Raw genomic sequence first — 72,089 nt, forward strand, 5'->3', positions numbered from 1 at the left:
TCGGAAATGAGATTTGTATCCTTTCGAATTGAGTATGTTCAGTTTAAGTTTAAAAGGCCGTAATGATGTTGAGATATTGGTTTATTTTAGGTAAATTTCACGTTCATTTGTACTTTGCGCATTAAATGAAGGAAAATAATGTTTTCGGATATCAGTATACGTGCCTTTTGGACTACTAATTTATTACGCGCGTTGTTTTCTCACGTGATCTGAATTACCGAATCTGATTGGACGCCGCATGGGAGATGACCTAGATGAGGTTTCCGGTTGTTTTGTTTTGATTTCAACAGACGCAAATAGAACCAGCATTGTGAGGTAAATATTGTTTATTGATTTGTAACTGTTATCATGGTGAATCAAGGTGTCGTGAAAGGCCATATCCACCAAGGTATACTTGGGATGCATGGACTTAGTACATCTTTTGGTACGCAATGTACGATAATAGCGTTTATTGCGATAGTGTTTGCAGGCTTCCATTCAGATCCGCAGCAATGGCTCCCACACGATTTAGATACAATTGTATTTGAAGGCGATTCTCTTTATCAACATATTGTTCAGGAAGAATTTGGTGGTAATGCACAAATGCATTTGAACCACGAGGATGTGCCTGGGAGAATTACAGCCTTTTCCAGGCATTACAGACAAAATCGTGGTTCTTCTTTATTTGGTGCAGTGAATCACGAGCCGCCTGTAAGTGAAGCTGGTGCTTTTTCGTTGAGTGCCGCATTGGATGTAGGATTTGCACAGTCTGATTGGTTGTTGGCAACATTTGGTGGAACAACAGTATCATTGTTTCATAGACATGGGCGTTATTATGTTTTCGATTCTCATGCGAGAAATACAATTGGCCATGTTGATCCAAATGGTTCTTGTGTTTTATTGATGTATGAAAACCTATCTGACATTATTGTCTATTTCCACGGAATGTATGCAAATCAAGTGTTCAACTTAACTCCATTTCAAGTGTTTTTAGAAAGTGAAAGTAATGGAACGAACGATTTAATGCATAGTGATCAGTTAGAAAAAGCATCTGATCATTCTGATTCTTGTTTTAATGTTGAAGATAAAATTAATTTCACTGTACAAAATAATCCTGCATTCAAGGATTGTGTGGAAGATAGTTTAAATGTGCAGTCTGAAGCGCAAGATACTGTTAATTTTCCAAAGGTATGTATATCCCCTTTTCGTGAACACTCATATTCTGGGGGAAAAGGCCAGAGTTGGAAGAAGCGGAAAGGCAGCCGTGCTCCAGAGCAGAATTTGAAGTTAAATATTGATATTAGTGATAAGAATTTAGAGAGTTCTATATGCCCAGATTCATTATCTTCTTCTGTGTTTCCTTTTGGTGTTGGGTCGTTTTGCACTGTTGTAACAGAAAGCAATTCAAGCAGTAATTCTGGTTCCTTTAGGGCACATATGTTGGGTACAGTGTTTGAATACGAGCAATTTATTCAATGTAGACCTAATAAATGGTGTCTCTGTTGTGATCGTTTTTTATTTGATAGTGAGGTACACCATATCAGTGGTAACACGAACAATCCTCTGACTACACAGCTGAGTTTTGATAGCAGCACAAATCTTTGCAAAACATGCTGTGAATCTTTGCGTCAATCAAAAATGCCATCACTCTGTTCAAAGTTGAATTTCCTCGAAGTTGACTGCGTACCAAATGTTCTATCGTGTTTGAGCCGCTTGGAGAAAAATCTGTTGGGTTTAATCCAGATTTGCATGACAATGGTAATCTTGCCAGGTGGCCAATATGCAGAAAAAGGTTTGGTAGTTGATTTGCCTCAAAATGTTTCTACTGTCTTAGGTCAGTTACATGGTTTAGAAAATGTTTGTACGGTTCGTTTTGAATATGGAACCCCAATTGGCTCTAATTCTGGTTATTTGATAGACCCAATAAAGATAAAATCTGCTGCTGCTTGGTTAAAAAACTATAATCCATTGTACTCTGTTACTAATTTTTCAGTACCAAACATTGACACTTGTACTCCACATTTAGGACATGATTTTGATGAACGTGCATCAATGCAAACTAGTGTTGAATCATTAGAAGAAGTAGCGTTTGCTCCTGTCAATTATACAGTTCCAAATGTTAATGAAGAAGCTATTTCAGGCATGAGACAAGCTGAGACAGTTGTCATTCCTTCAAACCCTAATACTCCTGTGTGTGTATATGAAATTCCGTATGGTGAAGAAAAAGCATTTCCTTGGTTGTTTCCATACGGCCAGTTTGGTTATACTTTTTCACGACCAAAGAAAGTGAAACCAAGCATGTACTTTCGATATAGGCTGTACAATCACAATGCATATTGGCGTAAAGACATCACATATTTACTTCATGCTGCTGTATCTTATGATAAACTTTGTTTGAAACAGCAAATTGGGATTTGTATGAAAATTTTGAAACCATCTGGGCATGATTGTGCTTTCCGTCAAACAACAGCTGAGGATGTACGTGCACGGTCTAGTAATGATGAAAATACCTTGAATTCATATATGTTTATGAAAAACATACGAGGGACGGTTGCTTACTTTCGTAACGCTCTGTATGATTTATTTGCAATGTTTCGTTGTTTGGGCCCACCTACTTTATTTATGACATTGTCTGCTGATGACCTTCACTGGCCTGAGTTGGGTATGTCGTTGGAAGATTTGTCTTAGCTATTAATTGCCAGTCGTTTTATACTAGCATGAGATCAGATCCACTATTAACTGCTGTGCATTTTGATCGCAGGTTTACAGCATTAATGCGGTTTGTTATTCATGGTGAACAGAAACCTTTGGGTAATGTGAATGACTATTTCGCTAGAGTAGAGTTTCAGAACAGAGGATCACCACATTATCACATGTTTTTTTGGGTGGAAAATGTTCCAAATGGAGTTTCAAATGATACACGGGCATATTTACTGCGCTACATTGATAAGACAGTCCACACTCGCATTCCTGGTGATGATGACCCACATTTAAAACGTTTAGTTTTAAAGTTACAAACACATTCACATACCAGTTATTGCATGCCTTCTTCACGGCCTCCATGCAGATTTGGCTTCCCTAAAAAACAGTGTTCCAAAACCTGTATATTAACACACTTTCATGCTACCAAGAACAAGGGACAGTTTTATCAGACTTATAGACCAGCAGATTCTTGCAATATTAATGCATACAATCCCTCAATTTTACTTCACTGGAGAGCTAACATGGACATACAGATCATAAATGATGCAAATGGTGCTGCATATTATGTTTGTCATTATTTGTGCAAATCTGAACCAGATGAACTTAAATTGGCACTGGCTAACTTGATAAATACTGTTTTCAAACAGAATCCAAACTTGACCAGTTTCCAACGCCTTTGGAACATAGGTATATGTGTATTGAAAAATAGGCGAGTATCTGCACAAGAAGCAGCTTTTAGATTAAGTGCTTTGAAATTGCTGCAAAGCTCAAGGACAGTTGTTTATCTGAATACCAGGCCTGTTGAGAATAGATATCGTATGTTACGACCTATTTCAGAAATAAATGAACTGGAAAATGATGATACAAATGTTTTTGTCTACAACCTTATAGATTACTACTGTTCACGACCCGACAACATGGAAATGATGTCATTGATGTACTTTGCTTCATGGTACACGAAATGCCCTGCTTCCATATCCACTCGGCAAAAATCGGAAAGAGTTTATATACAAAGATATGATGTTTGGGTAAAAAGAAGAACAAAATTTGCTGTTGTTCGTTTTCCAACATTCTCTGTTTCATCAGATGCTTATTACTTTGCTCTCTTGTTGTTGCTTTTGCCTTTTCGCATTGAATCTGATTTGTTGAGTGGCTATGATTGTGCTAAAGATGCATTTGTTGCGAAGCATGCTTTGCTTGATCACTCCATGGGAATGCATAATTCATTTCTGCAACAAGTAGAGGCTAGTATGCGAAGAATTCAACTTGCAGAGGCTGAGTTAAACCATGAGAGCCAAGATGATTGTGATGTAGACATTGATTTTAGACCATGTGATGTGCAGAGATATTTTGACCCCCATCAATACAGCTCTAATACTATTGACACTGAATCTACACATTACCACCAACTTTCAGCTTGTTCTATGAATGTGTCAACATTTGAGACATCTGTACAGACTCTTACTACATGCCAGAAGCGTGCAATTAACATTGTGCAACATCACTTCTCGCATAACATTCAAGAACCGCTTCGGCTTTTTATAACAGGGGGTGCTGGTGTTGGTAAATCATTCCTTTTGAAAATGATTGTTGCTTTCCTACAATTGTTTACTAGCCAACAGTGTGGAATGTCTCCTGTCAGGTGTTGTTCTCCCACAGGAACTGCAGCTAAACACATTTCTGGTCAAACTATTCATTCATTGTTTAACATTCCAGTTGACAAATACTTAAACTATGCATCTGTTACTGCTTTCCAGTTGAGAAAGTTGCAAAAGAGATTTGCAGGCGTACATACTTTGGTCGTTGATGAAATCAGTATGGTTAGTGATCGTTTATTTACTTTTATTAGCAGAAGACTTTCTGAAATATTTGGGAACAATAGCCCATTTGGTGGCCTAAATGTAATGTTATTTGGAGACTTCTTTCAGATAAGACCTGTTTGTGGTTCATTTGTTTTCAAAAATAGAGTCCTTTGGGAGCTTTTCAAACCTGTCTTTCTGCGCACAAACGTTCGACAAAATAGTGATAGAGAGTTTGTTCAACTGTTGAATCGAGCTAGAGTAGGAATGTTGTCACAGTCAGATTTCACCCTTCTAAAATCCAGACTAACTGGACATGGAAATAGCTTGCAAGGCTTATGTATTTTTCCAACACGTGCAGCAGTTTGTGAACATAACAATCAATGCCTTGATGAACAACAATCAAATGTTTACATTGTTCATGCAGAACATGTATTTGGAGGTAATGATCAAGCTGCTGGTCAAAATTGTCCACCTCATTTCATTCCAACTGATGACCGGGATGCAGGGAACATGCCAAATGTACTCCGGTTCTCCATTGGTTCAAGGGTTATGTTATTGCGTAACCTTGATGTAACAGTTGGATTAGTTAATGGTGCAATTGGAACTGTTCTTGCTGTAAGCTTGGATAATAGTGGGGATATATCAGACATTTTTATACACTTTGATGATATACATTTATCTCAACATACACAAAATGAAAACCAAAATATTGTTGCTATAAGTATGATAGAGCACACATTCCCATTTGCTGGCAGGTCAATAACAAGACGAACATTTCCATTAGCATTGTCTTGGGCTTGTACTATTCACAAAGTTCAGGGAATGACAATATCGGAATCATATGTTGACATTGGCTCATCAATTTTTCAACCTGGCATGGCATATGTTGCTTTGAGTAGAGTTACCACTTTACAAGGCTTACACCTTCTTCGACTTGATACAAAATCAATTTATGCTAATGATGAGGTTTTAGAAGAATATCAAAAACTTCGTGAGAATGTGGAATAACTGTAAATTTTGCTACATGGATTGGATGTTTATGCCTAGTATTTTGGTTTATATGTGATTGCCATTCTTGTTCTAACATTACATGTTCATAAACTTCTTTTGTTATGAAATCCAGCAATCATGAATATCAAATTTAACACACTTATTTTCAATACAACCATTTGTCAAATAACCAAGTTTCAACAATATTTCTCATCAACTTCTATGATCTTAACAACTTATTGCAACTTTTACATTGTCTATTAACTAATCTACTTTATTATTGACATATTCTCCATTGTTCATGATGAAACTTGTAGCAACATGAAATTTTTAACCATACGAATGCTTTCGCATCATTTGTTAAAATAATTATTATATGATAATATCATGCTGCATATATATATTTGTGCATAGGGGTTCAATGCAGTTCAATGCAGCTATGTTCAGCTACTCATTCATAAAACAAAAATCGAGTGAAATAGTACAAAACTCTATCATAAATTGTTTGCTACCTTTATATTAAGAGAACAGTAAATGAAAATAGTAGCCTACATTTAAGCACATGTTCATTGCCAAATTAGTTATTACTTCCATGGAACATTAAGCCAAAATTTACAAAATTACTCAATTAAAATCTTTCAACATTACAAAATCAGTTTCTTCACTTAAAATAAAACTTGGATAAAATCTTTAGCTGAAAGTTCATTTGTTTGACGATAAATTCAATGAATTTCAGTTGATCACGTCACTGCTGTATAAATAGCTTTCAGTAAATCATGTCACTGTTGTTGAAATAGCTTTCAGTTAATCATGTCGCTGTTGTTGAAATAGCTTTCAGTTAATCATGTCTATGTTGTTGAAATAGCTTTCAGTTTATCATGTCTATGTTGTTGAAATAGCTTTCAGTTAATCATGTCTATGTTGTTGAAATAGTTTTCAGTTCATCATGTCTATGTTGTTGAAATAGCTTTCAGTTAATCATGTCGCTATTGTTGAAATAGCTTTCAGTTAATCATGTCTATGTTGTTGAAATAGCTTTCAGTTAATCATGTCTATGTTGTTGAAATAGCTTTCAGTTAATCATGTCTATGTTGTTGAAATAGCTTTCAGTTAATCATGTCTATGTTGTTGAAATAGCTTTCAGTTATTCATGTCACTTTTGTTGAAATAGCTTTCAATTAATCATGTTGCTGTTGATGAAATAGTTTTCAGTTAATCATGGCACTGTTGTTAAAACGCTATTTCTGTTTCATGAACAAAAAACCATTCATTATTATATAAATTTTCAATGCTTTGCATATTATACTTTACAATACCAATTTTGTTTCTGTATTTACTGCTTTGGTCAAAATTAAAACAACATTGAGGTGAGTTTGCTCAACAAAATCAACATATTTCCACTGTCAACTGACATAATCTGTATGTTATGTTAAATAATATTTATCCATCTTTAACGTTGATAAATTGTCCATGTCAAATTCAAAACGAATGCTGTGATTGTTGTAGTAATGACTTAAATGATCAGATAGTATGCATTTCTCTAATATAAAATACATGTGATACATATATGAATACATGTCTGCTGCTTTATTTAACATTTTCCATTTATAACTTATAACTCACTTAAATTGTTTTTCCAGAAATGGAAAGCTTTCAAGTCACCTCTGTTAAAGAGGCCTTGAAATTGCCTCAAGATGCCAAGATGACAATGGCAGTACAAGTGCTGCAAGTGGAAAGTGTCCAGTCCTACACTAATGCCCAAGACACTAAGCAGTCATACTTTCCCTGCCTGGTTGGTGATTCTTCAGACTGTGCGTGGCTGAGGGTGTACCAGGTGCCCAAGATTACCCAGTTTTCAACCGGAACCAGCCTTTTGTTGAGAGGAGTTCTAAGAAAATCCGGAGCACAGCCATTCTGGTTTGTCTTACTACAATAGTTTTTGTTTTGCATACACAACATTTCAAGGTTTTTTATATATTCTTAAAGTATAAACATATTTAGTATACCATTTTACCTCACTTTCTATTGACTGTACTTTATCTATCATTTTACACTTATATGTTTTAAAAACCATACTTTAATTGAAATCATGAACAGTTAAAATATTTCATTTCATTGAATAATTATATGAATACAACTTTTACATTTGCGAAATAGCACAAACATGTTGCTAACTTTTGCAGGTGTCCAGGATCAACAAAAGTTTGTCCTTGGATGGATGTTATTGTGCCAGACAATGTAAAAGCTGCAGCGCAGCAACTTCCAAAAGAAATGAAGACCGCAACAAGACCCTTAAATGAGGCAATTGCTGGGACATCCCCTTCAACAGTAACAGGGAAAATAACACAGGTATTTAATTCAAATTCAAATTCACGTCACATTTTTGTACAATGTCTTTTTCCAGGATTTTTTTTATAGCAAATCAAATATTTTTCAGGAGCATATTAAAGCTGCACTTTCACAGATTGAACATTTTGATAACTTTTTTTTTTTGTCTTGAAACGAGCCAATTGATACGAAAATCCATGGAAACAAGTTATATAAGACTACTGACAAAAATTGGATGACAGACTTTTATATTTAATTTAAAAAATTAATGTTATATACATTTTTCCTAAACCGTTAGTAACGGTTTAAGCCATAAAATATTAATTTTTGAACTGTAATATTTAAATGTGTGTTCTGATCTTTTGTCAGCAATCTTTATCTGTGGTTTGCAGATATTTATGCAAAAATTTGCTCTTTCCAACACAAAAAATATAAAGACTTGAAAAAACAATATATCTGTGAGAGTGCAGCTTTAATGATTTAAAACAAAATCATATAAGGAGAAAATAGTGCTGCTGCCAAGTGATTTATGCAGTCATGCATTTACATTTACCTTACATTCAAATAAGAATGCATTACAATCGGGTAACACAATTCACTTCCTTCGAATCTGATGTTTTACATACTTAAAATAAATGTTTTCCTCATTGAACATTTTCCATTTTGACCCAATGTGTTGGTGAACTTATCTCGGGGTTGAACAGTAGGCAACATGCATGTTTTTTTAACACTTAAGCAACATTTACCAGTAAATATGTTGCATTTTCGTTTATGACATTAATAAGATATAAAAATGTTTTCATGGTAACCCTCTAGCTTGAAGCCTAGTGCTAGTCATCAGGCTAGTGGAAATTCCTAGATGGTAACCCTATTGGGTTACCTCCTTTTCAATCACAGTTCGGCAAATTTCTGTTTCAAAGAACAATCACCAAAAAAAATATTTTGTTTTGTAATATTGACCGCAATTCTATCATAAGTGATAATTTTATACCTACAAATAATGATCAAATAGTGTTGTTGTTTTCCAGGCTAGTAAAATGGATTTGAGCTAGTTGTATTTCTCAGTTACTAGCCAGAAAGAGCTAATAGTTTGAATTTTTTTGGCAAAGACTGGTCATGCCCGAAAATAACATGTGTCAACAAATACTGTAAAAAAACAACTCCATGTTGTTATATCACTATTTGATATTAAACTGTCTTTATTGAACACTTAAGATCAAACCATGAGCCAGTCTTGTAAAATGTACCCTACTTTCCTAATTCCCGAACAAAAAGGGACAAAAGAGATACAACAACAGATTCTTACAAGTTTCCGGCATCAGGTGTCAATGTTTCTTTGGCCAGATTAGTGGCAGATTTGTAACGCATAAGACTGTCAATCCAGAAGTGGTAGGTTCAAGCCCTGCCTTACTCTAGCAAAATTATATTGTCTTTTGTTCCGTGTGCTGGTCTGAAAATCCTGGTGTAGACTCAGGAAAGCTCCATAAGTGGGATATATTTGGCTGTGCACTATGCCTTGCAAAAATAACACAACTAACAGTCACACTCGCAAAATGGCCTACGCTAGAGTGCAAATGTAAATAAACATATCTACTCTGTCAATAGTTCATACAGGCTAGGTGTCACCAAAAGTTGCTGAAAACTGTAGAAATAATAATTCATTTTAAAGCCAAATGCTACTACAACCTTAATATTATCTTCATTTCCATTTCAGGTGTCTCCTTTGAAGAGATTCCATGACAACACACTGAGTTCAAAGTTCCTGAGGCTGGTAGATGATGCTCAACAACCCCCTGTGAAAGTGGCCTTGTTTGGCAGAGAGGCTGAACAAGCATATTCTCCAGGAGATGTGATAAGGATCACAGACACATACCCATACAAGAAAACAAATTCCTTATCAACGAAGAAATCAGCTAAAGTTGAGGTATGTTTTCATTTTGTAATATACACATAATTTCTGAACAATTCATAACATGAACCAAAAATATAATTATCTTCGGATTTTTTTTTTGTCCTCACCAGGCTTAAATCAAATCTGCACTTTCCATACACCAAAAAATCAACCTTAACATTTGAGGTTATGACCCATAATGTAGTGATTTTTTAATGCCTGTTGAACCCATACGATTTTGGTATCATTTAAAAGAGTTTCATGAGTAAAGAAACAATTTTATAATAAAATATAACCAAAGTATTAAAATTATTTATTTTCAACTGCTATATTTTAGCTAAATAAAGAGCAAAACATTCAAACCGTTATAACTTTAATAACAAAAACTTGATTACACTACAAATTGTTATTCAGCAACAAAATTTAAAATTATGATTTATGAAAAAGTAAGCCTTCGGTGTCAGATACCTTTAAAAATAACAAATGATCTTGGCACAGGAAATTATTATTTGTCATGCTTATCATTTTACATAATGAAACTCTATTCCTTTACAGTTCCTCCCCCAGGAACATATCCCCATTGACGTTACAACAATCCCATCTACTGATGATGCTGATTTTAAAGCAGATGAAACAACCGTTGAGGCAATCACTGTCATTGCTGCCCAGAGTGCGTACTCATACCAGGCATGTGACAAGCCAAGTAAGTTCCATTTACAGAATTGAAACCATTTCAATATAAACTATCTTTGATTGATTTCCCTGAAATCAAATTCTTCCAGGCACTGGATTGCTGTAGCAAATAAAATAAAATAAAATTTCTTTGCACAATAAAAAAAATTCAATAAGGTGCACAAACTTTAATATATTTGTTGCACGCACAACAAAATCTTTTAATTTGAAGCCAAAAAATGCTCCATCAAAGCTATTGAATACTTAATAGACAAAAAATTAAAAATAGTTTTAACACAGACTGTTGTCCCTTTAAAAAAAATCATTCCACAATTTTACAAATAATGATGCCAAATTTACCTTCTTCTTGCCTGGAACTTTTTATGTTTCATAATTTCCTAATCATATTCTCTTATACCAGTTTGCAGAAACAAGAAGATCCTGGACGATGGGACTTGCCCAACCTGCCACAATAAGCCCTCTACAGAAGCTCATTATTCCTCTGCCTTACTTAACATCGCACGAGAAAATAACAATTTCAATGAAATAAGAATCTTCCAGGACAATCTATTGAAACTTTTTCCTGACATACCCACAAATGACAGTGCTGCAATGATGACACATATGAAAAGTGCAGTTCCTGTGTCTGCAAAGGGCCGCTTCACTCGAACAGGACTTGAAATTCTCTCAACCAAAAGAAAACAGTGCTCATGACTTCCATATATGTAACACTTCTAAACCCAACCTGCCATAGAACTAATCACTGATCAGCCCCATCACTGCCGTAGAACTTTTGATATCTTGTGTTTTTTAATCATATCTTATCAGGGATAGTGTTAAATGTGCTAAAGCTAATTAGTTGTTTATTTATCTTATAATACATTGCGTGATAAAGATAGTTAAATAGTAAAAGTTAAGCTTTTCAAAGATATAAAACTTATTTACATTAATTCATCTATAAGCTACATCCTATGAATCAAATAAGTACATTCAATAACAAAAAGGGATACACTTTATGCAGCATATTTAATTCAAGCATCATTAAATCATTTCGTTTCATATTTTTAGACCAAACTGATGTCATCTTATTTATACTTTCTAATTGAAAACCTCTGTTGATGAATAAAATAATTGTATTCAATACAAGAATGAGGCAATATAATCAGGCATCCCCAAAATGTTAATCACATGAGTGTTTTCTTTTTTCATTTATGTATATAAACATTTCTTGTTCATTTATTTTCTTAACCTGCCTTTTACCTGTACACCTTTTTCCACATCATCTTATTGTTGTTATAACACAATGATCTTACAAACACTATGTATCCTTGTACATTATAATGCTACTATTTCCTTTTCTTATTGATAATCTAGAATTTTATGCCATCTAATATAGCCTAGCATATTCCATGTCAAGTCTATTTTTATGGTGGATTTAAATCAAGTGTTAGATTATTTCATACTGCATTAACATCTAGTGTTTACAATCTTTATTGCTTCAAGTAGCCTTCTTATGATGTTTTGTTGCATCTTAAAAAAAATAATTCTGTAAGTATTGGTGTACATAATGTAAATACAATTGTTGCTGTTCTTGATATTTCAAATACATGTTATTGATAACAACTCAAAAATTTAAAGAACCTTTTTTCAAATAAAACAATAATTGGATTTTTTTCAATGTTGATTTGTGAGTCATTTATGCTCAAGTCCATGCTCATATTTTTTTAACTGTTTATGCTCTTAAAAATGTCAATACATTTGTTGTTGTTTGTGATTGTTTTTTTTTCATGTATGTTTATGAAACATTTATTTTTTGTTCTGTTGTTGTTATAACATTATGATATTTTACATTATAATGCTAGTATTTTCTTTTCTAATTAATAATCTAAATATGTTATTGATAACAACTCAAAAATTTAAAGTACCTTCTTCAAATAAAACAATATTTGTACTTTTCAGTACAATGTTGATTTGTGAGTCATTTATGCTTAAGTCCATGCTTATATTTTTTTAACTGTTTATGCTCTTAAAAAAGTCAATACATTTGTTGTTTTGTTTTTTCATGTATGTATATGAAACATCTATTTTCTGTTCTGTTGTTGTTATTACATTATGATATTTTACATTATAATGCTAGTATTTTCTTTTTTAATTCATAATCTAAATTTTATGCCATCTTATTTAGCCTAGCATTTTCAAATTTGTTCTTAGTTCTAATGTAATGGTGAATTTCAAACACGTATTACATTATTTTATACTACATTAGAAACTAGTTGTCGTCAATATTTATCACTTCTGTAAGCATCTTATGACATATTGTTGCATTTAAAAAAATAATGAGCATTTGCTCTTTGGTGTACATAATGTATATAAATATTTGATTGTGCTTTACCTCAGATCAGTATTATTGCTTAAATTATTTTAAAAAGCATAATTACCATTGTTTATCACATGCAATTTCTCACTCATTTTAAATCCTCTCATGGTTTCGCAAAAAATGTTTGGTTTCATTGTATTTTACAAACAATTACATCATTGAACCATTGCCTAACTACAATGACTTCCAACATGTTTCATTGTAAATTAAAGTTTTTTTTTATTTCAATGTGTCATTGATATCTTAAATGTCTTGTACTTCAGTGCAAACATTTCACATTGCTAATGTTTGTGTTTCTCTTATTCTGTTCAATCATTTGTGTGCTTTATTGCTTTCATAGCTTCTGTGCTACTGTTCACAAACAAAGTTCATAACCAAGACACATTTTAAAGTAAATGTCATATCTTCTCAAACTTTTTAAACATTATGTTCTGTGCATGCAATAAACCTCTCAAACCCACATCAGACTTCCATTATTAAATACCACGTTCGTGTTTGCGCGGACCTTCCCTTTCTTGCTGCTTTCGCAGCAGCTTTGTACTTGTTTCAATTCATTATCGGATAACGAAAAACTTTCATTCCTTCTTTCAAATGAAACTATCGTTAAACACAGTGCCAAAACCTGTCATGATATCCTGAAACTCCGACGTCAGTATCTGTATAACAAGTAATTTAGTGTTTGTATGTTTTATTGCATGTTTTGTACAATAATGATTATTCTCACCTTATTTTTATTACTGAATATTTTAAGTTATATTGTATGTTTTAAAGTTGATATATTTTATTGTTTTTTATTGAGCAAATAGTCTCTCATAACTCCATGAGGAGTGGTTTTATACATTATTATTGCATGTTTTATCTGTATTTATCCCATGAATGTATAAAAGTGAGACTTGAATAAATTTTCTGTCTGTCTGTCTGTCTATCTGTACAAAGGATGTCTGTGGTTGACCGACATCATTGTTTGCGGTCTTTTTGTGCATAATTAAGGGGTGTCTTAAAACTCCGTATTGTCTGCAATCTTTTATTATTCCAACACATATTTGTTACAGACTGTCAATGACTTTATATTATTATCTTAAATTTTTATTTTAAACAATGTTTATGTTTATATTTTCGTAAGTCACTAACTTGCTTTCTAATTATTTTTCAAAATTGTTTGTCATGATTAATTTGAGTTTTAAAGATCGGCTTAAAATTTCAGATTTTGCTTCAAGTTATTGAACCTATATCATCTATCGTTTCATCACCTTAATTTTAGGGCCTGTCATTTAGTTTTTGTTTTATCTATTTGTTATTAGCAATCAATATACCTAATGTCATAGGGTGCATGTTCGTATCAATATTATGAACTTAAACATGTTAGGCAATTAAGTAAGGGGAAATACTCCGGTTCAGTCATTGGAAAGGGTTGGGAAGAGTTATCATCAATTTTACAACCATTGTTTCGTAAAGACTCTTCTTTATAATTGGGTAGACATCTTGACTCATGTAAATACAAGTGATCATAGTTTCCACGTCATGGTAATGAAAATGACTATTCTTCAGAACTGGAACTTTGGACGTAAGGTCTCATATAAAGAGAAATAATACTAAATTAAATTTCCTACCATGATAATTGGAATGACTATTATCCATAACTGGGACTTCTCACTTTTGGTCTGATGTTAAGAGAAGTGACCGTAATCTGTTTCTTGGACTTGGACTTGAAAATCTGTTTCACTGCCATGGTTATAGGAATGACTATAAATAAGTATTTAGACTTTTTGACTTATGTTAAGAGAAGTGCTCAAAACCTATTTCACTACCATGGTGATAGGAAAAAACTGTTATTTATAACTAAGCAAGAATTGGCATCAGCAAACAATAATAGTAATAAAGCACATTGTTTTAAAAAGTGCAGGATGCTGTAGAAGTCGGTCGGGTTGCTATGAGAAAAAAGGAATATTGTATCCTGCTGTGAAGGACATTTCGACATTCACAGAAAATGTTGGGATTTGTGTTTGAATGAAGTTCTATTAAGAATCATCTACCAAACACATGCATGCAAATGTTGTAAATATTTATTATCATAATAAATCAAAATCATATAAACATTTGATTTTCTTAAGCGTTTAATTATATTATGGCAGAAGGGTACCCATGCTTACCTTCATAGTGCTAGAAAGGGTACAGCACCCTTTCAAACTCTTAAACTTTAACCCAAAACATTAATCTGAGATAATCAGAGAGCCATCCATATTACATTTACAGTCCCTTTTACTCGATCAATATTCCTAAAGGCATGTTTTCATATGACTTTAATATCCGCGACAGCCGAGGCATTCGTCCACGCACCAACATCTTTATATTAACATTAACACTTCATTCCTTAACGATGGTTGTTGTTTATCAATTTCACATTATTTCTGTATAAAGTGCAATGGCCATTCCCATCGAAATCGCGTGTGTTTGTTCGATACTTCTGTCCTGTCATTGGGCGCTATAATACTAATGGGCGGGACATATTTACTATGGAACTTTTTTTCAATGAAATCGTAGTAAAATTATTGGCAACATGCAAAACTGTAATCTGCAGTAAAGCAGTTAAAACAAAATAAGCAACGATAATTTGATTGATTTTAATGTAGATGATTTCATGATATTTAATTACAATGATGACGACTTATTTCGGAATTTGGAATTGACATTTGGTAAAAATAAAGCATCTGACAAAACATGAAATCGAGGCAATGAAACAATAACATATTGTAGTGCACCCAGCAACGTCCATAAGAAAGAGCTCAGTTCAACACTAAGTCTTTTGGTGTCCTCTGGCTTTTCTTCCGCGAAAGTTCACGTTACCCCACCCACCGCCACTGTCGTTTCCACAGAGACGTTTCACCCTCATTAAATGTTTACTTCCAAAGAAATGACAATGCACTTGCTGATTTGTCCACCACCGTATTCCAACATGATTCATACACCAACTGATTCTTCAAATTAACGCTCAACAAGTAAATTGACTGGAATTTCTCTCCAATTTGAAAACTCGTGGTTTAACAAACGCTAATATCGCGTATCACGCAAGATATAATGATAACTTTGTAGGTGGCGATATTTTTGTTGTTTTCTTGTTATGTTAATTTTTCATAATTCAAGTTGTATATTTTTAGTTGTAATATAGTAATAAACCGTATTTATAATATACTTGACCTTGAAAATATAGAAAATAAACCTAAAAATAAGGAACTATTTTATCGGCGCATTCATTGTTGTATATAATTAGGATACGATAGCTTTTCTAATTCTTGATTAATCTATCTATTTTAGCAGAAATGAAGATTTAAATAAATGTAAATATAAGTATAAAAAATCGACATATTGCATTTTATTGGCATAGTCTTTCGGACACCACCCATTTTGAACAGCCCCATTGCATACCATACCCCAATAAAATGCAACATGTCGAATTTTAATCCTTAAACAGTTACCAGCAAGTCACTAAAATACATCTCAACTTGAACAAAAGATTGAACAAAATCGTTGTACGCGGCCTAATTTTCACAGTGGAGGAAAGCCGTTAAACGCCGAGTCATCGGCAATCTTCTATGTTTGTAGGTATATTATTATTATCTTGCTGATCAATTATCTAAAACCTACCTAAGGATTTGGAGCAAAGAGACACAGACTACCGATCTCAACTTGAATTAAAGGATCTTTTTTCACGGAATCATAAAACTCCCAGGTGCACTTTTCTATACAATTTTGAATAGGGTGCCTATCCTCCCTGCAGGCGTGTCCATTCAATTATAGGATTATACATGTATAGCCCTTTATACACAATTGAAATAATCCTGTCGTTTTATAAGGGATTAATATTTGTTGTTTTCTGATTTTAATAAATTTTTTTATATTTTTCACACATATTTGTGACAGGGTGTCTATGACTTTAAATGTGTTTTATTATTTTTTCAATGTATATACGTTTAACATTGTTAATTTTTATATTTTGTAAGTCACTAACCAGCTGTCTTGTTTTCGTAAAACTTATAGGTGTCATAATTATTCGTTTAAATTTCAGATTTTGCTTCTAGTTAGGAGTTACTATTTAAGTTTTGTTTGATCTAATTGTACAAGCGATCAATATACTCAGTGTCATAAATAGAATAAATATATAAGGCCGATAAATAAGGGAAAATACACCGGTTAAGTCAATGAAAGGGGTTAGATAGGGTTATCATAAGTTTCGCTACACTGGTGATAGGTCATAAGATCTTTATTATTGGGTAGATTGTCTTTGTGTTTCATGTTAAGAGAAGTGACCACAATATGTGGTACTTGTTTATTATAAAAAGGTTAAAAATAACGTCGGAATTGTTCTTAAATCCGGAATAAAGATGCAATGGGAAAGTGTTTGCAAAGGCTGACTAATTGTCACGAGTAAATGAAATTCATAATAACCAAACACTCCTGACATATGATAACAACTGTTTTAAATATGATAAAACTACCAAAGTTGTATTGGTTAAAATGACCTTCAGGTTTAAATACTAACCTAGGGAATATTATGTTAGTCGGTTTATTAGCCCGCATGAGAACCAACGAGAAGTGATACAACCCCACAGATCAACTGACTAGAATATTTTTTTTTATTCTCTTTCAAAATTTAAAGTACTTTTAATAGTAATAGTTTTATTTTCTCAAAAGCAATTTAATTCGACGAAAACCGTACGTCCTATTTCTTTCAAGTTGTATTGCTGAAGATTAGCGGAATCAGTAAACACAGTGTGTATTACACATTTTTCCGGGTTTAAATTTTAGACGGAAATTTAACATATATTTAACAATAATGAAATAAAATTCTTTATTTACGAAAATTTCTTTCATGAGATACAAATACTTAAGTTACGTTTTACACTTACCTTAGTCAGGTTATGAACAAAGTATAATACCGGAGTCTTACCGTAGCGACGTTATGCTCAAACAGTAGTTACGTTATGCTCAAACTGTAGTTATGTTATGCTCAAACTGTAGTCACGTTATGCTCAAACTGTAGTCATATTATGCGCAAACTGTAGTCACGGTATACACATGCCGTTGTCACGTTATACGCATACTGTAGTGACGTTATGCTCAAACTGTAGTCATGTAATGCTCAAACTAAAGTCATGTTATGCACAAACTGTAGTCACGTTATGCTCAAACTGTGGTCACGGTATAAACATACCGTTGTCACGTTATACGCATACTGTAGTCGCGTTATGCTTAAACTGTAGTCACGTTATGTTCATACTGTAGTCATGTTATGCTCAAACTGTGGTCACGAGATACACATACTGTTGTCCCTTTATACGGATACTGTAGTCACGTTATGCTCAAACTGTAGTCACGTTATACTCAAACTGTAGTCATTTTATGCTCAAACTGTAGTCATGTTATGCTCAATCTGTAGTTACGCTATGATCAAACTGTGGTCACGGTACACACATACTGTTGTCACGTTATACGCATACATTAGTCATGTTATGCTCAAACTGTAGTCACGTTATACTCAAACTGTGGTCACGGTATACACATACCGTTGTCACGTTATACGCATACCGTAGTCACGTTATGCTCAAACTGTAGTCACGTTATGTTTATACTGTAGTCATGTTTTGTTCAAACTGTAGTCACTTTATGCTCAAGCTGTAGTCATGTTATGCTCAAATTGAAGTCATGTTATGCTCAAACTGTAGTCGCGTTATGCTCAAACTGTGGTCACGGTATACACATACTGTTGTCATGTTATACGCATACTGTTGTCATAGACATACACAGCTGTCGCGTTATACGCATACTGATGTCATAGACATACACAGCTATCGCATTATACGCATACTGTTGTCATAGACATATACAGCTGTCACGTTATACGCATACAGTTGTCATAGACATACACAGCTGTCGCATTATACGCATACTGTTGTCATAGACATATACAGCTTTCACGTTATACGCATACTGTTGTCATAGACATACACAGCTGACGCATTATACGCATACTGTTGTCATAGACATATACATCTGTCACGTTATACGCATACTGTTGTCATAGACATATACAGCTGTCACGTTATACGCATACTGTTGTCATAGACATATACAGCTGTCGCATTATACGCATACTGTTGTCATAGACATATACAGCTGTCGCATTATACGCATACTATTGTCATAGACATATACAGCTGTCGCATTATATACATACTGTTGTCATAGACATATACAGCTGTCGCATTATACGCATACTGTTGTCATAGACATATACAGCTGTCGCATTATACACATACTGTTGTCACAGACATATACAGTCGTCCCATTATACACATACTGTTGTCATACTGTAATCACGTCATACACATACTGCTGTCACTTATAAACATAATGTTGTCTTGTAATACACACAATTTAGTCACGTTATACACATATTGTAGTCACATGCGCAGTTGAAGAAAAAACAACATTTCCAGTTATTAAAATGTAGCCAAACATTGCTTGTCTTGCAGGCGGGCAGTCAGGAGTTCTTGTTTGAGATGTCACCCAGCTTGGTGACACCCCTGTCCAGTTTTACAGTGCAGGCGGGCGAGAGCGCAGTGTTTACATGTCGGATATGCGGTCACCCGCGCCCTAACGTCACATGGACGTTTAACAGCAACATTTATGTGGTACCGGACCACCGAACAATCACGGCGTACCGGGAAGATGGCGTTGTTCCTCAGCAGGTATTTGGACGAGCAAACAAGTTTAACAATGAGCTGTGCGATTATCGTTTTTAGCTCTTCTGGCCAAATGGTAATGTACATATGTGCGTCCGTGCGTCCGTGCGTCTGTAAACAATTGCTTGTGAACACGATACAGTCTTCGATGAAACTTGTACAGTATTTAGATATCCATTAGAGCTCGGTTCCTTTTGAAAACCAGCCAGATCCGCCCAAGTATGCCTAGATTATGGGCCTTGAAAGTATAACAAATCAGTGCGTCTGTAAACAATTGCTTGTGAACACGATACAGTCTTCGATGAAACTTGTACAGTATTTAGATATCCATTAGAGCTCGGTTCCTTTTTGAAAACCAGCCAGATCCGCCCAAGCATGCCTAGATTATGGGCCTTGAAAGTATAACAAATCAGTGCGTCTGTAAACAATTGCTTGTGAACACGATACAGTCTTCAGTTTTGATTGTATCTCGATGAAACTTGTTCAGTATTTAGATATCCATTAGAGCTCGGTTCCTTTCGAAAACCAGCCAGATCCGCCCATGCTACCTAGATTATGGGCCTTGAAAGTATAAAAAATCAGTGCGTCTGTAAACAATTGCTTGTGAACACGATATAGTCTTCAGTTTGATTGTTTCTCGATGAAACTTGTACAGTATTTAGATATCCATTTAAGCTCGGTTGCTTTTGAAAATCAGCCAGATCCGCCCATGAATGCCTAGATAATGGGTCTTCAAAGTATAAAAAAATGCTATTTAAGTCTATTTTTAGCCAAGTCTACATGAGCGAGTCTATCTTTAGCCAAGTTTACATGTAAAGTCACAATTGCTTGTGAATGCCTGGGGTCATTACTGGCCACGCCCCGGGTTCACAGGTTTGGTATACTTAAATTGGGAAATGTTAAAAACTTTTTTGTCTGAAACAGCTATGCAGATCCTTGCTATGCAGGTCCTTGCTATTTTGAACAAGGCTCAATTTAGTTGTCCACTACCATGGTTGTTCAAATTATGCCCCTTGGGTCAAAACTTGCACTGCCCCGGGGGTTTCAAATTTCCTAGAGACTTATTTAAGAAATACTTTCAAAATCTTCCTGTTTCAAACCACAAGGCCCATACCTTTGATATTTGTTGTGGAACATCATAATATTATGATGACCGTCTAGCAAAACATTTGAAATTATACCCCTTGGGCAAAAGCTGGTCCCGACCCTTTTAACTTACTTATTACTTTTTAAAGCTACAGCAATGAAATTTTGACCATGTGTACAGTTTGGAAACGAGCATCAATGTTGTGCTCGGATGTCCTTGACTTTGACCTTTTGACCAACCTTTTTTTATTTTTAAAGCTACAGAAATAATTTTTTTGACCATGAGTGCAGTTTTGAAAGCAAATATTTTTACCTTCAGATTACCTTTACTTGGCACAAAAAAGTCATATTAAAATAGTTCATGCAACTTATCTGCTTACAACACTTTCTGTCCTCAGATGTTGAGCGTGCAGCGTTTTCAGCTAACCCGAACACACAAACACAAAAAGTGAACTATATATGTGTTGCCTATTACTCATACGTACATGCTGTGGATTGAAAATGACCACAAGAGCCATGCAAGTAGAGCATAGGCCCTCTTGGGCCTCTTATTGATATAGCTTGTGCCGAATGAGCAGTTATTTCCGGAAGCACGGTTGCCAATAAACGATATTTGTTACGCTTTAAACAAAATGACATTTTCATAAGTACTAATTTCAATGTGTATTAAGGATTTTCTTTTTCAAAAACAGCATGCTTAAAGCTGCACTAACTTTTTTTATTTTTTGTCTTGGAACGAGCCAATTTATGCGAAAATGCATGTAAACCAGTGATATAAGACTGCTGACAAAACATTAGATTGCAGATTTTTATATTTAAGTTGAAAAAATGATGTTTTATGTATTTTTACAGTTAGTAACGGTTTTAGCCACAAAATATTAATTTTTGAACGGAAATCTGAAAATCTGCGATCTGATCTTTAGTCAGCAGTCTTTTATCACTGGTTTGCAGATATTTACGCAAAAATGTGCTCATTCCAAGACAAAAAATAAAATAAGTTATATTAACGGTAAATCTGTGAGAGGGCAGCTTTAATAAAAATTAAGGAGATTTTGTTGTTCCTTTTCTGTCATGATCGCTTCATCATTATGCTGTGTTTTGAAAAAACAAAACATCAGAAAACTATATTCTTCCACATACGTTATACACGTACTGCGTTTAAAGTCCCCCGCTCCTGTTTACAGATCTCTCAGGTGACAGCGGCGGGCAGCGTGGAGTACACGTGCGTTGCCAATAGCGACATCGGCGGAGTCGTCACCAGGGCGACACTCACAGTGCTGGACCGTCCCGACCCTCCCTGTAAAACCGGACATGAAGACGCAGGTGGTAACTTCCGTCCACCTGGAGTGTCGCCCGCCTTCCACCGTATCCTGTAGACAGATACAGGTACAGCTTAATGTACATGTAGTTTAAAATTGAGGACTTCTTCTACTTCTACCAGATACTGGCCACATTCAACAAGCTGCCAGGGGATAGCGCAATAAAGTAAAATAAGACTGAAGGAAAAAGTGAGGGTATGTATAGTGAAGAATAAAAACAAAAGAACAATAAAGAGTCTAGATTAAGAGTTTGGATAGTTGAGCCTTAACGGGATCAACTATGCCTCCATGAATCACAGTTGAGCTCGTATAAGGCGCATCCTGGAAAATGACTCGCGTTGTCGTTAGAATTCCTGCTGTGGTAGGTCATGTTTGACTCGACTGGCCAATTGCTTATTAGATGGCGCGGTGTCCGTTGTCCGTGCGTCCGTCCGTACACGAATGCTTGTAAACGCGATTCAGTCTTCCGTTTTGATTTGTCTCAGTCAAACTTATACAGTAGTAAGATATCTATGAGAGCTTGGTTCTTTTCTTAAGTCACCCAGATCCGTCAACGCATGACTGGATTATGCCTTTGAAATGCTGTAGCTCTAACGAAAGTTTACTTTAAGGGAGACAACTTATACAGAGATTCGTGTATTATTATAAAATTCATTTGCCTATTACTAGTATGTACATTGTTTTGATAAAAACATTATCATAAATGTCATGGTAGAAGAGCATAGGCTCTCGTGGGCCTCTAGTTACTGGAAGTTGCCAGGTATACCCGCTTACTCATTCATCCGCTCTGATAGAAGTGAAGTCAAACCCATGAATATGTATTATATACTACAATGTTCGCTCTTTCCAGGGTTACACAATAGAGTTTAATGAGGTCGGTCTGGATTACTGGCAGGCTGGGATTCCCTACGTGCCCACCACCTCCCAGGTGATAGGAGACCTCTCCCCCGGGGCCATATACCAGTTTAGGGTTCGGGCCAATAACACAATCGGTATGAGCGACCCCAGCATCCCCTCCGACTTCGTCGCCTTACCAACCTAATCAGATAGTTATAGTCCAATGGAGTTTTGTTATATTTAATTAATATTATACAAATATCATATGGAAGCATGTGTGACATTGAAATTGTCAACCCGAGAGCAGAATGTCTCCTGAGGCGTAAGCATGCTGCCATATGATATTTATTTTATTATACCGAACAAAATGAAATACATAAACGGTTTAAAAATGTTTTTGATTCATTTAATTAAATAGGTTTAACAAGGTAAACAAAATATAACATAAGAAAATAATTATATCTAGAACAAAATTCCACCGATAGTTATGCTAAAATTACTTCAAATAACTGACAGTTCCTGTCGTCTGATGTTTTTGTGTACAAATTGATTAATGACGTCACTGCTGAATGTGTATAAGGGTGGCAATCATGTCATAATTTAGCCAAAATATTGACGCAGTTATTTCCCCTTATATAACATTCAAAATATCACTGCGGTCACAATGTCGACAAGGAAGTAATTAAATCCTTTAGAGCCTCTATAAGAGCGTTTATACTTACAAAAAAGAATCGCATCATTCATACAATAATAATTTGTTTTTTAGCTCACCCGAGCACAAAGTGCTCAAGGAGAGCTATTGTGATCGGTCTATGTCCGGCGTCTGTCGTCCGGCGTCAACAATTGGTTATAAATATCTTCTTCTCCTAAACTGCTTGGACAGTTTTCATAGGAATGATCCTTGGTTGGTGCATTTTTTTCAAAATTATTCAAAGAAATAAATTCCAAGCAGAACTCTGGTTGCCATGGCAACCTAAAGGAAAGTGTCAACAATTGGTTATAATCATCATCTTCTCCTAAACCCCTTGAAACTTTTAATGAAACTTCATAAGAATGATCATTGGTTGCTGCTTTTACAAAATTGTTCAAAGAAATGAATTCCATGCAGAACTCTGGTTGCCATGGCAACTTAAAGGAAAAGCGTCAACAATTGGTTATAATCATCATCTTCTCCTAAACCCCCTTGGACAATTTTAATAAAACTTCATAGGAATGATCTATGGTTGGTGCTTTTTCAAAATTGTTCAAAGAAATGAATTCCATGCAGAACTCTGGTTGCCATGGCAACCTAAAGGAAAAGTGTCAATAATTGGTTATAATCATCATCTTCTCCTAAACCCCCTTGGACAATTTTAATAAAACTTCATAGGAATGATCTATGGTTGGTGCTTTTTCAAAATTGTTCAAAGAAATTAATTCCATGCAGAACTCTGGTTGACATGGCAACCTAAAGGAAAAGTGTCAACAATTGGTTATAATCATCATCTCCTAAACCCGTTGGACAATTTTAATGAAACTTCATAGAAGTGATCCTTGGTCGGTGCTTTTTCAAAATTGTTCAAAAAAATTAATTCCATGCAGAACTCTTGTTGCCATGGCAACCTAAAGGAAAAATTATAAAACTCTTTTGGCAAATACTATGAGGCCTAGTGCTTAAATATTTGGTGTGTAACATTGTCTAATGGTTATCCACCATGTTTATTCAAATTATGCCCGTGGAGAACTATTGGCTTCACCCAGTTGGTTACAAGTTCATTATAAATACATTTTGTTACAATCTGATAGTTATGTGAAGTTAACTCTTGAAGAAAGGGCAGCAAGTCTTGCTATATGGTCTCCCTTTTCTGTGTAGATAGTGAATAAGCCCTTTACAAAGCAACATTTGGTTCTTAAAATTTGAAGAAAGGTGATGTTGTCCTAGATGGAAGTAACGATAATATTAGTTGAAGGTGCTGAATGTGTTCTGATATTTGATTTTTTAGAGCTTAAGGCAGTTTATTGATTTTATTGGATGGTTTGTTGTTTGTGTATCTATACTAAAAGTTCTTTCAGTGTGCAAGCAATTTAACGAAGTCCTGTCAGGTTGCAGGCAATTAAACAGAGTCCTGTCAGCGTGTAGGCAACTAAAAAAAGACATGTCAGTGTGCAGGTATCTGTACCAAGTGCTGTCAGTGTGCTGTCAATTATCAAGTCCTGTTAGTGTTCAGGCAACTGAACAAAATCCTGTCGGTGTGCAGGTAAAAGAAATCAAATTATGTCTGTGTGCAGTCAATCATCTAGTCCTGTCAGTGTGCAGGGACTGAACAAAATCCTGTCAGTGTGCAGTCAATCACCAAGTCCTGTCAGTGTGCAGGAAACTGTGACAAGTCCTGTCAGTGTGCAGGCAACTGTGACAAGTCATGTCAGTGATTATCCAGGCAACATGTTTGACCAGTATGTTTTTCAATATTTTTTGAGAACCAATATCAAGCTATATTGATAACAAGGACGTTAAACTCTTTTAATCAGGTGAGCGATTGAGGGCCATCATGTCCCTCTTGTTTATATTTTCACCTTTAATTAAACGATTAAATTAAACAAAAAATCACAATAATTTTTTCATAAAAGGACCATAATATTTTATCATAAAGGCATGAAGCGGTTTGGTTTTGACGCTAATGGTCTTCCATACTTATCTTTAGAACTGACAGAGAACGCTGACGGCAACCTTACGACGTGGAAAACCACATATGAGAATGACTTCACCGAACTCGAGGAGCTGGAAAGGTATGATCGTTTTGTAACTCTCCGTAACATTATTACATGTACATATTTAACTCTGGGAAGCATGATAGTTTTGTAACTCTCCGTAACATTATTAGATGTACATCTTTAACTCTGGGAAGGCATGTCAGTGAAACATTCCGTAACATTATTACATGTAAATATTTAACTCTGGGAAGGTATTATAGTTTTGTAACTCTCCGTAACATTATTACATGTACATATTTTACTCTGGGAAGGCCTGATAGTTTTGTAACTCTCCGTAACATTATTACATATAAATATTTAACTCTGGGAAGGCATGATAGTGAAACATTCCGTAACATGATTACATGTAAATACTTAACTCTGGGAAGGCATGATAGTGAAACATTCCGTAATATGCTTACATGTAAATATTAAACTCTGGGAAGGCATCATAGTGAAACATTCCATAACATAATTACATGTAACTATTTAACTCTGGGAAGGCATGATAGTGAAACACTCCGTAACATGATAACATGTAAATATTTAACTCTGGGAAGGCATGTCAGTGAAACATTCCGTAACATGACTACATGTAAATATTTAACTCTGGGAAGGCATGATAGTGAAACATTCCGTAACATTACTACATGTAAATATTTTACTCGGCAATTTTTATTGTTACTTATTTTTCCGGTATTGAATTTCGCGTACAGATTCAAGCTGCTGCTATACACGGGTCTAGTCGCGGAAGAGAGTCCCAAATAGCGCTCTGTGAAAGCGCTCCTTACCAAACAAGCTACCTGAATCAGGGTTGAGCGGCACTCCCTGCTACGTACCGTTGCGTAGCGATCAATAGTGCTAGAGCAAATCGCCACTGAGAATGTAAATATTGAACCATATATCAATCTTGATAAGTGATTGATCGTATGCTTAATAACTGACACAAATTTATGTTTTCACAACTCCAGGGGTCGGTTCTCGATTGTTAAGAAAACGTCTCAGAACAGCTCCGGCCAACATTTTGCCGCCAAGTACATAAAGAAGCGTGGCACGTGCAAGGCGCTTGTGGAGACCGAATACAACACCGTACAGTACCTGCAGCATCCGGGCATCGTCCACGTGCATGACTTGTACGAAACGCCCGACCACTATCTTCTGATCATGCAAATTCAAACATATCATATACAGTGTCTTGGCGCTTTTTCTAACGGATGCAAGTTCGAGAAGCGCGGGTTGGTCGAAGAATTAGCAAGGTATGACCTTTACCCCTGTGTGTTGTTTCAGGCTTCCACAAGGGCGGTTGTTTGAGTACATCTGCACTACCTCCCACTTCGACGAGCTGCACGCTGTAGACTTCATCAACGAGCTACTGGAGGCTATACAGTACCTGCATAACTGCAGGATTGCTCACTTAGATATAAATGTATGGCGGTATTGTAAATACAGTTACCGAAAGCATGCGTATCATAACACTGAAGATTTGACTAATCGGCCACTGGAGGCCATACTTTACCTGCATAACTGCATAATTGCGCACTTAAATATAAAGGTATGGCGATATAGTAAATACAGTAGCCACAATCATGCGTATCATGACACTGCAGACTTGACTGCCCAACTACTGGATGCCATCAAGTACCTCTGTAAACTGCTGAATTGCACTTTTTGATATAAAGGTTTGCCGTTATTGTAAATATAGTAGCTGCAAGCATGCGTATCATCACACTGCAGACTTGACTGCCCAGCTACTAAAGGTCATTCAGTACCTGCATAACTGCAGGATCGCTCATTTAGATATTAAGACATGGCGATATTGTAAATACAGTAGCTGCAAGCATGTGTATCATGACACTGCAGACTTGACTTACACGCTTCTGTAGTAATGTTTAGTCTATGTGCAAATACACGAAACCGCGATGAACTAAATCGGATTTTTTAAAATATTACATGACATTTAAAATGGTTCAAAATATGATAAATTCATGTAAAGTAATGCTCTGCCAGATTCTTTATGTCTTCAACTCTAGTTTTGGATAAAATGTTCATTTAGTCTTTGCTTACCGAGAAATAAGTTAAAATTTCCTATATCTTGAAAAAGCCATTTCATAGCAACCGAATGAACTAAACAAATCTCTTAATAACCCAATGCTTAACAATATTATGGTATCTAATTATTTTGTTATTAATGCGTCCAAGAACCCCCGTAGATAAAATAATTCTTTATACTTCCTTTAAATTATTGCATATGTACTCGCCCCATTATATTCCCTTTCACAAAGCCACATATACTAACATAATTAAAAATTGGAGAAACAATGTATTAAACAATTCTAACTTTGTTTACAGTTATTTCAGTAAATTAACATTATTTGCATAGAGGATAATATCATCAGCATAGAGTATTAGAAAAACTTTAAATGAATCCATGTCAATACCATAAATTTACACCCTTTTCACAGCAAATAGACTCTAGATCTTTTGAATACATTGAGAACAAGCATGGCGATAAACTTTCTCCCTGTCTCAGGCCTAATACGCATTCATACGTTACACTTAACTGGTTACAATACTTACTCTTGACTTATCTGAAGAGTACATAGATTTAATGTTGTGAAATATTTTTACCTCGTAATCCTAGCTTGAAAAGTTTACACCACAGATTGTCTGTGACAACATAATCGAAGACTTTTGTAAAATCGACAAAACACACAAACAATAATTATTGTCTTCCTTGGTTAATGACATGCGTTAATAAGCTATGCAGTACACAAATATTACCTACATTACTTATATTCGATCCAAAACCAGTCTGTGTTTCAAAATAAACATAATAGTTTTGAGCACACTCGGAAAGTATGTTGTTCAAAATACGTAATCCATGTTTGACATACAGCATTTGACATGTAATTTATATATATGTCTCTGCATATTTTCCTTAACCTGCACCTTAGTTTATCCAGCAGGAGAACCTGCTACTAGACATCAGCAACACAGTTGCAATGGTGAAGCTGACGGACTTCGATGAAGCTCGGCACATCTACAACAACTACTACGTGCACGCGGCTTCCGGCGACCCAGAGTTCCTCGCACCAGAAATAGTCGCCGGCACGCCCATCGGTCTTCTCTTAGATATATGGTATGGAATCGAAGAACAAAACGTATTCCTTGCTGTTAGCAATATCAAAATTGGTTTACTGCTTGGTACTGCTTTAAATTGTACGTTAAGTTGTTAATGCATAACAAAACGCTCAATATTCAGAGGAGTTCCTGAATCGTTTTAAATGAACGCTCATCGTTATGGAAAGGTATTTCATTTGTTTGGTCTCAATGTGTGATAAGGGCTGGGAGGGGATTTATAATACAGTATTAGAAGAACCATCTTCAAAGCACTATTATCGACAATTATTCGGTGTAATTAATTGTAAGCCTTCGAATTGTACTCCAGATTTTAAGTTTGAAGCACTTGCCTGTTCGAAGGAACCTTATGTATGTGAGCGCCTTTAGTCCTTATTTGTATAATGTTCGTTTCATTTCCAGTGGTGTAATGACGATGAAGGTGTTTGTTAAGATTTAGAGTTTGCACATCATTGACAGTTTACTACTTTGTGCTTTGTTTGGATGTTTTATCAAACTATACAACGTTACAACATCCCGTTGACATTATGAGTATGTGTCCTTTGCAGTGTTATACAATATTTGTGGTCCTGTATGGCATGCTTAGTGGTGTCTCCCCGTTCTTAGACGAATGCGAAGAGGAGACTTTCTCCATCATCCTATAAATCGTGTATATTGATACATACTGTGATGTTAATACCCGTTATCTGTACACTCAGGGCAGTGGGCGTGGTACTTTCGTCATGCTGAGCGGCGTTTCCCAGTTTTTAGACGAAAGCGAAGAAGAAACTTGCTCTAACATTCTGAGAACCGAATTCTGCTTTCCCGATGAGTTCTTCGCCGGCGTCACTGCTGAGGCAAAGGAGTTTATTAGGACGCTGCTCGTAGAGGACATGGGGTGTGTACATGTTGTCTTTGAACATTTTGTCAGTTAATTTTCATCTATAGACCACGATACCCTAATAAAAGGCAATCAACTATGTGTCTTGTTTAACCGGACTATTCCATATTACAAAACAAGGATAGCACACAACTGCTATCACAATACACATGAACAGCATTTGTTTTGTTTTTAGGAAGAGGCCCACTGCGCATACGTGTCTGGACTCCGCCTGGCTGAAGAGGGCGACGCTGCTCCGAAGCAACCTAGACCCCGCCCCATCTCCACCGCCCGTGTTGCCTATTTCCTGGACAGAAGGCGACACCTGGTGAGAATATAAATACTGTATCCATAGATATAAATTAAGGAATGATAATCGATTTCCAGCCGATTTGATTGGATTGAAAAATATGTTGTTATGTACAAATGTATTTTGCTAAACACATTGAAATTGTGTACTGGAAATTAGAGGGTAGTATTGGTTTGGCAGAGCGATATTCAAGGGCGGTTCAAGAAATTGACATTAGAGGGGGCGTAAATTAGGGGTGCAACCTTTTGACAAGCGCACCCATATCATAACCGATTTTTTATACTTAGTAGTTTAAAATATTGGCAGGGGGTTTCGAAATTTTAAAAACATTAAAGTCAGAAATAGTGCACCATGAGCGTATTTTATTACTTTTTTCTTCGAAATTGACATAAAAAGTGATTTTGAACGATTATTTTTTAAATGAAATATCGGAACGTACCCCTGTTGATATCGCTATTTCGGACCAATAATACGTAACATTGGTCCGGATTAGCAGTATCTGCCCGCAAACGTCACGTTGGTCAGAAGGAGCAATATAGCCCGGTTATGCAACATCGATCCGGGTACGCACTATCCGCGCGGCTACACCAAAATTTCCTTTAATTCTCCTATTACCGGGCAAGGTACCCGAACATATTGATTGGTAATTATTTCTGTTTATAGAAACATATGTGTTACTGTTAATAGTAAAAAAGTATGAAGGATTTTTACCTTTTTCAGGTTTTGGCCACATCTTGATAAGAAGCGACGTTGGTGCATCTGACGAGAGACATATATCTTAACTCTTTATGACTTTGTTTGTATATAAGGTGTTTTCAGCAGCCTATTCTCACCTATTGTGTTACCTAAACATGATTAAGACCAGGTCCCAGTGACTCGAATACACTCAAGTAATATATTTTTACTAAACTCGACATTTTTTACAACTTAAAGCTGCACTCTCACAGATTGAACGTTTTGACAACTTTTTAATTATTTGTCCTTGAAAGAGGATTTTTTTTGCATAAATATCTGCAAGCTAATGATATAAGATTGTTGAAAGAAAATAACACCGTGAATTTTCATATTTCCGTTCAAAAATTAACGTTTTATGGCTTAAACTGTTACTAACGGTTTAAGAAAAATGAATGAAACATCAATTTTGGAACTGAAATTTATAAATCTGCGATCTAATTTTTGTCAACAGTCTTGTATTTCTGGTTTCCATGGATTTTAGCAAAATTTGGCTCGTTCCAAGACGAAAAATAAAAAAAAGTCAAAACGTTCGATCTGTGAGAGTGCAGCTTTAACAGCAAAGCGTGTGTAAGAGATGAAATGTTTTACTCTGTTAGAATCAAACTTATGGATTATATTTACTGTATATAGACTTGTTTGGAGAAACAAAATTCAAAAAATATGTTTACGGGCTAGAAATGATCTTGCCAATGAGTAATAATCGAACATTTAAAGCTGTACTGAACTGTTACAGATTATTCTTCATTAATAATCAAGTTATAAAAGGAAATACTTGCACAATTAAAATAATTAATACAGCAATTATATGGAATAACTAGATTGTATTTTATTTTTGTTCACATTATACTCGGGTTTTTAAAAAAAAGCTTGAGAATTTTCAAGAAACTGGGGCTAGATTTGTGTATATTCTACAAAACCAAACTAGTCACCTTAAATGAAGCTAAAATCCGTTTATAATTCCAATTGTTCGAGCTGTAGGTGCTTCAGTGCTTGTGTGAAATTTTAATGACTCAGATTGTGGGTGCAGGCCCGAAAATATAATAAGTTGTTATAATTAATGGGAAGCCTTTTGAATACCGCCTAGCTTTTAAGTTTGAATGAATTATAACAAGGCTCTTGCACTCAAAGCAAATGTCGACTGAAGTACGACTCTCTTTAAAGAGACGCCCATACACTAAGCCTTCTTGTCATGCTTTTGGTATTAAATTTCAAAATGGTTTATGGCACAGATTATTTCCTTGTACTGAACATTTTACAATTAAGTTTCAAATACGCCCAAGTTTATTACTCCCTAATATAACCATGGGCTTACAATCATTCATTTGATTTATTTATAAATTGTGTTGCATGAGGCTGGGGTTAAATGTATCCGATGTACAATAATGTGACGTTTAAATGTCTGTCGAACCCATATTGTTTTGATATCATCTGAAAAAAGGTTTAAAGGGACTAGACACCAGATGATACAATTGCATGAAAATAAAGGAAATTAACAAATGCTTACACACGATTGATATCGTTTTGCACAACGCATAGAATCTTACTTACTGATGTATCTTATCGCTAATGACACATGTATCTTTCGCAGGTTTTGCGTATTTATCCAATACGAAATTTACTGGTAAATACCAGTAATTTGAAAATATGTTTCTGTACTAATCGCATGACGTTCACATGCTTGATATACACACTATAAACTGGGAAACCGTTATGATTTTTTAAGGGTAAATTCAGCTGAGACAGCGACAAAATATTCTTTTTATCATGTAAAGTGATGTAATATCGTCTTAATACAAGCTCTTGTTGACAAGTACAGGCTTTTTTGTGGACATACTGAGGTGGCAGATTTTGGGACCTTCTGGTGTCTAGTCCCTTTAATGTTTAAAGGAAAAATATGTAAACATGACACTGATACAAATATTGCAACATTAAAATATTGAAAAATCGACCGCTTCACTATCTGTAATGTATTTTCGATTATTTATTTTATAAATTGGTAATCAGGGGTCAATACCCTTTGAAATGAAACAAGATTTATATAGGGTCATTGTACTTATCTCCCAGAGATTATTACAAAAAAAATCTAAATAAAAAATATTCATTTACAAGATGGCTGACATAATATCATTCATAACCGTCAATACTATTTTATTCAAGGTTGCGCTATACTGTTATTGAAGTTATATCAGGCTTACACTCAATGGCATGATCAAACGAAAATATATTTTGTACATCGGATAATTTAAGCTGAAGCGACACATGTGTGCATACTGTATTTCTCACATAAATATAGAACAGATAGCCTAATCTTGGATTGGGTGTTTTAGAGTTATATGTTGAAAAAAACACAACATTATATGGTAGAGCAATATACAGGTATATGTTAAAGAGATATACATTATGTGTTGAAGAAATAATCAGTTATATACTAAATTATATACATTATGTGTTGAAGAAATATACTATTATATGTTAAAGGAATATACCTTATTCGTTGATTATGTGTTGAAGAAATATACATGATGTGTTGATGAAATATACAGTTATGTATTAAGGAAAAATACTGTAATGTGTTTAGAAATACACAATAATGTGTTAAAGAAATACACAATAATGTGTTGAAGAAGTATACATTCATACATTAAAGAAATTTATATGAATGTGTTGAATGACGAATTCATTTATACATTTGCAATATGTCACTAGCCACTAACGGTAACCATAACACAGCGGTGAAAGTGGTCCAGTGATAATCATGTTCGCTTTTCACACAACAGGACGTAGGTTCCAGCCTCACAAGGGTGGGCGAGGTCTAGTGGTAAAAGTGTCCGCCTCTCACCCAAGAGGACGTGGGTTCGACTCCGAATATGATTTAAATCAGCTTTCAGCTGTCTTCAATAGACTTAAAACATTGGTTTAAGACCAACTGAAACAGGGTTTTGATAGTTTTCTGGTTATAATTGAAGGAAATTATATCTTGATATTGGCGCCTTCTGACCTATATTTATTGTTAGTGAAATAACAGAAGAAATATTACCATATTTAGTGATACTGGTTGTCCAGATCTCGGTATTTGGTGTGTGTTCTCATTGATAAATCATTAACCTTCTCGTTGTTGGTAAGACTTAAACATTTAGATATAATTGATACTTTAGCTATTTAGATATTGTATTAAAGTACAAACTATTTAGAGTGAATATGGGGTGCGTTGCTTAAAGCATTTGGCTGACAAGTCAAACAAAACCAAAAACAAGACAAAACAAACACTATAAAAAAGAACGAGAAATGTAAGACCCGCCTCGAACCTGTCCACGTGGTTTTAGTTCATGTTTAGGTGCAAAGTTTCAATGCAACGATACAAAGCCGAAGATCGCTCTCAGCGAAGAAGCAACGTTCTAGCCACGGAAGGTTACGAAGGGCACAGATTTAACATCCCATTACAAATGGCTCGTTCTGTGGGCTTATGAAACGCACCCAAGATCTCATTCCCTTCCCTCCATACTCATACAGGCCAATTGCTTAACTTGCAGAAGACATCTTTTGGCAATATTATTTAGAAAATATGCCAAATTCGTCAATATACGTTCGGTTTGATTGTATCTAGATTCATGATTCAATTGGTCACAATGGATTTCGATCCATATTATAATTTGTGACAATGCATTTCAATTCATAATATAATTTGTGACAATGATTCACTTCCTACAATGTATCATTTGAAATTACATGGAAATGTAGTTTGTGGTTAAAAACAATAAAGTACAATGTTTTTCCTGTGAAATACAGGTTTCATTATTTTTACTTGCACATTTGAATTTTTGTCATTGATATCATAATCACATTTCTGCTGTGTATTTAAATTGACATTTCTTTTTATTTTCTATAAACGCTTGATGAATGTAATCTTTATGAACATGTATTTGATTTCGACATTGACTCTTTGCATGTATTTTTTCACTATTTATTGCTAGTTCAAATACTGTTTGCTTGTACTTGACTGTGTATATAGACTTGTATTTATAATAATAAACAATACAGATTCAGATGCTGGTATCATAGTCATTAAAGGTGTATTCAGATGGAACTGACGTTTAGCCCATACTATTGAATGTCTTGTTGGCCAAAAGCATATAAATATTGCCTCCATCCAGAAATAAATGCGTAAGTGTAGTTCGATTGAATATTGCCCCCCTTGAGGAGAGTAGTGCATTTTATCCTCCCGAGACAACGCTGTCGACCGAGGCTTGTTTTCTTGTCAACCCGAGGCAACGCTTTCGACCGACAGTGTTTTCCAAGGGTTGATAAGATGCACTGCTCTCCTCAAGGGGGGCAATATTTAATCGAACAACACTTACGTATTTATTTCTTTATATAAGGGTAAAGTATTTTACTAAATTTGTTCGAACCTCGCCATTGTGGTCTGATCCCGAAATTAAAACAAAGCGCCTAACAGCACAGACAAAACGGTAGAAGGTAAACCCCTTATCTCATCGTACTATGACGTCAGCGGGGAACAGTGCACTAGCGGGTAACAGTGCGGTGTAACAGCGGAAATTTGCCCGAGGTCGGGGAAGAACCAGTGAACTATTCCTGAGGCTGTGTTTTAACTATATTTATGCGAAAAGCTACAGAAACAAGCTCAGTGGCAAAAAGTTTAAACATAAACCCGGTTTAATGGCACTGGGTAAACGCCAAAGACGTAGAACATAAAATCACACACAAGAAACATGGAAGAACAGCACAAAACTACACAAGCAGCACAGTGCATACATTATATGTATACAAACCAGGTATGTTTATCAAGGATTGTTAGGTACCGCTTTGGAACGGTCAGTAAATTGAAATTTACTGGGGGTTAAACCAGTTTAAGTGCACAAACCTCACTCTTATCCTAACAATCCGTAATAAAGAAAAAACGTAAAAGGTAAATCTTATCAAAGTATGCATTAACTTGAGGAAACTTAACAATAAAACAAATAATGATAAACTTATAGGTAAACCCCAAGTATTTCTGTGATTAGAGATCCCAACTCTATCTGCAGACGGAGGAATACAATTCAGAGCACCTAATGCAAAAACATTTCAAAGATAAGCAGTCATTGTTTGAAACTATGAACATCACACACAGTCTGCCTTATATAAAATAAAAGGTTTAAAACTGTGTGATCAAAGAGTTTCATAATAAAAAACATCATTGTACTAAAACTGGGAAAAAATAAAGAAAACATTATTAAAAATAAAAGCGACATGTATCAGCTAATCTTTCCTTCCAAATGATTTGAAAATGTAAAATATTTAATGAAAATGAAGTCACATGCCAAAACACTCCGATTCAGCCAAAAAAGGTTTTAAAGATAACATAAATTAGCAAACTTTTCATAAAACAAAAGGACTGGAAGCTTGGTTATGTAAGGATGCTATATTCAACCCTATATTTTGTTTCAGGAATTCATCTTCAAAAACTAGAAGGCAAATACTCTTTCAAAATATTGCCTTTATATCCACGGTTTCAATAAAATCAAATTAAATCATTAAGTCTATCTGCCCAATTACCTGCTGGAACCATTTTAATTTTACGAATTTTCTTTAAAACATCACCATAAAAATCGGAATGAGCAATACTATTAGCAATCAGCTATTGTACTTTGATATAAGATTATAATGACCATTAACAAATTTTGAGAAATTTATAATGTTTTAAATGAAATTATAATACTTCATTTTATCCTACTATCATTTTTTGGTGATTGTAGTTCATTCATAAGTATAATTTTCTATGTTTTAAACTGTCTAAATCGGCTATTATTTGACATTTTCTTTATTGATATTGTTAGTTTTTACTTGTGTTTGTAAAATTTGTGTCGCGTAAAACCATTCACTTGTATAAGTACATACTTACAACCTTTTAACCATTACTAAATGAATATTATACACTTTTACCATTCAAATCAAATCGACCTGCTACAATTTGTGTCATAGTCATGTAATGTCGAATGAAACGGAAAGTATGTGAATATTTCTCAGTTTGCCTCAGTAATTTCAGTCCAATATCTTGATCATGTAGCATAATGCAAATGCATATTTAAAAATTGATATAAATCTATTCAATTTGTCCACGATTGACATGCGTTGTGGGCATTATTAAGATACATGTACATTATGTGATTCGATCCAGAGGTATTTAGCGTTGTAGAAAGAAGCATTAAACATAAACCTAATTAATATGTCCAATGCATTTTGTTGGGATGCATTTGGCTTACCTGGCATGCCTGGTAGTAAATTTAATACGCCTAAGTCAAGCTTGAAGTGTAGAGTAGATTTTACCAAAAATTCCGTAATGATTTATCCGTGGCAGTGCATTGTTTATGAAACCAAAGGTTTTATATGATATTAAGAATTACTCCATACCTTATAAGTAACTATTTGGCGTAGTCCACATTTCAAGTGACTTATACTTTATGATCTCATTGAGAATCAACAAGTTTCGCAAAGGAAACTATGAGCGAGCATATACTAATTTTAGATGTTTATAATAATTACATGACTTTACTCACAAAACGTTGCAGGCCGAGATCCAGTCAACGCTTTAAGCGCTTTGATTTTGGTTGTTCAGTTTTGTAATATGTATGCATTGAATCAACTCACTGTATTGTATATTTATTTGTCCACATGGACATGGCTTTCTAAATATTCTGTAAATCAATCATGAATCTTGTATCATGTATTCGTAAGCAATACGTTTTGAAAATCAATATGTTTCATACATGTTCAAGTAGCCCAAGGCGATTGTTAAAGGTTGCTATTTCTACATGACAGAAAGAAATCTGTCGCCGGCTAGGCTCTATGTAAGTCAATTTGGTTCAGCTTGAATATGGTTTGGAAGCATTTGCAAGGGAGGCAACGGCCAAATATTTACAATAACTTGTGTTTGTAGAGTTGCTCATTTCTAAAGATTAGGAATATAAGGTGTTTCTTATGACGAACGCAGCTTATAGATTTACTTATCAAGTCATGGTCAACTTCGTAACTTTTCCCTTGCAAACAAATAGTAGAAGCTTAGGCTCCGAAATAATCCTAGCTTAAGCCAGCTTATATGGATTTTGGAATTCGCTTTTCCGACTCAACCTCATTTTTTATTAAGATCTGATGAATGAGACAAACACGTTTTAAGGATAAAAGGGTAACTCCATATAACCTGGGTATTATTGGTAAACTTTTGACGAGTGCAACTAATGTATTTGTAAAACATATGATCAAACTGATGTTTAGACTAAACTGTAGCTTTTTATGTTCAATGCGAATGAACCATTAACACAAGGGTGAATTAATTGTCATTCAATATGTCTTCAATACATCCGTTTAACGACTCAAACCATTTAATACATCCTCAATACATCATGTTAATTGGTAAACACTTAAAAATGGATCTGAGTACAAATTTAATATTGAGTTGCATTTTGATTATTATATTTAGTGTGATATCCATGCACAAAACGTTAGGCTGTTCAACTTAACATACAAAGGCGCACAATATAGGTTGATGCCATTTTTAGGTACATTTAGGTACAGATAAAAAATGTAATCAATATTTTGGGGATTTTTGAACTGGGGAATTTATGTCTATTAATTCAAAAACCACATTTATAAAGGTTAATATGTTTTAATCTGTACCTAGGTCATTTGCTTTTCTAAAAGTTTGTTTTTTTATTATATAAGTTAAATGAGTTGAACCTGAAATAATAAGCGTTTAAATAAAGACAAAAAATGCATCAACTTATATTGTGCGCCTTTAAAGGCCCGTTGATATGATCAAATATAAACAGTTACAGATCGAAATAGTTAAGGTCATAATGTTAATTTTATATTTCATGTATCAAAAGAAAACAAAGTTTAATGGAGAAGAACATGAATGTTTTCCGTAGACAGCAGGATTCGGACAAGGCTTGAACATGGAAACGTCACATTTTACCTCACTGCAGCTGAAAATATCACTTTAGGAGTATGATGTTTTCACACTATATTGTTATTAAAAAGAAATATGTTTTTGTGTCAGAATTGTCAGTACTACCCAATTAAACATGTCTTGAGGCTTTGTGGTGATTGTCGCTATTTAAAGAAATATTGTTTTCAATTTTGTAACCAGGAAATGAATTTAATCCATATATTAATTCATTTTTTATTGAATGTCTTTCTTATTTGGAATGATACCATCAAGAACCCACAATCCATTGATGATTAGGTAGTCTTGGGGCATTTTGACATAAAAATAAAGTTATATTGTTGATAGACTTTTCAGAAAAAACAAAGAAAGTTTTTTTTGATCCAAAATCTAATAAAATATTATATCGTCAAATTTGGTCAACTCCTTACTACCCCAAACCATGTCACAAAGAATATATGTTTTATTCCCGAGAATGATCGTTCATTAAAACTAAATGAAATATGAAGTTTTGAAACGGTGTAATATTTGGCCTTCCCCTGCCACTTTTCCGCACTTTGGAAGGCCCCTTAAGGAAGTCAGTTTTTGCTAAGAATGTCTTAAGGTGCTAAGTAAGTGATAGGCTGCTAAGGGAATCATAGGTTGCTAAGGAAGTCATTGATTTCCATCGATGTAAGTAGTTGCTACGAAGTAAGTGATTGCTAAGGAAGTCATTGGCTATTAAGGGAGTCATTGTTTTTTAAAAGAAGTCATTAATTGTTATGGATGAAGGTAGTTGGTAAAAGGAAAGTACTTTGAAGGAAGTATCTGGATGCTTAGGAAGTAGTGTTGCTATATAAGTCAATACTTGCTCAGGAATTCATTGGTTTCTTAGGAAACCATTGGCTGCTTTAATGTAGGTAGTTGAGAATATTATCATTTGCAACTAAAAGTGGTTGGTTGCTATGTATGTAGGTAGCTGCTAAGGAAGTAAGTGGTTGCTCAGAAAGTCATTGTTGTTAAGTAAGTCAATAGTTGCTTAGGAGGCCATTGGTTGCTAAAGCGTAAAGGTGTTGCGGAGGAAGTCATTGGTTGCTTAGGAAATCATTGATTGTCAATAAGGCCGCTATTGCTGAAGAAGAAAGCGGTTGCTAAGGAGGTCATTGGTTGCCAAAGAAATCACTGAGTGCTTTTTAAGTAGGTCGTTGATAAGGAAGTCATTTATTGCTAAGGAAGTCACTGCTTGCTAAGAGTGTCATTGGTTGCTTTGGATGTAGGTAGTTACTAAGCACTGCATGAGGCTACATATCAATATTAAAAGTATTGGACTTGTGTTTTAAAAGGTTAAAATTTCTAAGATTTAACTGTATAAGTATACGGAAAACCTGGGATTCCTGGGCCGGTAAACATAAAACATCTTAAGTCCTTTCTTAACATAAGTCATTTTCGTTGTTAAGTATCTCACTGGCCATATTATATATTAACTTAATTATATCTTAGATTCCCTATTTTCATTTGCATACCTTCATACCTTTTAAAAACCCTTGCATTTTGCATTAAATTTGAATGTGAAAGACTTAATAAATTTTATGAATACCAGCCCAGTGGCCTGGTCAGCTTTTACTCCAGGGGCATTATTTGAACAATTTTTGGTAAGAACCACTAAATGAGGTTTCATACCAAATGTCAATGGTCTTGGGCATAATCTTACTATTAAGTATATGGGAAACTTGCTACCACAGGGGTATGGACTGTTTGGACCGCAAGAACATAATTTGAACAGACTTGGTAAACGACAAATACATGTGACTACCTACCAAATAGCGAGGGTCGGCACAAGACCACGCTCTCGCACAACATCATGCCTTCGTAAGTGACTATGCATTTATTTTACAGATTTCACCGACCTGTCGACGGACGCTAGTATCCGACCACAAGGTTGTCTTGCCAATCAACTGCTGGTAGAAAAATCATGTGTATTATGCGATAATAGACCTACGGCTGCAAACATAGTTGTGTAATAGGGGTTTGATCATGTGTACCAACCAGGTAATAATGCCCACAAATAGCTTGGTTAGGGGTTGTAAAATCGATTTCAAGACTAATTAAAGTTGTCATTCATCTACTTCCATATAAGTATATACACCTTTGCAAAGAATGAGTGTAACGTGCTAGTTTGTTAGAAAACGAAGTGCAAAATGTGACATTGAAATAATGTCAAGGATGGCGAACTTGTTTCGACCATTTTGAGAGAGAAAACATCTTATTCCTACATTTAAAATTCCATGTTTGTTTTTGCCATTATTCATCCCGGCCGCTACAAAATAAGCTTGATTTAAGTTTGCGAAATTTGAGCGAGACGGACAAAAAACATATGTAGTTCGTCCCGAAACTAGGTCGTACCCGTTAATACCACGCAATTGCGCTTTGCACACCTATTTATCGGAATCTTATGTGGACGTGTATACATTTACGTCGTAAACCATAATATCTGCTTACTGTAAAGGTCTTATAAAACGTGCATGATCTAATATAATCGCTTGTTGTCTTTTCATGGGTCTATTTGCAAATTATGTGACATGAACAATGAGGACCTTAACCCTTAAGTAAAAAAATGCAAATTATTCCGATGAAAGGCATTCCTGCAGCCGCCATTTCAGAGCACCTGCTATAACATCCCCGAAGGTTGTATTTTTAGATAAATAATATTTTGACGATTATTTAGTGCTTTTAATTCCTTTGAAGACATAACATTGTCCTTTGACTAGTCGGTCTAGATTCTAACTAGCCTCTACATAAGCTTGACCGGCCTATCGATCAGCTAGTGAATGTCAGACGGTCAGCCGTTAATGTCAAATTCTGCTGCTGATCTGGGAGAAATAATTTAAATAAAGATGTCTTGGTCCCAGCACTGACAACACCTATTTTAATTTGAATTAAGTTACAATTTAGTATGAATGGCTTATTTATAAAATCCATGGTTACTACAATACTATTTAAACATATGTTTTTATCATTTCCATTGATGCAGCGCTCATCGGGGCACACTGCTATGAAACAACTATACTGAATGCAGTAAATATGTACTTACCCTGTAAATAATACTAAATCAACGAATATTTAATCAAGATCAACCAAAATTTATGTACCCAACATTTATCGGCTTTGAGAACTACTAAGCTTCGAACTGAGAAACTCTGAGATGAGTTATGCGGCGATTTCAGTCAGCTCAAAATTAGTCATTACAAATGCATTCTCATTCATCAGAGGTTTGATCATGAAAAATTTCCTTTCAGGCCCGAAATGATACCTTTTGTGTTATCATTTTATACACTTATCATCTGAAGATGTCATATGCTATTGGTTATAAGAAGGTGAACTTTACTTCCTAGTTTTAAATGAACAACAAAACCAAACACTTTTCTGTTGCAGGTCATTTACCAGATATCAACAGTCAGCCGACAGGGGGAACTGTGTGGGTCAGGTCTCAGGTCAAAAGGAGGCTGTACAGAACTGCAGCTAATTGTATACCAATATGTATACTGCAACTGGAAAAAAATGCAGTCCATGATAGAGGTTTATGGCTTGTTTGCTGGATAAATATATATACAATATATAAATTGAACTTGCAATCACAAATAATTTCCTATTTTCAGAGAATTCTGTCAGATTAATGCATTTTAAAGAGGATTGCAGTATTGTATAACGAACTTATAGTTATGCATAATTATTTAATTGAAGTGTATCAAAAAGTACATGCTATACTCGAGTATTATTGTCTGTGCTTACTTCTGACAAAAAACATTTGCTAGGTCGCACCATGCATTCATTGAAGATGAAATTACTGCCAATATGATGATCCAACCACGAACAAACCACACCAACTTATGATCAAAGATGTCAAGAAAGCGGAGTGGACACAGAAAGAAGGAGATGACAACAGACTGTTGTAGTGCTATCGACTCTAGTAAACGCATGTTTAAGGAATTCTACAAGAAATAGTCGGGTCTCAAACGTCATTTGGTCAAATGTTATGCTTGGTCATTCAAATTGGTCATTGAATAAGACAGAAACAAACAGTAAGAATAAAATGGCTGACATCTGCCAAACATCACGACAGTCTCTTTCTGTTTATGGCCCTGCTCTTGAAAAGCACATCAGAAACATTCAAGTATCGAGATGGTAAGCGTGCAATGAGAAATGTGAAGTTTGAAGGTGTGTTTACTGGTGCTATAGAACACACAAAGAACAGATTGTGGCTATTGCGTATGTTGGCATATGTAGTGTGTCCTGTCTCCAAGACGACCATATGAATAAATAAGTGTTTCATGCAATATAATGGTATAATAATGTGTAACGATCAATATTTCAAATGATAATTTGGTTGAAGTAATGGTGAAGACAGTAAAGAAGAAGCTAACAACTCAAAGTGCAAATGTGACATTTCACTCGGCACAGACTGCTTGTAAAGATGACAGACAACTTGTTAAAACAAAGTAGTGGGGTGAAACATGATGCAAAACATGTTAAAGCAAGGAAAAATACTGATGTAAAAGAAATGGTTGGTCAGCTGTTGGATGTAAATGACAATTATATATATATATATATATATATTGGACTAACTTTTGTGTGTCAACAGGAGAGAGCTTATGTTGCGATGAAGTAATTACTCACTATGTGTTATGTCACTATTATTCTGTCTATGACACAAATGTAACCTGCCTGTACGTAATAAAGTGTAATGTTTGAAACTCTTGACTACACATGTTGAAAAATGTTTTCTGATTGTAATGATTTCATTTTGACAAGAATTTCAAGCTGATTGTTGGGTTTTGAATCACCTTCAATGAAAGCTTTGTTATTTCCTCATGGATAGTTGCAACTTTAATTGCACTTTATTTTTTCTAGGTTTGTATTTGTATCTATGACCAGATCTACCTCAAGTATTTTGTTGTGTTTAGCAGATTTTATTATGTTTATAATTAATATTGATCATGGAAAGTTATTTATCAGTATTATCTTTATTAAAATTGATTTAAACATCGGGCATCAAATTTCTTAACCTCCTCCCACCCCCTGCCACCACACACATGCATGCCCGTATTGGCAGCGTATAATAATTACGTTTTGAAAGTCAGAGTGTCTGGTTTTATGCCAAGTCGGTTGTGCCATCATAGTTACTGATGACGTCATAATTTAATGTCAGCATGGTTACATGCCAATGAAATTCCATATATACACCACTCTGTATCGAACAGGCTATCAGAATGTTCTTCACCTTCCGTCCATTGCAATTTTATGACCGCTTTATACCTCTTAATCTCTTAGTTGGTTTGAAATGAATCTGGAGTAAATGTTCATCTAATGGAGAGTATGAACCCATGATTCAGCTAGTTGATTCATGGTACGCTCCATATCTACTTAACCACTTACTGGAAGTTGCTTTTAAAATGGTTATTTTTCGGACTAGCACACTTGTAAATTGTATTGTTTCATCGAAATATTTGTTGATTGTGGTCGACATTAAAATTAATTTTTGAGAAAAAGTCAGCTTATTACATCATTTGTTAGTGTATAGGTTTTCTTATGCATGTATTATCTGCTTGGGTTGTTCATTATGTTTTGGGTCACTCGTTAATTGTCTGTTTGCCTTAGTCTTGTGTCTTTGAAATTTGGTCTTCGTTAAATATTTGGGTACTGGTCTTTTTTAGTATAGCCGTATATCAGTGCTAGAACTTGATAATTACGTTATTTTACCGGTTCAAACAATTTAAACTGATTGCATCAGTGCATTGTAATGTGAAAGTGCAATAGTGACACACAAAATCTCTATTTTCAATACTTTTAATTTTATAGAAAAAGAGTATTATTTTATTAATAGTACAACTTTTTAAGGTTGAGTTGCAATTTATTAAAACGAGTACGAACCGCTCATATTCACCTTGCTGTTTTTACCCCTACGTTTTAATCTGTGTTTGCTCAGGTGTGTTCTTAAAGGGCGCAGCCTGTTCCACGTGTCGTTATGAATTAAAACGTCTATTCAATTCACGATGCACCGTACGAACATATACTTCTTTTTCTGTTTTGACAAAAGGTGCATCAAAATAATGACAAGATGTATTTGTATTTCATTTGTCATTGCATTTGCCACTCAAATCCCCGGGAGACTGTTTGCAAGTCAATTGGATCGAGGAACAGGGATAAAAAACGAAAAAAATCCTTTCACTTTCTTTGCAAAGAAAATAACATTGAAAGCATGAGATTGTAAATATTCAAGCATTTCATTTTCAAAACGCATACAGTGCAGTGTTTAACATTCGTCTGTTTTTGTTAATTTCAGAGCCGCCAGGGTCTACTTTGTATTTATTTATGATTGATACCATATGGATAAAAATACTCAAATTGAAATGTGTCATCAAGTGTCAGTTTGTTTGCAATTAGAATTTGCAATTCACATAACATTATGTTTTTATAAGGTAATGTTGTCTTGCTGCCGTAGAAACCCTAGCATTCTGCTGTATAAATTGACAGGTCGGGGGCTGTAGTGCCTTACCGGCTGATTGAGAAACGCTCTACACACAATCTGCGATCTACTTTGCAACGATGTTTCGGAAAATTGTTTTCTGTGCTTTGGTGATCTGCGGCGTTCAGAAATCTGGTATGTTAAAAGATTCATTACTATTATCTTACTCAAAATAACTAACATTAGCATAAATAAATAAATGCACATTAGGATGTTTAAACGCCGTCGACATATTGATATCTTAAAGTCTTTGTTACGAATAAATCATTGATGAATTACATCTACTTTAATGAAAGAGTGACTTTATTCAGAAAACGAGTTGAACACAAACAAAAACAGTCATATAATATATGAAATTGACATGCTATTGCCAGCATATAGCGTAAGCTTTGTTTTTTTAAACAACTTAAATGTATTTCAACGCGTGTGTTTTAATAAGCATCTTTTTCAAATGCCATTTTACACGGAGCGATACGGTCAAAATTTATCTTTTTTAGATTCAATGCAAACCTTTGATACCGTAGACCATCAGCGAAATTAACTTGTATTTATTTAATAAAATAATTAAATTTGGTAAACTCTGAAATACTCCGATACTATTAGGAATGTGTTAAGAGAATGGTACATTATGCATTGTTTATTTTTAATAATCCATTAATTTAGAAAACAAACATTCTGAAAACGCATATTTACTGTCATGACGTTACATTTGAACTAAAGAGAACAGTTACATATCCTAAAATACGGAATAACGCGCCAGTATGTGCAAAGTTACGCTGAAAGTTTTCAAAACATCATTGCGGCAGCGAGGCTACCTTGGATATCCGGCGTGATTCTTTGGGTTCTTAATTAGCTGTAGAGCGCAACGGGAGTGCGAATTAAAAGATTCCGATGTGAGAAGATTTCTAACAGACCGTAAGCAAACATACACGTTAAAGACAAAATTGCACCGGTCCAGTACGGCCCCAACATAATTCGGGCGGATGCCGTATGGTTTTGGAACGAACTTAGTTCCAGGCTCTTCAAATCGTTCTAGTATTCTACAATTTGTGCGAGTCCCTCACGAGCCCCGCACGATGTTTAAAAATCAATCGTACGTGTATCTGATGGCTCCCGCCCGTCTCCCGTCCTAGTACCATGCAGCGTCCGCATGAAATCCTGCGCACCATTTTATCTTACTTACAGGCTCCTCGCGATTGGATTTATCAAAAAAATGATAGGGCACAACGCGGGTCCCCTTTCACACGGTTGCCGAAGACCCCTGACATACCTAACCCACTTTGGGTAGAATAACAATCCATACGGATAGTTGATTGTAGCATTAGTCAATCTTTATTCCATGTAAAGAATAATTTTACCTTAATAATAAAATATGCATAAATTCGAATAAGAAATTGATATATGTGTTGTTGTGAATAATTTGACCTGATTTACACTATGAGAATATAATATAACAATTACAACTGAAAAGCGACGACAACACAAACTATCATTATTAACGTTCAGGAACTTCGGTTTTATCGCACAAAGGATATTTGATTGATATCAAACATAAACTACCGAAATAACAGCATTATATACAGAATAATTTGTTAAATAATTGTAGAATAAGAAAGGAATTTTAGAATTACAATGGAAACAAAATCGAAGTGTTCTGGAGGGTGCGTACACTTGTACTCATGTTTTTAATTGAAAATTAACCAAAACAATACTTTTAAATATTAATCTGTCGTAAATGCAAGATCTTATTTGCTTGCGGGAAGCATTTATTTTTGAAAAAATGATTAAATCAGATTGATAAAATGCAAGGCATATATATATATATATATATATATATATATATATATATATATATATATTTTGAAATACATTTCAATATTGAAATAAACTGTACATGATATAACATTTCAAGATAATTTACCCAATGTAAATGATCTGGAAAATGACCGCGCCCATTGGAAAATCATGGAAACACAGGATCGTCGCAGAGTGAAAGCGGAATCAATTTTAATGTTTCTTAATTATTTTGACCAAACTAAAATCAGCAAATCACACGTACATGTTGTGTGCGTTCGCATTGCGTTCGTTTAAAACACACGGTTTAACATACATCAACACGGTTTGAGTGGAAACATATAAGAGTGGCAAAAGTTGTATTTTATGAACAATCAAATAACTTAAATGCTCAAGCAAAACTTACATAAAATGAGTTAATTAGTTCGTGTTTATTGTATGGCAAGTGAAATATTTGATAAAGTGATAATTTTTCAATTGCTTAACAGAAATAAGTAATTGTATCTGTTAATTTGAAAAAATAATTGCGACCATTGAAAAAAAGTCATTTTTTTAATATCAGACGATATTTGTATTTAGAAATACAATTATCTGTATTATTTAATTATCTGGATTAATAGTGTTTCCTTGTGCGGCTAGCCTGGTGCTCTTACCGACTGAACATTCCGAGCGGCTGGTTTTACACCCAAAAATTTGAATTGAATCAAACGATTCAAAACGACTTAATATTACAAGTGTCTGAAAAAAATATAAAGTAGACGTTTTGCTCATGTTACCCTATAAAATGGCCTGAGCGATTTAAATAAGTGTACCTATTATAGAGTAATCACATCCACTGTTACTCCGTTGATATATACAACACTTCATCTCGTCCCTCATAAAAATGCACCCGGTAGTTATTTTGAACGCGTTGATATTGCAAATAAAACAACGGAGTATATTTAATAAAGCTCCAATAGTTTTTGTTGGCAAAGAGCATGTTTCATAGTGATACGTAAAACTACTATCAGTGACTTATGATAGAAATAGTTGTATCTAATTAATTTCATTCACATAAGTAATTCAAAGTAATCCATACAAAGATGTATATTGTTTGTGTTATGCGTTTAATTTCTGTCTATAAATAATTTAAACATAAAGGATCGTTGACAATAACATCTAGGTATGCATATACAATACAAAATAATATTTATTTTTAAATGAAGATATATAGAATCTGTAATGAGTCCTCAATTAGAACACAATTGTATTCAACGAGTTTATTAAAATTTGCTAGTAAGCGAGCATTAGGAGGTCTTATGAACAATAGATGAGTTAAAAACTATGTGTACCACGGTGCTATACTAGTTTAAACATATTTATTTTACAACGATTGTGAAACAAGTTGTTACAACATGATATCAATCACTTTCGTTGGCACTATTCTACGCGGGAGTGTGGTCTTGTGTTGTGGGGGAAACAGGAAAACCCAAAGAAAACCCACTTGTCCGGCTTAGTGACCATAAACCAAGGTGAAACAGGTGACGTTTCACCTGGTAAGATGCGTTTTATGATAATATTCCGTTTTCTTTCAATGATTTAATGAAAATTAACCACTTAATTCAAATATGTTTTTATCATCAAGGCAAAATGACACATAAACGTATGACTTGCCGGAATTTATGCAATAATTGGCTGCAATACACATGAAGTGTTTTATAAGTTCCGTGTATATTAAAATAAAAACACAATTGTAGCGTTTAAACGTGTTTAAAATGACATTCAAGTTATCTGTCAATATAATTAAAATGATGTCACACAGTTTACGTCAAGACATATTGGGCTGCAACATAACATTTCGAGTAATAAAAAAACGAAACAACGTTCTTAAAAACTTTAATTAACTGTTTAAAATGGATACCTTCTACAAGTATCATTTGTCACGTATATCCAACTATCGTGCCACCTATTTTCTTTAATTACTTATCATTTTGCCCGATACTGTTAGAGAGAGAGAGAGAGCAATAGTTTTATTTGACTCACATGCTGCTATAATTTCTGACTCAAATCTCAATGTTAAAAAAGACTTGTGCGTCTATGTATATAGCTTTTTACCTTTAAACAGTTTTTTTTTCGGCCATTCGCACTTATAAATGATATTGGTCCACACAATATTTTCAAAGATTGTGATGGAAATATAGGTATTTTGTTGAAAAAGCCTTGTCTGGTGCATGTATGCTCTGCCTGTATTGTTTTGTGTGTCAGCCTTAGTTTTGTGCCTTTGAAAAGGGTCCGATAACTGGCCTATGGTTTCCATTATATATTTTATAGCAATACATCAGTGATATATTACTTGATAATTGCATTATATTTTCCGGTTTAATGAATTAAACTGATTGCATCAGTGCAATGTAATTTGACACACAAAATGCTCTCACTACACTCAATACTAATTGTATATAGAAGAATGATACACCCATTTTGATATTACATTCTTGATGTTTATTAGTATAAGAAACCCATATGGCTTTCAAGTATTACATTTATCCTAGAATTTTACTTTATTAATAAAACATATATTAAAGCATGAGTTACATATTTACTTGTCTATGTTTACCTGATTATTTTATCCTGTGTTTTCTCAGGTGTTTTAGAAAAAACACCGGCGCAGGGCACAGCCTGTTCAGCGCCTCGTTATAAATGAATCGTGGTAACACACAATTCAAGATGCATCGTACCAACAAATGTTTTGTTTTGATTTTTTTTTGTTAAAAAGGCATTGTATTAATAACAAGCTGTGTTTGTATGTATTTGACTTTAAAATCCCCGGGGACTGTCTGCAAATCTTATTTGTCCTTGAATACGGATAACAAAGTGTTCTTTCACTTTCTTTGCAATGAAAACATTGTCTGGATGGAAATGTAAATATTTAAAGAAAATCATATTCAAAACGCAGAGAGTGCAGTGTTTAACCTTGCACTTTTGTTGGTATTTATTTAATCCAAAGCCTATTTGGTATTTATTAATGGCGCATGCAAAAGCATTTGTAGCCCATCGAAAACACATTGAATATAATTTCTCAAATATTAGTCAATGTGCCCTCAGGTGTCAGTTTGTTTGCAATTGAAAAAAACAAACTCACATTAAATCTGTCTAAATAAGTTTATGTTTTGTCTTGCTGCCGTAGAAACCCTAGCATTCTGCAGTTTAAAGTATGAGGTAGGGGCTGAAGTGTCGTACCGTCTGATTGGAAAACGCTGCACACACAACTGCGATCTTCTTTGTCACGATGTTTCGGTAAATTATTTTCTGTGTTATGGTGTTCTGCGGTGTTCAAAGATCTGGTTTGTTAATATATTCGCTACCATATTCTTACTGTAAATAGAATTATCAAAAAGAAAACAATAAGGATGTTGAAAGATCTTTGACTTAATGATATCTTAGAGTCAGCCATATTTAGTAGATTAAGTTCTACTTTAATAAACGAATGCTTTTCAGAAATCGAGTTTAAAAAAACCAAACAAATACAAGTATATAATATATGAAATTGACATTTATTCCAAGCATACGGCACAAGCTGTGTTTTAATAACCTACATATTTTTTAATTTCGATCGTTTATGTGAACTGCACGGAGCGATATGGTCCAAAATGATGTTTATGGATCAAATTAGGATCTTTGACACCATAGACCGAAAGCGAAATTAAGCTTTCTCAAACAAGGCAATTAATTCAAAATTGGTTGAACTCTCGAAATATTCTGATAATATCCAGTGTGGGTTAATTTTTTAATAAAGAAAACATTCGAAAATCGCATTGTATTGCATTGACGCTACATAACTAAAACACCAGCATTATATCCATCGGTTCCCTTCTCCATGGTTGTCCGGTTAGCGCACCCGATTCGCACCTAGGCGACCCGGTTTCGATTCCCGGTCAGGGCGCATGTTGCTTTATTACCTCGCCGTGAAGCGCATCGAAACATTTAGCGTGGAGTTAAAAGTTCTGCTGTGTCGGCCGTAAGCCCGAATATTCACGGCGTACACATTGCATGGGCATCGAACGGGCCAAATACGGTCTCTACAGTATTTTTGCAGGTGCCGTATCATTATGGGACGGAATAAAAACAACTTATATCGTACGTCTATCCGACGACTTTAGAATGCCTACTAACTTATAGCGGTACACCTGCGGCTAACATACGTAATCAGAAAAGGAACAAGTCTCGCAGAAAATGTGACTTCGTACAGATGCTGCAGATCACTTGGCTATCTCCAATTTACCAAAATCATAGAAAATACAACCAATATAGAAAAAAATCGTAAGGGCCCATTGGATATGTGACCGTAGCATAAGCAATGACCTTACTCCATGATAAGCATTTTATACAGTTCTTTTATGCAGGTATTTGAAATGTTTACTGTTTTAATGTGAAGGCCAAAAAGATAAGTTTTCTATATAGGCGCATTATCAAGATTTTGAGAAATCAGGGATAACACAGGGAGCTGTATTAAATTGCTTTTGATTAGGCAAGTACGCAATCTTTTATAAATTTTAAAAAGACTCAATTAACTTATGAACAACATGAACAACAATATCAACATTTAAGCATTGTTACTAGACTATTATCCTACTTGTTTTCATTCACGTATTTAGTGGTTTCTGAAAAGAAACGCTAAATTCAAATTTTCGATAATTAAATCAAGTACATTTACCAATAGCAAATAGCACGATATTGACTGTTTTGCCGGAAACCCAATTCTCAAATATTTAACATTCATATTTTACATGTGCCAAATGAAATATCGTTTAACACACAGAATGCACATAGATGACAACTAATACTAGTGTAACACGTGCATGACTATTTTTAGCGAATCTTAAAAGCAATAATTTGTCTGTATAATTAGTACTTTAGGACGAATGATGGCAAATAATGTTAACTACAATCATTGGAAATCACGTAAACAAGTAACAAAAATGATCACAATAATCCCATCAACTGTCGTAAAACAACGTGCAAGATGCAAGATGCTTTATCATATCCATCAATACATTCAAACCTACATTGTAAGTGCTATCATTCGGTTGAGTGCAATTCTTCTTAATAACTTCTCTTCCAAACTGAATCTTGCAGCAATTTAATTTAAATGTGTTTTGCAAATTAAATAAGGTAATGTGATTGTCTGAAAATACATAGCCAAACATGCAATAAAATACAATCACTGTTCAATTATACCGTAAATATGATATCCATATTATGGACTTTCGCAATTTGATGTTAACGTTTACTTATACTGAACTCATTATCATACATATTCCAGATTCATAGATTTGGGCATTTGCTCATATCGCCATGTTAATTTTATTTTGAAATCACACTTTGTTTATAGATTTTATCTCCAACAAAAACTGTCTATTCTCGTTTTTCTTTCCAGATGCAGCGGTAACTGAATGGACAGCTCCGGGAGCTATATCTGGCGCAACTGGCGGTTTTACGATTCTAGCCGCGAACGCAATAGCAGAAGGCAGCGCTGCTGGGACAGCCCTCTTTACAGCCACAGCAACTGTTGGCGGTACTGCCTCCTATGTTCTCGTTAATGATGCGGGTGGTAAAGGAACGATAGACGCTTCATCTGGCGTAGTGTCCTTGGCAACCGGCCAGACGCTTGATTTTGCAACGGATGCAACTCTAATCTTTGAAGTTGAGTACGTACATATTTAATTATGTCATTTTAACTTCAAAGTGCCTTTTGTTTAAATGTTTAATTTTACTGTAATTGGACTAGTGTTAGGTTGAGTACTCACCAATTAGGTAACACTCTCAATGATTTACATTTTCGCTGACCGTTCAGAAGCGGTAACGCCAACATTTATTAATACAGGTTCTTTAAAATATATGTTTTCCGACTATGGTCACGATATTTTAAAATTTACTTTATTTTATATGTCTCCAAGAACTTCTTTTAACATGGAGGCCATTTGAAAAAAGTCATATCATTATTCGTACTCTTTAACCTTTATTTTAGATTGACGCCAAATGTTATACTTTCAGGGCTACTGATAGTGTAGACAGCGGTACTGGGACAGCCACCATTACCCTCCCTATTTCGAACGTTGCACCAGCCTACGCAGAAGCACAATTCACTGCATGCGTTGAGGACAACTCTGGCGCTGGTAAATTGTATTCCGAGATAAATAAGCTTTAATTATGCGTCCGCTGTGTGGGACTTTAGAATACGGTAAAAAGTACATACAATGTGACACTAACGTCATATGTAAACAATATTTGAACCATGACTTCGGGTTTTTTGTCGGGCGGATATGAGAATATCCATGATGCAATCAATGAAGAAACAATAACTGGCATATACTGATTTGAAAAATAATACCGCTCTCCTTTACTTACGCCTTTCAGCAAAATGTACCATTTTCAGTCACATGTGTCAATAATCATAAACCATAGAGCTATTTTGATGAAGTCGTATCCTTGTTTGATCCAATAAAGTGTGAGCGAGTTTATTTTATGTTTGCAGGCAAATTGAAATGTAGCAGCTCTTAAACATTTCATAAATGTTTTAGACTTTTAAAACTTTAAATGAACATGGAACCCTGTATTATTACTTTCTATGGTTAACAACGATCGTGCATCATTTCAGACACGTTGGTGGGCACATACACAGCCACAGACGCAAGCAATACCATCACATACTCCATAAACTGTAAGATAAGTTTTCAAAACATTTTTAAACTCCTTTTTATTTGTTCGAATACTTTGCTTATATCTGAATCAATTTTTCTACCAACATTATTTAATTCGGATTTATCAAGCTTATTGATTAACATTGTAATTCGTACCGGATTAAATAACAACACTGAGTTTTTCAATTACAAGGTTATATTAATCATACATCTGCAAGCAAACCATACTGCAACGTATGGTAGCTGTATAAAACTTGGTGCAATGAGGCCGCATCCTTATCAGCTGGAATCTCGATGATGTTTGCAAAAATATGCAGGGTCCATTATAATCTCGTGGTTCAATGTTAAGATATAAACAGCTATAACAATAACATGTATTTATTTTTAGCCGGAGACACCAACTCTGACTTCGTTTACGGGACAGATGGTACACTGAAAGTGGCGACCAGCAAGACGCTTGACAAAGGCACAATGGCAACCTACACTTTGGTGCTTCATGCCGCTGACCCCGAGCCCCTTGCCGGATCAGCAACGGTGACGTTGAGCGTCGAGTCAACATGCAGCGGCGCGGAAGCCTTCGGTGCTATGTTGGCGTCTGTGCTACTCTCTGCGATTGTTTCTTATCTGATATAATTTAATGAGTTCTAAAGTTACCGAAGAGAATCTCTTTCAACAAAGCTGAAATTAAGGATTAACAGATTAATGTAAGGAACTAACAACCATTATAATATTATAAAATAAAACAAACATAACGACCACAATCAAAATAACACATAGGCCCATATTCCATGAACATTCTAAAAACAAATCGATGCATAGTTTTTTAAATTTCCAGCTGTATTTTGTTAAATTTTCTGCTTAAAATGAATACCTTATATGTCTGTAGTGATAACTATTTCAATTTTGCATCTTATTATAAAAACCTTTAGCAAATACCATAGGTTATGCCAAGATATATTTTCAAATAATAGTTCTTTGAACTTACGAGCCAATTAACTTAAACGAGGTTGCGAAACGCTCTATGTACGTACACGAGGTTGCTTCTTTTTAAATGCTATACCTTCAAGTCATGGGCACAATTGATGAGTTATAAACGTGTAGCCGATATGAATCTTACTCCCATTGGTTTGAGAAAGTTAACGCAAACTCAATATACACACGGTAACACTGGTACAAAATTGAATCCAATCACAAGGAACGCGCACCGATGTCTTTGAGCCTACACGTATAAACAACTTTTGACACCAACTGCAACCTTAAGTTCAACTACACGCAGTGTTTCGCAAACGTTTGTAATCTCTGTTTTATCTGAAGTGATGTGCTGTATACCCTCAATATATGCTTTTTTTTTAATATACTTCGATATATATTTGTAATCTTTGTACAATGACAGTTTTGTTTCGTACGCATATGGTAATTGTATTTTGTTACAAAATGTCAACTGTTTAATCTATTATAAGATCATACGATTCAGAGTTGTAAACATAACTTTTTATTAAAACTTAGTTGCTTAGATAGCCACCATCCAACATGTGTGATATAAATAAGACAAACAATTTGGATTCAACCGTTTGGCTTTGTACAACCGATTATGAGTTATATTACCCATATTTCTTCCATTAAAGTGTGCAGTGTGTATACCAATTCCGGATGCCAGTCAGATTTACGGAAATTGTTTCGATTAGAAAACATTCAAATTACTTCTTTTTGACAATGTTATGATTTTTCATGAAATAGCCTAGGTAAATCCAACATGAATTACTGACACAGTAACGACACTTGGATTTCTTAGAGCAATGCTTTTACGTTTTGGTCACTCTCGAGACAATTTCTTCTCTGACAAGCTACCGATTGTGTGATAAAAATAAATGATATAAAACGCCATTGAAGTTTGTTTTTTAAAATCTCACCATTCTGTTCTTTCGAATACAACTCGTAAATTCTGACAGGAGAACAGTGAAATAATGGGCACTTCGATGAAATAACAAAATGGGACAAATGTTGATAGTAGTGCATTCACTGTATGTTTTTAAATGTACACACTAAACTGAGTAATGAGTTTGGTTAGTTTGCTAACCCCATCTGTATATTACCAAAAGTCCCCTTATTATGTAACACGATCAATACTTATGTGAAAAACTACAGAAACAAGCTCAGTAGCCAAAAGTTTAAACATAAACCCCGTTTAATGGCGCAGGGTAAACGCCAAAGACATAGAACACAAAAACAAAAAATCACAAACAAGAAACATGGAACAACATCACAATTTTATTCAATGTTTTGTGGACATGCGTGTCCTTTTGCTTGAGTGCAATCAAATTTGCTGCTATAATGACTTTTAAAGTCGTACGGTCCTTCGTTTAGTGAAGTATTTTACCTGGCAATTTGATACAAAATGGGATAGGGTGTTTTGTTAGTGGGATAGTTTGTCCTATACTCCGACGACGGAGGCATTGTTATGTTGGTCGCCCAAATAACATTGTATTTGTCTGATATTGGATTACGAATCGCCTGTGCTGTCCTTGAACAATAGACAAGACTAATTGCTATTTTGAAAATTGTTGATGGACAAAATAACACACCGACAAAATGCCAAACCATTTTAAACGATATACAACTCTCCCACATCAACTTGTAAACGAGGCCAACATTTTCTTAAAATGGCTCATGCCGATTAATTTATTGTTGTACATGGATTTATGTGTAGGGGTCATCATACTTTAAGTGTGAGTTAAAAGTTCACAATCACTGTTTAAAAAAAACCCTGATCAGGTCATACATAATATGCAATTTGTATAAAATAAAAACCCTCAATGAGAATAATGTTCAATTCTATATCCAAACTATTATGGATAAATCACAATGGGTATCTCAGAATGCAGCACAGTTGTCTGGTACGTCGTGGCAGATATTATATCTGCTCTTCAAGGGAAATCACAGCAAAGAGATTGCGTATCTAGATGGTTACCGGGCTATTTTCATTCTGAGAACAGCTACAGCTGTCGCAAAAACCTGCATATAATAATACGGATTAACAACAAGAATTCGAAACGACTTTAAAAGCATGTATGCTTACCTAGTACGTAGTTATGAGTATACGTTGCAATTTATAACGGAAGGTATAATAATGCTAAATACGAACTGGCATCAGCCAACATAAAAGTGTGATTATCATCTTAATTGGTTGGCTGAAACATAATTAAATTGCAATGGTTCTTTATATTAGACCAGGGCGCTTTCATGTATATTCATTTAGGGCTTCAACCAGGTTTGAAACAGGGCAGGTACTACAGAAGTAGGTTTGAGGCTAAGGGGAGAAAATAGGGCTTTTAGAAACTTGGAACATTTTGAACTTAACAATACATGTTAGGAATTGTGTTTCATTTTAGCTTCAGGTTTCAACAGCCAAATATGTAACGTTTGTATTCATGTTAAAAAAATGAATAAGTTGTAATGAAGACAAAATAAATATTTGATTTTCTTAAGCATGTCATTATATGAAAGCAGATGGGCGACAATGCTAGCATTGAATTCAATTATATGAGGGCTGAAGCGTGCTTTAAAAAACAACTGGGTGGAGCTACCTTAAAAGCTCTATAGATAAGACCCTATTTGTTAGTCTGACATAACCAGAATGATATGTTGCATTTGCTAATAAATTATACTTGACCAATATTACATAACGTATGTTTTTACAGGCACAGCCGAAGTATTCATTTCAAGATCTATCCAACAGTAACCACCGTGTCACCATTATACATATTCATAAACTTGTACAAATGAATAATGTGGTTGACCAACACCATTGTCAGCGGCCTTATTTTGCACAATTAACAGAAGCTTCACTTCGTTGAGTTGTTTATATCCTTTTGTGTATGTAGGTTTACAATTCCTATCAGTTCTATTAAGTACTATAACAGCTTTTTCGGGAATAGAGCACGAAACGAATGAACAACCGATCCCAAATCAGGTACAAACCATCCTATATCCATAAAAATATAAATATTCAAGTGCTCTTGTCGAAGTTAATGCAAGTTTATGGATGCCTTTTCCCTTCAAATGCTACATACGTAATGATTCATGTGCATACGCAAAACTGTTATTACGCCTTCTATTTCTACGTTGAAGTACAATGTCTTGCACTAAGCCTGCGAAGTGTATCCTTTTATACACAGTAAACGATTAAAGCAGTATTGTCGTTTTATTGGGGATTACAAATATTACTTATTTGGTATTTCTATTTTGTATTGCCACGCAGATTCACATTCTTTACAATGCTCATGTTAATATTTGAAAGTCACTAACAAGGTTTAATTTTTGTTCAATTGATAGGAGTCATTATTAATTCAAGTTTTAATTAAAACGTTTCAAAATCTCCGATATTCGTCGAGCATCTATCGTTTACTACCATCAGTTAGGTCTGGTCATTTAAGTATTTTCTTAATCTTATTGATATTATCCATCAATATACCCAGGTTCATTGGGAACATGTTCGTATTCCAACTTGTAAGGCAGTTAAGTAAGGGAAAATACTCTGGTAAAGTCAATGGTACATTTGGGAAAGAGTTATCATCAGTATTAATACCATAATACTATACTTAGAATGAATTGTTGATTCAATGTTTTCTTACTGTTAATACTTCAATGTTTAGCTTATCCTAAATGTGAAAGGATATTGTCAAAAATGATCAGGGTGTATGGATATCCTATCGCCACAGAGATAAGCATGCAATTTCCGTTCAATCATGAAATAAGGGCAAACAAATGACAACGTATGTTTAAGGTTCAATTCTGAAGAACACGTAGGAGGAACATCCTGGACGACACAAAGGCACACAGTCAGCTTCTTGATGCTACACGGAAATTGTATGACGCCAACTGACAAACAGCTGCAAGGCAGACTGTCAGGAAAACATGGCCAATTGATATCAAAAAGAAAAGCCGAAATTGCGGTCGACGATATAAGATAGTTATTAAAAGCGACTGCATTTTGTTTTCAGCACGTCTGTTTATTGAATTAACGATTTTTCATGGTGCAGCTACTGTCGTTATTATCGCTATAGAGGGAAAATGGAAATTCAAATGGATATATTCAATATATTAATGGTTACAAACACGCATATAAAAGAAATATGACACGTTTCTATCTATATACAAACGTTTGGTTTGCCCCAATTAAGCAAAATATTCATCTTCTACGGTAATGCTTTCAAATAGATTGCAGCAAATGATCGGTGCCAAGTTGAGAGGCCAATTCCACGTTCACAAGACGCAGCCGCGCAACGAACAGGAGCTGCCCTGCAACCATACCAAACTGTCGTTCAGCAAAGACGAACATCAACCGCATAAGACCTTGGGCCCCCTTGCCAGCTTCTGACGCGCGACCCACAGGGACCGTCGCACAACTAGCAGTCGCTATGCAGCCAAGGGCCACCAACATCAACCATTGGCGTGCAGCGCGGCAGCCTCGACCTGACGTGCAGTTACCATTGGCAGCATACAACCAGCATCGTCCTGTCACACAGATACAATCGGCCTGCAAGGGCTCCGCATTATCGTATCGTGTAATTACCAGTGGCCGACGACAACATCGGTCTGCGGTGCCTAAGTCTCATAAATTGGCCTCAGTCTCACCAATATCGGTCTGCATCACCTTAGCCTTCTACATCGGCCGTCGACACCTAACATAGGTCTGCACTGCCACAGCTTCGTGCATTGGCCACCGACATTCAACATCGGTCTGCACTGCCTCAGACTCGTGCATTGACCGCCGACAATTAACATAGGCCTGCACCGCCTCAGCCTCGTGCATTGGCCGCCGACAATCAACATCGGGCTGCACCGTCTCAGATTTGTGCATTGGCCGCCGACAACTAGCAGAGGCCTGTATCGTCTCAGCCTCGTGCATTGGCCACCGACAACCAACATCGGTCTTCAGCGCCTCAGCCTCTTGCATTGGCCGCCGTCAACCAACATCAAACTGCAGCGCATCAGCCTCTTGCATTGGCCGCCGTCAACCAACATCAACCTGCAGTGCCTCAGCCTCGTGCATTGGCTTCCGACAACCAACAACGGCCTGCACCATCTCAATTTCGTGTATTAACCGCCGACAGCCAACAACGGCTTGCACAGCCTCAGTCTTGTGCATTGACCGCCGACAACCATCATCGGCATGCACCGCCTCAATCTTGTGCATTAGCCGACGACAACCAACATCGCTCTGCACCGTCTCAGCCTCGTGCATTGGTCATCCACAACAAACATCGGCCTGCACCGTCTCAGCTTCGTCTTGTCGCTAGGTTAGCCGTGGAAGACTACAAGCGATCAGGGCCTGACATTATACAACATCGGCCTACTCAGAGACAACGTGGTGCACCTTCAAGATTACACCGAGACGCAGCCACTGCTCTCATGTCGGACTCGAGAGTGGCGATAAAATACAGCGATATCTAAAGGGACACCAAAAAAGAGCGTTTTCTACATAAGAAAGACTTTAATGAAATGTACAACTTATTCATAAAGAAATAAGATTGGATTCGTATCGGTGCGCTTATGTTTTGTTCTTGTGTTTTGTGCCCTTACGACACGCCGTGATGTCATGGGATGTTTCAGAGTGAAGACCACTATCTCTTAAAAGGATGTTCATGTGATAGTGTATTTTGAATAACAATTAATATACTATTTCAGTATTTGTATCATATTGCCACCTTGAAAATTTGGGGTGATGGGTGATAAGTGGTTATGAATACAAGAAAAACGATAAAAAGAATAATATCTTTATACGACTTAATGTATTCAAGTGCTTTTGAGAAATCCACTGATTTGCACAAGTAAATTGGCCAACATCGACATCGAGCTAGGAATAGTGATTGTTGATACATCTGTAAAGGGAAGTATTTTGTTACGGTCTAAGTTTTTATGAATGAAATACATTTGAATGAATTATAGCACGGCTCATGCACTCAAAGCAAAAGTTGACTTATAAACTTCACGCTATAAAGAGACGCCCATACTTTAAGCCTTCTTTTCATACTTTTGGTATTAATGGCCGAAAATAATTTTTTGCACATAATCGTTCCTTTCACTGAATATTTTACAGTTTAGTTTTCAGTAAGTCCAAATCTATTACTCTCTTGTATAACCAATATTACCAAGGGCTTACAAAACATTCTTGAATTACTACAAATTGTTTTTGTTGGTTGTTTGGTTTTATGAATTCCAATTAACATTAATGCTATATTTTGAAGTCTGATGAGCCCATATATTGAAAAGGGTTCAATGTGTAGAAAAAGAAGGTGTAACTTTTATGCTGACTCAAATATTGCTAACACGCTGCTTTGACCTTTAAATATTGAAAAAATCGGCCGTTTCACTTTCGATTTTAAATCAAAAATATAAACTGCCAGTCATTTATTTTATATATAAGTAATTAGCAGTCAATACTTACAAATGATTCCAACATTGTATAGATCACCAGGCGTCAAAATTAAACATTTAAGTCAAAGGCATGATAAACACAAAATCGTATATATCCGTCGGATACCTCAATACCTTAAACGACAAATGTTTATACTGTATTTGTTACTTACATGTAGAACATATAGCTTGATCTGAGATTGGGTGTTATATAGTTTTCTGTTGAAGAAATACACATTAATGTGTTGAAAAATATTCATTTATGTGTTGAAGAAATACACTTTTATGTTTTGAAGGAATTTACAGTTATGTGTTAAAGAAATATTCAATTATTTGTTAAAGAAATATACATTAATTTGTTGAATGAATATACGTTTATGTGTTGAAGAAATATTCATTTTTGTTTTGAATAATTATACATTTTTTTGTTGAAAAATATACATTTATATGTTGAAGAAAAACACATTTATCTGTTGAAGAAAAATTGATTTATGTGTTGAAGACGTATACAGTTATGTGTTGAAGAAATGTACATTTATGTGTTGGAAAAATACATTTATGAGTTGAAGAAATATACAATTATATGTTGAAGAAATGTACTGTTGTGAGCTGAAGAAATATATAGTTGTTTTGAAGAAATATATAATAGTATATTTTAAACTTAAACATAAATGTAAAGGATGGTAATAAAATACCACAGTAACATTGCCTTCTTTTAAAATACAGGTTTCATTATATATTTGCAATTAAGTCATTGATATCATTATAATATCTCTGCTGTGTATAGTATTGACATTTCGTTTAAACTTCAATCAATGCTTGGTGAATATATTCTACATGCCTATCTGTTTGATTCGACATTGACTCATTGCACGTATTTTTCACTAATAATTGCTACTTCAAATACTGTTTTCTGGTACTTGACTGTTTTCATAGACTTGTACTTATAATAAAAATAAACAAAACAGATACAGGTGTTTGTGTCATAGTCAAAAAAGGAGTATTCAGATCGAATTGCATTGTAAACAAAACTACTTACCCGAGGTCGGGGAAGGACCAATGAAATATTGCCCGAGGCTGTGTTCTTACTATTACTTGAAACATGAACAGGGTTTTTTCCCCGATCGTACAATTTAATTAAATGAAAAAGTAATTAAACATAATTCCTGCTCAGTGTTTTCAAATCAATGTGTGTAGCAAAATAAAGAAATACGCAATATACCAAAACAAACTATTTTACCCACTAGAACAATCGGAACTGTTGACCGGTGACCGAACTATTGTCATTCAACAAAACTTATTGATAGATGATCTATATAGGAAGAAGTGGTGCAAGTGTTAAAGCCTCAGTGCTACTTTGGATTAAATAATTAAAGAATAAAAAATAAAAGTTAGTATATACCTATGATAGAGTGCCATATAAAGTCTGATAAATTCCCGAGGTTCCCACGATACTTGAGTAAAAAACTGTTTGGGAAATACCAACGAAATTCCAAACTGGATCACTGCCTCACTATATGCTAATGAGGTATATATGTGGGCGGAGCATAGAGCTTTGCAAACATTACCTGAGCAGTTGCTGGAATAAACTGGTGAAATAACTAGAGAAATACTGATCATTCGTTGATTGGTACTCGCTCATGTTTTGTAAAATGCACTTTTTTGTATGGCGAAATAAAGTGTGGCATTAGGAGTGTTAAAACTAACATACCAAAAGCTGGAACCTTCAGCAAATGCTGATATTTGCTGAAATATCGTTATGGAAGACTACAATTGTCATATAAGCGTAAACAGCTTTGTTGTTGCGTAATTGATTATCATGTGATGTTATCAATGTACGGTTAACATGTCATATAATCTTAACCTTGTATGTCCTGGTGGCTAAGTGGTTAAGGTGTTGATAAACTAAGGTATTTTTCTTGACTTTACCGGCGTGGGTTCGCACCCACTTAACCCAACCTACCTTTTTATACATTAACTGTATGTGTTCAACAATTTAAATATCATAGAGTAAATTAATCATAAAATAAGTGTTTTCAGATGTATAACCAGGAAAACTATTTAAACCCAAAACATCTTAGTTTAAAATGCAAAGTAGAATTTTAGGTTTTTAGAAAGTTAAGTGATATCCAAATTTCGTAATGACGTTTTGCGCGCTAAATTAAGATTATACTAAAAGTATTTTGTTTTGTTGCATTTTGTTATTGCGATAAATGCATTTTTTGGGTGTTAGAAATGTTAAAAAAGGTAAAGAGAAGTCATTTGGATATACATACAAAAAATAAGTTAACATCAGTAAAACATAAGGGGACTTTAACAGTTTAATTGTCTGCCAGTGTTCACTGGCTGCATTATGACCTGACTTCACCGCACGGCGTTGTTAAAGAGGATTTAGGAAGTAGAAAAGGTCGTTATTGACTCTCACTAGAGGGTGGCTTGTATAATGCAGAATTAAATACGTCGTTGTGTGTTCGAGGAGACAAAAGACAAACACTTCTTTTAAACATCGGGTGACCTCATTTAACTTTGATGCCATTGGAAATAGGAGTGCAAATAATGTGTCTGGGAATTTATGACCAAACCGATGTTTCAACTTAAATTGCAAATGCATGTATCATGTTCAATGCGAATAAATAAAAAAAAAACTACAAGCCACTCAAAATTAGAAGTTATTATTTGCGGTGCATAAATTGTCATAAGACGTAAACCTTTTAACACATCATGAATACATCGTTTTAAAAGGTAAACAGTTACTCTGGTTACAAAGATAATATTAAATGTTCGAATTTTGATTATCAAATATATTATGATTTCAATGCACACTACTACATACGGCTCAAACTCAGTAATAATTATTTAAAGTGAATTCATTGTCATTCAATAGATCATCAAAACATCCTTATTGCAATGCAATACATCCTTAATGCATCGACTTTAAAGGTAAACATTTGACAGAGACTCTAGTTACAATGCAACTTAAGTTGCCGTATTTTGATTGTCAAGACTTTTAATGCATGGAATGGAAGACGGTACCATGTACAGGCAGCTAAGAGACGATTAGAAACATTTTTAGCTCAACTTTCTGAAGAATAGGGAGGGCTTTACTACTCGCCCCAGCGTCGGTGTCGGCGTCTGGTTAAAGTTTTAGGGCAAGTTGGGATTTTTCCTTATAACTCCAATACCCTTCATTCCATTCACTAAATACTTCACACATTTGTTCAGGGCCATCACATACTGAGGTTAGATAACTCCATATTATCATTTATACATATAATGGCCCCTGATTGACTATGGAACTTAGGTTAAAGTTTAAGGGCAGGTTGGGATATTTATTAAAAACTTCTATAACCTTCATTTACATGACTTGATACTTCACACAGTTATTAATATACCATCACTCAATGAGGTTACATAACTCCATATTTTCCTTTATACAAGTTATGGCCCCTAATTGACTTAAGTTAAAGTTTTAGGGCAGGTTAAAGTTTTAAGGCAAGTTGGATTTTTTACTTATACCGTCAATACCCTTCTTTCAATTCACTTAATACTTCACACAGTTGTTTAGGGCCGTCACTTTATGAGGTTAGATAACTCCATATTATCCTTTATACAAATTATGGCCCCTGATTGACCATGGAACTTAGGTTAAAGTTTTAGGGCTGGTTGAGATATATTATGAATAACTGTTGTATCCTTCATTTAATTGACTTAATACTCACACAGTTGTTCGGAACCACCACACAATGAGGATACATAACTCCGTATTATCCTTAATACAAGTTATGGCCCCTGATTGACTAAGGCAATGCGGTTAAAGTTTAAGGGCAAGTTGGGATTTAATAAAAAAACACTTCTATACCCTTCATTCAATCGACTTAATACTTCGCAGAATTATTGACGACCATCTTTTTTTTTCATTTATTTATTTTTCAGTTAACAGGCACATTTTCTTAATCTAAACTAGCTTTTCACAAAGGGAAAACTATTTATTCGAATGACTTGTATCATTGTTCGGGCAGCGTCAAAGTCACCTTATGTATCGAATAATTTTAGTTAGGTTTGATATTTAGTCACCAAACTTGGTATATAGGAAGAGTTAATGTTTCACATAAATCTCTGTTTCACAGAAATAATAACTAGAGGGCCTGAAATTGCATTTTTAGTTTCATAGCATGATTATGCACAATAACACCATGTAGCGATAATCAGCATTTTATAACATGTCATTCCCTATGTTGCAAATATTTGTTGTGTTAATTCGATCATTTTTCAGCACATAATGTGTTCACATCTCCTAGAAAAATGCTGATAATCGCTTTAGGATTTTTATTTGTGCATAACAAACGTTTATTTATCATTGTTGTGCTGGGCCGCCAACTTTAAGCCGCTAGACCGGAAGGCCGCCAACGTCGCGCCGCTAGACCGCTAACTCCACGCTGCTAGGCCGCGAGACCGCTAGTTTCACGTTTATATACATCACCGGCAAGCATATAATAAATCTTAATTATGGACTAATGTGTTCCAAGGACTTTCACGAAAGTGGCTACGTAGTGTGTATACATGTTGTTTAAGAATCATCGGGCATTGCCGTATGAATTGACTGTTGGACCTTGGAAATTGGCCAAATTGTCTCCCGGCTTGCAGGCGTTTTATATGAAGTTGATAACCGTTTTCTGCTTCCCTCTAGCTGAACCGAACATCTGAATGTTCATCATACCGGTGTTTGAAAGTAGTCTCTATATGCATGTGAACCGGAGGCGTAAAGGCCTTTTGCTTCAATATTTATGTGCTAAAAATATTACTTTCGGTGCCCACTCGATGCGATTAAATTGATACTATGAACAAACATTTGCAATGGAAAAGAACATCAGGGTTTTCCGTAGACAAAGTCTTGAACACTGAAACGTCTTATTTTGGCTTATGTTATGATTTATGAAATAAATTTCCTAGTCTTCTCATCTAAAAATTTCAGTCTTTAACTATTTATATTCGATCACCTGATCAACAAGAGCTGTCATAAGACAGCGCGCTCGACTACGCCGCTTTGTCTTAGAAGTGAAAACAATGAAGTAATATGTGCCTGTCAAAAGCAATAAAAAATCAAATTAGAATGTAAACAAGAACCCCGATGTGACAAACCGGGTTTTTTTTAAAGATTGGCAGAAGAGATTCAGCTTCAACTCCTTTCTTCTATGTTTTGTAACAGAGACATTGATCCTAGGGGCCCCAAACACAATCCCACTATTCCTACATATCAAGATTGGTCACAGAATGTCAACCATAAGTAAAGCTATTTAGTACTAAACGGTAATCCATTTTTAGTAACAGCGACCTTGACCCTAGGGGCCATAAGGCAATCCAATGAAAGGTATCCATAAACTTGTCCCATATACTAAGTTTGGTCACACTATGTCAACCATTACAAAAGTTATTCAGTACTAACCAATTTTCCATTTTCAGCAACAGTGACCTTGACCATAACCCTTGGGGCCCAAAACATAATCTTATGAAAGGTCTCTGGAAAAATCTTCATATATACAAATTTGGTCGCAAATATGTCAACTCTTACTTAAGTTATTCAATACTAACCATTTGTCTATAAATAGTAACTTTGACCTTGACCTTGATCCAAGGGGCCTCAAACGCAATCCCATGAAAATTCTCCATAAATCGCTTAGCCGATGAATTCACGTCGCTAGCGTTTTAGTCATAATTCCTTTCGCAATTGTGCATTGAAAGCCTTAACGCTTCCGACAAAAAATAAGAAACGACCAAGTTCAATGTTCACTCTCGGATAAGAATAGATGAATGTTTTATAATTGAATTAAGATTCAATACTCGCATTGTCTTTTTAATAATATAGTTAAGTAAGAGAATGTTTTATCAGTAAACGCTCTCCGCTCGTGAAGGTAGCGCCTTCATTCGTATATCAGTGAAATAAATAAACTGTGAAATATCGTTTTGATATCTGTCACTGCATGGCCAATTTGTCCCGTTTTGCTGTATTCAATTAAACGTCAGCGCGCACAGAGCTGAAAAAAATATCAAGGACCTCATTTCCGGCATGATGTGACGTTATCAATAGAGTTTCTGATTAAGAACAGTTAAAGGTGTTTAAAGCATAAAACAGATATTAAAGAAAATTTTAATTGTGTCTTAAAAACACGGTTGCCCAAACAATCTTGAATTCATCACATAATTGCCGCTTTGAAAGTTATTATGCCATAGTCGACGCAGTGGAATGTTTAAGTGCACTCGACACTAAAAATGATCTCGCTTAACTCAATGTCAAATATTTAGAAAATGAGCTATCGTGAAAAACGAAAACGTATTTTGACAATACTAACGACGTATTTTGGTATGTTTTTTATGCATTCAATTTATTAAAGAATCGAACCTTAAAACAGTATTTTAGTATTAGTTATAATATGAACAAAACGAATCATATTTTTGTTCGATTTAAACATCATTCAAATGAACGTATCTTAAAAGTGACAATCTTGTAATAAGAATAAAAAAAACCCTCATGTCCCGGCCCATTTTACGCTCGCAATTATAAAACTATTTTGATATGCGAGCATGCAAACGTCAAAATAACATGGCTATGTTTAAACGCAACTCCCTGCTTTATCTGGTGTTTGATTAAGTGCTTTTCGCAAAGCCGCATGCATAAGGCATAGTCTGTTTAGCGAGTTGTAAAAATAAAGTTTTTATACTATACAAGTTTGATAACATGCTCTGCTGTTTGCGTTCCGTTCTGTGGCCGATTATAACCTTCCATATTTTTTTCCCATGCACTGCACCAACATTGTTATTATTATTTGTTTAGTTGTGTCAAATTATATATAGTGAATGTCAAACTACTTGTATTGTATCTACGGGAAATTGCCTGCAGTATCAAAGCGTAATTGCATGCACTTTCTTAACAAGCGAGTCATTGACATACCGAGACCTTTAATATTTGAAATTTACATCGTTTAGTGCATCTTTTCCAAACATAGGCAGTACATTGTTTAACTTTGTATTTGCCAGTGACTACACTGACTGTAATTACTATCAGCGCGTCTGCAATAGAGGTGTCGCCCATTAATACCATATGAAAAAAAATAATAAAATTAATGTGTCCTAAAGTGTCTGTTTGCTATTAAAAATATGCAACTCATACAAAATTTTGTCCAAATAAGGCAATGCTGTCTTGCTGCCGTAGAAACCCTAGCATTATGCAGTATAAATTGTCATGTCAGGACTGTAGTGCCTTATCGGCAGATTAAAAAGGGTCCACAAACACCCGTGATCTACATTCTAACGATGTTTCGGGAAATTGTTTTCTGTGCAATGGTGTTCTGCGGCGTTCAGAGATCTGGTATGTTAAAACATTCGTTATTTTACTATAAATACTATTATTTAAAAATAACTAAGGATGTTGAAAGGCCTTCGTCTTCAAGTCACCGGTATTAAGTTACGCAGAACTCAGAGTAGGTTCATATTTTCTTTAATGAACGAATGCTTTTATTCAAAAATCGGGTAATGGTTAACATAGATAAATATAATTATATTACATTTGAAATTGACATAATGTTACCAACAATATATGCTACAAATAGCACAAGCTGAGTTGATTTTAACTAGCATATTCTCATATTAATTTCAATCACATGTGTTTGAATAAGCTTCTTTTTCAAACATTGTTTTACACCGAGCGATGTGGTCGAATTATTTTCATATACTCTTTGCAGACGTTTGATACAGTGGACCATAAGCGAATGATTTTTTTTGCATAAATCAATTAATTTAAAGAGCATGTTACATGATGCTAGATTTTTTTAAAATAAACCATTCATTCAGAAAAGAAACATTCAGAAAATGCATGTTTATTATCATGACGTTCCTTATAAACTATGACACATGGAAGATACTGTGGTTATCCTGTAGGCGCCTTTGAGTATTTTTATCAGCCGTTGGGCGCATCGGGAATTGTTAATGCAAAGTTAAAAGATTCCGATGTGAGGTGATTCCTAACGGACCGTAAGCTAGCTTACATGCTGACGAACCGGCCCAGAACGACCCAAAATGATTCGAGCGGATGCTGTATGATTTTGGGACGGGCCTTTCGGAGTTTCGGGCCCTTCAAATCGTTCAAGTATCTTACATGGTTGCTGACGACCCCTGATATCCTTATTTTCCGAAACCTTTGAAATCCACCTTAGATCAAGAAAAAACCCGTACAGGTCAAGTGGAGAGTTCATTGTACTATTAGTCACCTTCACAATAAAACAGGAATAATTTGGAATAACTTCTTAAACAAACAGAAAAGAATTGTCGTAAATATTTTGACCAGATAAACACTCTGAGACTATAAAAAGCAGAACAAACTACTAGAAAAAGCTACGACAACGCAGAATATCATTATAAACGTTCGGGAGGACGGTATTATCGCACAAACGATTAAATGTATGACATAGAATAAAAATTAACCACCATAAAATTGTTTTTTTATATATATTTTAGAATTTGATAAATGTTTTTTATACAAGAAAGGAATTTAAAAAAAATAAAACCAAAACAAATTCGAATCGTTCTTGGGCGTGCGTACACTTATATTGATGTTTTAAATTGAAAAAGAACGAAAACAATAATGTAAAGTATTAATGTTACTTAAATGCAAGATCTTATTTGCTTCCCGAAAACAGAGCGTACACTGATACAATTATTCAATCTGATTAAAATATTCTAAGACTTATGCTTAACATATCACTACTGAAATAAACCTGTACATAATATAAACTTACAAGATAATTTTAGGCAGTCGCAGTGGAAAAGCACCGCGCCTGTTTGAAAATAAGGAAAGAAAGGACAGTCGAAGCGTTAAAGCGGAATCTTATTTTAATGTTTCTCAGTTATTTTGACCAAACTAAAATCAGTTATGCCTGCATTACTAGAGTCGTTACTCCGTTTTCATGACACGCGTCGCTTTGTCAACAGGGGTGGTATTCAATACTGGTCTTAACTCGATTTAAGAACGATGTAGCTAATCGAATTGCTCGATAAAGATAACGGACCTATACAATGAATGGAGTCACTGATGTATAACCATAATATTGACTTAAGTTGCATATTAAATACCACCCCTGGATTTTACCAGTCGACTTGTTCTTACCCACATTATGTTAGCATTCCTCGTACATGCTGTGCGTTTAAACCACAATATTTAAATACTGTTGGGACTAGTGTTGTGCGCATCCAATCCGTGGTGTAAACAATATATGGAAGACCGGCCGCTATTTCTACACGCTACAAAATTGCATTGAATAGAACGATTAAAACGACTTATAACATTAAGATAAACTCATATATGTCCCGTGTCACCTCATTCAGTAATTTTAAGGTTATTAGAACACATAAATTTAAGCTGTTCATGTTTATTCACAGTTAAATATTTGAAACAAAATGCATATAAAAAAATATATGCGGTAGCTTTAAACTCTGGTATACTGGCCTCGAAATTGACCAAATAGCTTAACGCGATGAAAGTAAATCAAATGAAAACATTGCATTCAGATAGACTAGTTGATTTTTTAGAAATATTTCGCCTTGGATTTTCCACAACATATTTAATAAATAAATAAATAATTGTGTTTATATAACAAGGTTTGTCCTTCAGGTTTATAATAATGCCGAATATTTTCTGAAAATTGCGGCTCAAATCAAAACAACCCCGGAGTCAAATCAGATTTATATGACATGTCCCACGGAGGCGCATTAGCCCCAACTTACCGCCCTAATAGCAAAACTACACCAGTGAGGTTGTGCGTGTATATGCACATATTTCCCGTGGGGTCATATATACGGGATCAAAGAACACAGAACAGAAAATATGTTTTGCATTTTTTTTATCATTCTTAGGGTTAAAATGCTAAAAAGGTGAAGTGAAACTTTTTGGATATACATACAAAAACATAAGTTTACAGCACTACGACATAATGGGACTTTTAATTAAGTTAGTTGAAAATCGGTGAAACTAAAAAGTGTGTATCATATACGAAACCTCGGCGTCGTTCGTAGCCCTTCGGTAATCGCCGATGATTGGGAAGTATCCCAACTATATATTTTTAATAATAAACCAGTAAACTCCTTGAATTAAACATTCACAATAAAAGTCTAATCTCTATTGAAGCTTATCTGAAATATGTCAATTCCCCAGGTATTTTATTAATAAATTATTCAATAATAAAATAAATCAATATTATAGGTTTATGACATATATACCGATAATTATATATGATACCCTTATATGTACTCGTTTGCGTAGTTTATGCTGTTGCGATGAATATCGCAAATGTATTAAAGGTTGTTGTTGTTACTTTGTTGATAACTATAAAATGTGCAATTTGATAATGACAGGTTGAAGAAAAATCATTTACAGTTTTTGATTAGATGCTTAATTCAAAGTCATCTATACAAAGATGTATATAGTATGTGTTATACATTTAGTTCCAGACTCCTGATAAACATAAAGGATCATTGACAATAACATACTGACATGCAAATACAATACCAAATGATATTTATTTTTAAATAAAGATATATAGGATCTGTCATGAGTCCTCATTTAGAACACAATTGTATTCAACGAGCTCATTGAAATTTGTTAGCAAGCGAGCATTTGGAGGTCTTATGAACATTAAATGAGCTAAAACCTATGTGTACCACAGTGTTATATGATGAAACGAGTGTCAGATTATTCTTATCACATGCCCGCTTCTGGTAATAAATAACAAACAAATAAATACCTGTTTAACCTGCGCTGATAATTAACCTACAAATCAATGCTGTTTCACGAAGCAACATGCATTGCATAAATGTAGTACCCGGTAGAACGTATCCTGTAAAAATCCTTATATAAACACAATGCATCTAATGAACATTGCTTCCGTGAAAAGGTGACGTAACACCTGGTATGATTGCTTAATAATTTGTAATATTTTTAATACTTCATATCCTGTTTAAAAACAGAAAGAAACGAATGCGTTTCATGAGAAAACCACGTTTTCTTCTTACGATTGAATGAAAATTACTACTTAATTCATATAAATCTTAATCATCAAGACAAAATGAGACATAAATGTATGACTCGCTGGAATGTTACCAATTAAGCAATAATTGGTTGCAATAAACAGTTTATGTTAAGACATATTGGGCGGCAACATAACATTTCACATAATAAAAAATGAAACAATGTTATGAATAAATTTAATTAACTGT

The 72,089-nt window shown here is 34.8% G+C and overlaps 2 protein-coding genes and 1 pseudogene across 3 annotated transcripts; all 3 read left to right on the top strand.

The window, feature by feature from the left end:
* Window positions 1-259: 259 nt before the first annotated feature.
* LOC128240853 (uncharacterized) lies at window positions 260-11,248 on the top strand. 2 transcript variants are annotated; one of them, XM_052957797.1, is made up of 7 exons: window positions 295-315; window positions 3,574-3,710; window positions 7,115-7,391; window positions 7,658-7,823; window positions 9,517-9,726; window positions 10,249-10,396; window positions 10,787-11,248. In XM_052957797.1, exons 3-7 carry the CDS (start codon window positions 7,117-7,119, stop codon window positions 11,077-11,079), a joined length of 1,092 nt encoding a protein of 363 aa, XP_052813757.1. In that variant the 5' UTR covers window positions 295-315; window positions 3,574-3,710; window positions 7,115-7,116; the 3' UTR covers window positions 11,080-11,248. The 2 variants fall into 2 exon arrangements, with proteins under 2 accessions (XP_052813756.1, XP_052813757.1); XM_052957796.1 differs by lacking the exon at window positions 3,574-3,710 and having other exon boundaries at window positions 260-315.
* A 3,636-nt stretch (window positions 11,249-14,884) lies between these two features.
* On the top strand, window positions 14,885-30,499 carry LOC128241235 (kalirin-like; annotated as a pseudogene).
* An 11,812-nt stretch (window positions 30,500-42,311) lies between these two features.
* LOC128241236 (cadherin-related family member 1-like) lies at window positions 42,312-54,304 on the top strand. Its single transcript, XM_052958184.1, has 5 exons — window positions 42,312-42,381; window positions 52,148-52,418; window positions 52,765-52,886; window positions 53,369-53,431; window positions 53,800-54,304. Exons 1-5 carry the CDS (start codon window positions 42,312-42,314, stop codon window positions 54,042-54,044), a joined length of 771 nt encoding a protein of 256 aa, XP_052814144.1. The 3' UTR covers window positions 54,045-54,304.
* The last annotated feature ends 17,785 nt before the right edge of the window (window positions 54,305-72,089 follow it).

This window comes from Mya arenaria, chromosome 7, assembly GCF_026914265.1.
Source record: "Mya arenaria isolate MELC-2E11 chromosome 7, ASM2691426v1".
Taxonomy (NCBI): Eukaryota; Metazoa; Mollusca; class Bivalvia; order Myida; family Myidae; genus Mya; species Mya arenaria.

Coding starts and splice junctions, on each gene's coding strand:
- LOC128240853 (XM_052957796.1), top strand. CDS start 7,117: ATGGAAAGCTTTCAAGTCACCTCTGTTAAAGAGGCCTTGAAATTGCCT. Junction 7,824..9,516: donor TAACAGGGAAAATAACACAG/GTATTTAATTCA, acceptor TTTCCATTTCAG/GTGTCTCCTTTGAAGAGATT. Junction 9,727..10,248: donor AGAAATCAGCTAAAGTTGAG/GTATGTTTTCAT, acceptor ATTCCTTTACAG/TTCCTCCCCCAGGAACATAT.
- LOC128241236 (XM_052958184.1), top strand. CDS start 42,312: ATGTCAAGAAAGCGGAGTGGACACAGAAAGAAGGAGATGACAACAGAC. Junction 42,382..52,147: donor TTGTAGTGCTATCGACTCTA/GTAAACGCATGT, acceptor TTTTCTTTCCAG/ATGCAGCGGTAACTGAATGG. Junction 52,419..52,764: donor ACTCTAATCTTTGAAGTTGA/GTACGTACATAT, acceptor TTATACTTTCAG/GGCTACTGATAGTGTAGACA.